The sequence below is a fragment of the Populus alba genome, chromosome 10 (assembly GCF_005239225.2).
Source record: "Populus alba chromosome 10, ASM523922v2, whole genome shotgun sequence".
Lineage (NCBI taxonomy): Eukaryota > Viridiplantae > Streptophyta > Magnoliopsida > Malpighiales > Salicaceae > Populus > Populus alba.
This window is the reverse complement of record NC_133293.1, coordinates 6,422,398-6,492,281: the sequence shown is the minus strand read 5'-3', so window position 1 is coordinate 6,492,281 and position 69,884 is coordinate 6,422,398. Positions and strand designations below refer to the sequence as shown.

Sequence of the window (69,884 nt, the reverse complement as noted above, 5' to 3'; positions counted from 1 at the left end):
GTCCCTATCATGAATTACATATGATTTGTAATTAAAATCCCTTTTAATCTCTCTTATCTCTGCAGTCTTCTGATCTTATTTATGGTCATTCTGAGGACGTCTTCAATCTTAGAGAACAAAACATGTTTTGGAAAAATCTGCGAAGGCTTATGTCATCTGGTGCAATGCTGAAAAGCTTGGTCGATCAAGCAATTTGGCTAGCTAGCACTAGCGATATTCAAAAGCCAGTTGACCAGGACATGACATTGTTAATGGCTTAGAGAAAGTCTGACCAAGACAAATTCATGTGCGTGATCGAGCGATAAACCCCACAAGGAAACAAAGGTGAGCTTTTTAGGACTGGATGACAATGGATATATACACACTCTAGAAACCTCGAAAAAGATGAGCAGATAAGAGATGTGAAAGAGAATGTAAGGTTCCATTCCACTTCGAGTGGGCTGATCTGCTGGTCTTCACATTCACATTCAATCATTATCAGAACCATAGTTCCTTCGGTTTATTTTTCCAAGTTTATATTTCGAAATCAGTATTTAGAAGAAGAAAAATTACTTGTTCGGTGTTCTTAAAATAACTTGAAAAGAAAACCTTGATTTTAATCGATGTATAAAGTTGATCAGAAATAAAAAGTATGAAATGGTATACCTGATCACTAAAGACTTGAGAAAGTAAATAATAATAAAAATAAACACGCATGATGTTAGAAATCAGGGCCTGTATTTGACGATTCATGCATATAGGTTTCATTATCCCTTACAAAAGAATAGCATCAAAGCATCTAGCTTTTGAACAGTAGCCAAAAGGTGGAAGAAAAAAAAGAGAATTCCACTCGGACCCATATGAAAAGAAGAGACGGAATAGAATATCATGATAAAGAATGGTTATGGTAATGATGAACTCAGAACCACTGGACAATATCCTTTTTTTTATACGTCAAAACTCCATACATCTCCCCCTCTGCGAGTACAGTGAGTTGTATACACACCAGAGCAGGAAGACATGATTCATTTGGGCGATCGTTTCTCTGAATGCGTGTAGCCTAGGAGTATTTAATAGTAAAGGTTTTTGAAAGGTGAAGAAAGAGAGGATGGCAAAGGTTTCCAGGCATGGAACAGTGAGGCTAAGCAATCATTTTGTCCAGGGAGCATGGGCAGCTTTCCGAGCTAAAAATCACACGAAGAACAGCGATTGACATGTAAATGCCTAAACTATGATTTAAGGGGGTGGGTGTAGCATGCATGTTCAAGTTAATTTGCTACCAACTCGTACTTTGTTAATATGTGAGCATAACATGCTGCTTAAGGTATCATTTTTATGGTCCATCTCTCCTTAAAATGGTCATGTGTATCATCATGATGTTGCTCGGACAAAGTACATCTCCATGGGAAGCCTTTGCAGAATTGCTTGCTATGGGGAAGACACTTGAGGATTTCCATGTTGGTGCGTTTTGATTCATTTATTACCTTGGGTGCATAAACTCTTCCCAACCCGGTTTGCAGGTCGAGCAAGCGGGTAATTAACCTAAATTAATTTTATTTTTTAAAATGTTAAAGTGATGTTGTTTTGTTTTTGTTTTTTTGTTTTAAATCAAACCTGGATTTTGACTAGATCGCAAATTGATTTGTTGGGTCGATCAGGTTAATTTTAGGTTGGAATTTTTCTGACATATGATTAATTAAGGTCGGGGATGGGTCGAGCGGTTTTTAATTGACATGTCGAGCAAAGCGGGTTAATAAAAAATTTTAACACCTGTGCTTGCATAATTTCTTCTTTATTACATGTTTAATGTTGCTAATAGTGCTAAAGATCAAGTCACATAACGTCTTCGAGTTCTTTCCAGGTTCAAATTATAAACAACTGAAATGGCATTGGAGTCCAATCGCTTATAATGGTCCAGCCCTATACATAATGATTCCACATAGAACTTGAACGAAGCAGCTCATGACCAGACACAGAGTCATAGACAAGACAGGAGGCCCTTTACAGACCATGGGCCCAAATTAAGCCCACCGTAGATAACGCTGTTGCCATCTGGACCCGGGCAAGAGTCCAGTCCGCTAAAAGCCCATCAATTTTAGAGCCATAATTCCCCACGTCGTGTTTAGGCTTCCATTTAAACCCTTTTTTATGCTTGTGCTAATTAAAATTTTAGTGTACCTAATACACATAATTAGCTTCCCATTTACTCCTCTCTTTTTTCACCTCCTTCAATCTCAAATTCTTATTCTCAAGCCATTTAATCAAATCAGCAGTGTATGTTCTAATTTTATTTTTTACTTTTCATTTGATGAGTATAAATAATCCAAATGGAGAGTTGCCAAATTGTAACCTATAATATAATTTAAAGTTTACAAGAGCTAACCCTATTGGGTATAATTTAATTGGCTATATTTTCAGTTTGTTTTTTTAGAGGTTACCGGTTTGAGTCTCATAAATTTCAGAGTTATTAAAAACTTATATAATCGTTAATTTTGAAACATGTAAAATTAATCAAAATATATACAAATTGGTCCACACGACGACATTAATAATTAAAAAAAACTACATTAATAATTAAAAAAAAAAAAAGGAAGTTGACAAGAGATTATTGAGAACACGCCTAGACGTTTTCTTTCAGAATACAGAATCGATTCTTTGGGATATAGTATTTAAATCGGAATGATTCGAAAATCGATAGTGATGCATTGTGGCTCTTTTATTGTTGATAGTGTTGGCGTTTTCCTTTGTGCAAAAAAAGGAAAAGAGGGGAGGCAGCTGCCAAGAACAACCACTAGTGCTTCGAAGTGCAAGTGCGTCTATGGCTCAAATATAAATATAAAATTAGTTTTTTTAAGTAACAACAATTTGAAAAACAAGTTTAGCAGGAAAGAATAAGTTATGAGTCAAAATATAACACCATTTTAATAAATTTAATGTAAATAGATAAATGAAAAGAGAGAGAAGAAGGTAGTGTTTAAAAATATAGTTGAGATTGTCTTTCAATGTGTTTTTTAATTTATAAATGCATCAAAATAATATTTTTTATTTTATTTTTTAAAATTTATTTTTGATATAGTATAATAAAATAATTTAAAAACACTAATTTTTTTTAATAAAAAATAAATTCAACTTCAAGTTCGGAGAGCACTAGAATTGTTAATCTACTCTTCACCTAATATCCTTGACTGAATCCTTGACCTAGACAACTCTCTTAGCACTAATTGAAAGAAAATGCATTCTTGTTATGCTTTCTGTGCTGTGTTGAAGTAAAATGATTTAAACAGTACTCAGGTAAGCACCTTTATATTATTAACAAAATACTAAAGGGTTTTATATTATTAATAAAATATTAAAGGATGTGGTTAAATTACTTGGCCACAACCATAAAAATACTATTTATTAGAATAGTATTTTGTGATTTTATTTTAATTTAACTCTTCAATAACCAATTTATTTTTAGTTTTTTTTTTTAATTTCATCATTAAATATAAAACTATTTTGAGAATTATACTTTTTCATTTTTTTTTAGTCATAAGTGAGAGGATGCAAGAAATTAATTTCTTGTTAATGCACCAGTAAAATATTAAAAAAAATATTTAAACACCAATTAAAGAAAAAATTAATCTCAATATATGAAAACTAATCTGAATTATCATTATCACTATAACTTAAAACAAGGGAGAAATGAAAATTTTATTTTGGTTACCATGTCTCATCTTAAACGTCTCCATGGATATGGACACCTGAGGTTGGAAGGCAAACTCATCAATGGGAAACAAAAGATGGTTGCTCTTCTTTTTTTTCATTTTTCTTTTTCTTTTTCTATTGATGGGATCATAGCCTACTTCCATAGGATCGTCGAAGATTTGAATCTTCGTGTTTGTCGGGCATGGTGCCGATGCACTAAACATAAGCATTATAGCAAGTAGCAACTACCACCATCTCTGTTTTCCTTTTTATATATATATATATATACTTTTCTGTTCTTTTTTCTAATACAAACAAATATAATTAATGTCATGTGAATATTCATCTAGACTACAAACATGTAAACCTGATTTGAGTTAATTCGATAATTTATTAATCTAAAACTTGATTTAGATTCAAATCGAATAAAATTTAATCTAATTAAAATTCTAGTGTGAAATACGATTTTATTTTTTAAAAAATAAAATATTATTATTTGAACTATTTAACCTATAACCTGATCTTATAACTCGAGTAATTAGTCGAGGGGGATTTTATAACTACGAGCAAGGGACATGGTTTGTCCATAAAAGCTAGTGCAAAGTTGATGAAATTTGTGAAGACGGAATGGAGAGTCCTTCCCCATACCACCATGCCTTAACAGCATTTCTCCTCGGTTTTATTGTCAACCTTGTTTTCTCCGGTCAAGCAGTTGAATCCCCGGAGTATACACTGATACACCAGCAATCAGATTTTGAGATTAGACTATACAAGGATATCTCTTGGATGTCTGCTCCTGTTGTCCAAGCAACATCTTTTCAGAGATCTACCAAAGCTGGCTTTCACAGGTTTCCTTTCCGATTACATTATAATAAATCAGGCTTTATGTGTGTGTGCTCTTTCTTAGTTTCTTTATGATTCTCAGGCTTTATCAGTACATCCATGGTGCAAACCTCAACTCTACTCAGCTTGCCATGACTGCTCCTGTTCTAACAACCATCACAGAGGCACCACATGGATCTTCGTTCTCCGTGAAGATGTCCCTGCCAGCTTATTACGAAGGGACCCCTCCACAACCGAATTCTGAACTTGATTTGCAGTTGGAGAAATGGAGAGCAAAATGCATTGCAATTAGAAAGTTTTCTGGGTTTGCCAGGGATGACAACATTAGTGAAGAAGTAGAGGCTCTCGGGACCAGTCTAAATGAGCACTGGAATGGAACTCTGGAAAGCAAGAGTTCCTACACGATTGCCCAGTATAACGCTTCCAGCCATCTCTCCGGGCGCCTCAATGAGGTATGGATGGCGGTTTCCGGCTTTGGCGCAGAGGGATGCTCCTCCCATGGCAGCCATGATCAAGGCCATGCGTAGAAACTAGCAGCATCTAGCAAACTGTTGATTTGGTAATGTGATTACATGATCTTGGAATGATCAGTAATTATTCTGTCAAGAACATCATCTGGACATGCCACTTATTATTGTTAATAAAATGCTAATGTGATTAGATATCGGGATTTCAGGCATCATCAAACAAATGCATCATAAATTAGCAGCAAACCGTGTTTTAATCGGGTTAATCAAATTACAAGTTAATCCTATTAGTATCAGCCATGTCAACTTCAATTTGATTTTTTTTGAAAAAAATCAAGCTAGATCAAGATGGTTTCTGCTGGAAAACAAAACACTAAGAAATAAATACAACTTTATTCATGATTGTAAACAGATGCGTGACTACAACCAATGCTGCAGTTTGGATTTATTGTTCTTTTCATTTCCCGATTATTTATGCATGTTTCCCCTCTCTTCATTTCCCCCCCTGTTATTTTTCTAATTTATACAGCCCTGACAAGCAAAATCCGATTCGGAAAAGAGAATAAGAAGATTACATCTGGGGTCTTGTTTGAACTACGTAGACATTACCATCACGTATCACACCTTCAATGTCTTGAGGAGATCCATACAGCTCTTCAATTGCACTTCCTGCACGAGCAATGCCAGAGAGGATTGTTCGTCGGAAATTTTCATCGGTGATCAACGGATCAGATGAATAATCGAGCACAACCTTCTCTTCTTCATCCATTGGCACACTGCACAACAGATAGCTGCTAAATGAGCAAATAATAATATGATAATAACACCAATTCTTTCAGCATGATTTAGTTTTCAACTAGGCATCTTCAATGCACACTGTGTATCCTCCCCATCAGTTTCTCGAATGATTTTTACCTGTCATAAAGGCCCGCGCCGGCATAACCTTCAAGATCTTCACCATTCGAGTCGGATCGGAAGATGATAGAACGTCTTATAAAGAGCCCAATGGGTTTGCTCGGGTAACCCAACACCTGCAGCATGTCAAAGTTCAAGGGAAAATTGTAACATTACAAAAAAATTGGGGTGCTCTCATGGGTTTGCTCACAGCTTCTTTTATTTTCAATTTTTTCCACTACTTCGAAACCAAGTAATTATACATCATATAGATTCAGTCTTTGGAAAAAAAAAAAAAAAAAAAAACAATAAGTTTACTTGAACTCGAGACTCCTCCATGTCCACTGTAAAGTTCAAACAACATATAAAAGTTCAACCACCATTGAAAATTCTATATCATTGGTACAAGGGGCTACGGGTTAGATCAATTATTTTTTTAATATAAAAAAAATATTTAAACATTGCTAAAACTTTTTTAATAAAAAATAATAATCATAAAACTCAAAATATAATTAATATTTAACATCTTTTAAAAATATTTGATGCAATACATATTGAATGTTATTTATTTTTAAATATTAAAATAATGATATATTAGATTGGCTCAGATTAACATATCAAATCTACAATCTAAGTCATGAAACCATAATAACCCTATAAAAAAACAAATCAAAATAAATTATGAAGATTAATTCTCAATCAATACAATGTTGAATAATAATTTTTTTAAAAAAAAAAATTAAAAAAAACAAAAAAAAAACCACTCGAGTTAACCTTTCAAACCCAAACTTAGGTCGTGAAATCGAGATAACCCTATAGAAAACAAATTCGAAAAAAATTACAAAGTCTAGACTAATTAAATTGATATAAAAAAAACTAATTAAATATTGAATATTGAATGGTGTAAAATCAATGAAATTAAAATAAAACTCTAAAAAAAATAAGCTCAATCAAATCATGGAAATTAAAAAAAAAAAAAAACTAAATAAAAAAATTTGTTGTTGGATGGTGAAATTGAAAAATAATTCAATTACAAACAAGCATAAAAATAAACCGACTCAACATGGTTTAACTTATCAAACATATAATCCAGGTCCTAAAATTAGAATAACCTAGAAAGCAAAAAAAAAAAATCACAAAGTCCAATTAAAAAAATAATCAATTGAAAAAATAACTCATGGTCAACCCAGATGCGCCTATCAAACTCGTGACTCGGAATAATGAGATATGAATAATTTTATAGAAAGCAATTTGAAAAATTTGAAACTCAATTTTTCAATCAACTCAATATTAAAAATAAAATTAAAAAAAAAATCATTTAGAAAAGGTAAGAAAAAAAATTATTCGAGTTCGGAATAAGTTAACCGGTTAAACTTGCAACCTAGATCATGGGATCGAGAAAAATTCATAAAAAATAAATGAAATTAAATTACAAAGCCTCACTTTCAACTAATCTAATGTTGAATGTTAGGGGGGACCCTAAATCTAGGAAGACCAGAAGGTTGAAATCAAGAAAAAAAATTATATCCATGAAACTGGTATATAACCTAACATAAAAAAATAAAAATTATGAAGCATTATTCTCAAAATAAAACCTTATATTGAAGAATAAAATTAAAAAAAAAAAAAAATACATTGGTTATTAAAGGGTGAAATTACAAAAAAAAAAAAAATCACAAAACACTATTCTAATAAATAGTATTTTAGTATTTTATGGGTGTGGCAAAGTGATTTAGGCACACCTTTTAGTATTTTGTTAATTATGTAAAGGTGCTTACCTGAGGACTGTTTAAATCATTTTTCTTGCAGATAAAACTCAATGCACGGCCAGGATAAGCTCCGACTAGAGTTTCTCCAAGTCCCTTCACCACCTATGTCAAGAGGGAGCTATCAATCAATGCCTTTCGCTTCTTCCAGCTATATTGTGACTGAATTTCCACTAGGAAAAAGCAAACAGTGTACCAAATATACAATACCTCAGCATATATCTCGGATGAATCCCCCGAAGATGGATTGGTTGTATGAATAACAAATGCATAATCAGCATTTATTACTTCCTGAACCAGGACGGCCATGCAGAGATAATCATGGTCTAACTTTACTTTTCTCGTGCTGAAGTATGCTCTCTCATTCCATTTTGAAGCCCAGACCTGACAGGAATTATGTAACAGATCAATGTCATGAACAGAGAAATAAATTAGTCAAACATAATAAAATATGCTTGGAAGGAAACACTGTAAGCACAGCTACAGCAAGCATTCGCAATGATCAAAATACAGCACGTGCATGCCATGTTTGAACATAGACAAGTTTAGGGGACTCCAGATAAGCATTGAACATTTAGGAAAAGTGTAGCTGTCAACATCTACAAAAAGCAAGCTAGAGAAACTATTCCAGTTATACAACCAAAGATTTAGTTCTCTCCAAGGTAGGCTCTCAAGAAAATCATAACATGCCATGCTTACCTATCACAAAGAGTTAATGGAATGGAATTGCATTAGTAAACCACAAACCATCATAAGGATGTGAGGGTTCTTCTAGGGTGAAGCGACGGAGACTACATTGACAATTATTTGAAGATCAAAATGGTCTTTTCCAGTAAAGGAAAGCAGTCTACCTTCTTTATAGCCATCCATGCTTGGTCCCATCGTTGTTCACCTTCATCACCAGGCCATGGCATCCCAGAACTTTGCATCTTGGTCTTCAGCTCTTGGACCTAAAATTTACTCTAGCTTAGGTATTACATTTCAATTGAAGTACTCTTTCCTGATACAACAGTATAGTTTACAAGATACAACATTTATACACTATGTTCAACAAAAAAGTCGCTTCCAATTATGTAACTTCCATGTATATGGACCTTTTTCTTCTAATAAAACAATTGATTACCAAAAACAAACGTAGTGTGTACCAAAATAATAAAAAGGTTCAGGCAAAAATCTGTTTTATTGAGAGGTTTAGCAAAAGGATATCCTCATTGCCAGAATTTTACAACCAAAGTTATAGAGTTTAAGACCCATACATAGATCTGAAATTGTCTGCATGTTGGGCTAATTTGTGGTTGATTGATAGTTCAGAGGAAGGGGGAATAGAGAAATACTACTGAGAATTCTTTGAATATAAGGGTTTTTTTTTTTTTTTTAAAAAAAGGCACTTTAAAATACATAATGACTTTAAGCAACTGAAATTGTTTCCTAGAGAATTGAAGACCAAGGAGGAAATATATTCTTTTATGATTGATATCCTCAGCAGGATATGTAAAGATATCCATGTATATTGACTGAAATATACCTCAGTCATCATTAGTAGAAAGCACATACCAGTTGCGGTGGTGCTGTCAGCTGTAGAACTGTTTGGCGAATCTCCCTGAGAGCACTCAACTCTTCTCCTAAGTTTTTCTTCAACAGTTGCAACTTATTGGCCACTTCCTGCCAGTAAAAAAGAGGGGGGACAGAGAGATAATCAGGCAGAAAATTCCTAAACAACTCAGGAGTGCATGCCAAAAAATCAGATATCTTCTGAAGCTAACAAAAACTAAATCTCAGCTGACCATTGTGCAACTTCAACTCATCCTCGTTTAGACAGTGAGAATATTTAATTGAAGTAAAAGTTCATTTTGCACATTCAGCAATATCTTACTATTTTCTCAAAGGTATCAACGAAGGATAGCAGAAAGAACACATCAAAGAGGGGTTCTCTTCCACATTTAAGACTTTCAAGAACAATACAGTAACATCCCCTGATCATCAGGAGGTTTCACAATAACTAATCTGGACACCTAGCACAAAATGTTAACTGGTAGACGGATCATAGATATGCATCATACAAACCTATCATTGCTTTCAGGTTAGGCCTATGTTTTACTCAAATTCTATTTTGTCAAAAAATAATTCATTTGCAAGTCAGTTAATAAATTTTATGCCTTCCAATTGAATTTCTACATGAGCTGAGCATGCATCCATTACACAACAGAAATGGTGTTCACCCCATCATGCAATCATTATCTGAATTGAGCAGCTAGTGTTGTCGATGTATACAACTAAAACTGCTAGCAAAAGACAAAATGAAATTCAGAGATTGCAATTACCTGATTCGAATCCTCAGATAGAACCTTCTCAAAAACTCCAAATGGTAAAGCAACTGATGTAGGAATCCCAATCCAAGACGGCACTTTTCCTTTCAAATATGAGATGTTGCGTGATTTGGCACCAACCTATAAGAGAATCCCAGAAGCATTTCTAAAAAATCCATAAATACAGTTCAAATGACAGTTGGGATGTTGTGTTGATTTCTAAAATGAGAAAATGGAAGAAGGTGGTTCATTAAACATGGATTGGATCCCATTTTAAAGCCTAACCATTTCACTGGTAAACTCCTCAGAAGATATGGCATATCTTCCACTGAACTCCTTTCTGACCAACTTTATAGGTGAAGGACTGCCTTCTGTTAAGTTAGTTGAACTTGAATCTGCTAGTTCACCCTCCTTTAGTTCACTGTGATTCATCATTAGTAATATGAATTTCAGTACAACAGTTGCAAAACATGTTCGATGCAGATTGTGAGAAACAATGGATAAGTATGGCATGGAACAATAGGATAACCTATAAACTATATCTGCTGATGTCGGTTTCAGACGCAACAATTTCCCTTCATATGCTTCAAGGTTGGCCAGAATATCAGGATCAAAGCATGTAGCAAAGCAAACCTGCCATTGACAACGTTATCCTCTTAACATCACCCAGAAAAGATTTGGGCATAAATTCAATGTAACAGTTGCTTACCTTGCTATTTCTTGCTCGCACAGAAACATGAGATAGTACATCAGGCATGTCAGGTGTCAGCAAAGCAACTGCACCATCTGGAATTTCTTCTTCTCCTTTTACTCGTTTTGCTACTAAGATTGTTGGGAGATTGTAAGTTTTATTCTGCACAGTATGCAACTCATCCACGGCAACAACATATCCAACAGCTTCAACTGGGCTAATAACCTGCCAGCTGTTCGAGGCCAACAACAATTGCATTTCAGAGTTACAGTTTGTAACTGGCAGGTATTCCTTATCCTATGTTTACTGTTCAGATGTGTGATCACTCTCATTAAGACTAACATCCCTAATTTCCCAGTAATCCAACAGTAGCTAGTTGCATAGACATGGCATGAATAACATGCTAACCTTCCAAGATGAGCAGTCTGCCGAAGAACCGGATCAAGTCGATTAAGAAGTGTAGATAATGCCGCAGCTGATCCAGCACGGATAATTTCTTCAGTGAATATGTTCAACTGAAAGAATTGACAGTGAGGGTTTGTAAGCAAACAATCTAGAGCATGAGGGAAAAAGTTTTGGACTTTCAGACAATTAAAAACATACAGCCCCCTGGTCCACTCCAAGCAGTGATCCAAGATACTCCGCTGATGGTTGCAAAACCTGCTGGTACCATTCTGCCTTGCTAGCAAGGGCAAGGCGAGTTCTGTCAAGGACTGATTTTGAATATAATGCCCAGTGATCACTTTTGCTATTTGACATGCTTAGAGCATGTTTCCATTCCTGCATATACAGTGAAGGTAATTTCAAATGATAATGGAAAGTTTCCATTATCTAAATAATTGTGTGCTACCACATGTTCACTTCATGCAAGTCGTCACATATATTTGGGGGTACTAAAGTGAAATTTTACCTTCATGCAGTAAATAAGATCTTCATTATCATCCGAAGAAAGTGCGAGATTTTCAAGAACCAAAGTGATGAAGTACATAATTTTCTGCTATCAAGGAAGTAATCAAGAATATAAAAATTAGAGAGTGAAACTAAAGCAGTACATATGTAGAGAAGAATTAATATAAGAATCCATTAAGACTAACACAAACTGAACACAGTCTATATCCAAAGATAATTGTTGATAAGATAGATTTACCTCCGGTCCAGCATTGCTTAATTCTTCGTACCCCCGTTCAATAGCTGTCCTAACAGTGGAATCAAGTGCAATATCCAAAAATAAAAGATCCTTCAGACGATTGTTGGACTTAAATAGCAAAGGTCTAAGCTCCTGACGAGCCTCTAGCAAACCCTGTATTAAAAATACGCAAATAGGCCAAGGTTAAAGTATAAGTGCAAATCATAATTACAACTTCTGACATTTAATTTTCAATTACCTCTATAAGTGCTTCTACATTCTTATCTTCAACGTGTTTTAGTACAAATTGAAGCAATTCCTGTTTCAAAAGATACAGAACATACACAGATGGTTTTATCATTCTGTATTGTATAGATGGCATCTAGATTCAACATTCAAAATGAAGTTCAAAACATTACTGGGAAACCAGATGGCAAGCCTGGAATGGGATTTATCTGCACTCCAACCATGAAGCCTTGACCCTGAGGAGAGAGGAGAAAAGTATTATCAAACTCTAAGAAAAGAAAACATTTCAGAGAAACTTCAGCAAGTGGCATTACCTCAGATCTGTAGCCCATACAATTCGTAATAGCAGACTCAAGATCCGCACCTGAATGAACTGCCTACATTCAAAATAGAAAAAATAGATTGAAATCAAGATAATGAAGCCAAAGGTGAAAATCAGAGGAAGTTCACATGGCATCAAAAGCAAATAGTACAATTAACGGACTTATAAACACAATGGAGAATTCTTATCACTAACACCTATGTGATCAGCTCCAGTCAACTTGGTTAGGGTTGGCTACATGGGTCCACATCCTCCATTTAGTTTTCTTATTAGCTAAACTTCTTATACACTGCTTTAACAACAGCAGAACAATACTTTGGAATGATCACCTTGTATCGCTTCAGCTTGTTTCATTTTGATCTCCCTCTCCCAATTCTCTCTTTCAAAACTATAATTCGGAAATGGTCAGTCATCATAGTCATAATTGCTAGCAACTCTTAGCAAGTATCTAATGCATGAATTTTAAATGTTTCACTAAGAAACATTATCAATGAATTAATGCAGTAATCTTCACAGCAAACACAATACCTCCTTTCCTTGTTACAGGCCATGCATAGATTACTACATTGTCTTCCTTGGCCATATTTCTCATCTCAATCAAGTGAACTGGCCACCAACTTTTCCCTCTACAATGCGGCTTCCAATCTCAACCAACAACCCAGTGTGCAAGTATGTGTGTATATATGTCAAGCACTAACTCTCAAACCAATGGAGATAGGAGAACCAAAAACTATACAAGGTACTATTTTTCCATAGCAGGTGTTTGGTGTTTCTAAGAGAATATGATCAATATTTAGTAAGTCAAAATAGAAATAATAAGACAAGGTGAACTCCATTTCCATTGTGTAATGGATGTTACAATCAGTAACATGCATCATTTAGAACCATGGAGCTCCCCTCAACTTGTCTTGAATTGGTGCCACCTTCCATCTTTCCAAAGGAAGTACACATTTCTTATACAGTCCTTTCTTATGTTATTATCGATATGTTTTAAAATCCTTGTCTCATGCTAATTTACCAAGATGTTGCTTCTTCAGCACCCAACAATAACTAACATGAAGTATGGCTGGCCCACCAACACCAACCAGGCGATCACAAACAACATAAAGTTCTAAAGACCTCATCTCATCCTAATCATATTAAGCTGTTGCTTCTTCATTAACCAACACTAACCATAGAGTATGGCTGGCCGACCAACACTTCCCAGGTGATCAAAGACAAATACATGGTTTCTATATATGCGTAGGTCCATGCAATTCAAACCATTTGTTCTCCCATATATGTTTAAAAAATTCTTAAATTGATCAGGACATAAATCATATCGTGTTTGGCACTTGATTGAAACCCATTATCTGTATGAAGGCCAAGTCAGAGATATACGAGGTAAGCAATGACTGCATAAGTATAATATTGATAGCAAATCAAGTGAAGTCACTATGTTAAAAGTGAACTAAACATAAAGCTTTGATACTAATGACTCGAACAACTAACCTTCAAAGTCCTCATATAGTTTCCAAGATCACGCAAAAGTCCATCCCTCTGATCTCTCCTGAAGTTTGGTTCAGAATGGATGCCACGATCATAACTTAAAAGTCGCTCTTTTGTGATTCCATTTTCATTCAAAGTTTTCCAGTACACACTGATGTCAAAGTCGCTTTTAATATGATCAATTAATGCCTGAAAGAAAAGGAATTTTTAAGGGAAAAAAAAATGAAAATCACTAAAAGTGTACGTTCAAATTCCCATTTCAACCACCTGGCAGATTACGACATCATCAGGACTAGTGTTATTATGCAACTTCTGATGCCATTCCTCCATCATTCCACCCTTGCATTCATTGTTTCTCTAGAATCAACAAACAATCACCTTATCAGTCTTAAAATGAACTCACATGCTAAGGAAATAAATAGAGAAAACAAAGGAAAATTAACAAGAAAGATCCACTATAGACCTGGATAACTAGGATTTCATCCCGAATACGTTGTCCCACATCCCCTTCACCTCCTCGACCAACAGTAGACATAATCATTCGCAAGAGCTCCTGATGCTGTGGATTGCTTGCATAAATATCCTGGAGCAAGTCTGTAAGCCTATCCTGGGCTTTACTGATTTCACTGCACAGGTATGCAACTAATAAGAACTATTTTTGTATTTGGGAATTATGGCACATGGTCAAAATCATATCTGAAGAATGACAAATCATTCATTCCACTAAGAGAGCAATGAAAAATATAGCGCTGGGTTGGATCATTCGCTTTCAGTCCAATTTTTAGAGAAATGAACAACGTAATTTTTCATATCACAAAGTTCTAAAGCTCATTAGATAAGATAGTCCATCATACACTTATTTAATTAAATCTTTTACCGTGGTTTGACGTTGTAGTTTTTATTCCATATGAGCTGCCTCGTGGCCATAAACCGCATCCACACCAAGATCCCTGCAAGACCCAATTCGCCAGCATCCTTGGCTTTATCCATCAAGTCTGCTGCAATATTGAATCTAGCAAAATGAAAGAGAAGTATGACCTATTATTACCAGAACAACAAACAAAATTATCTTAGAAAGGTAGATATGAGCTCACGTGTCAAATCAGTAAAGATCTCCTAGTAAATTAATCAAATACATCAAAATTTCAACAACATCATGAATAAAAAGCTAAAGAAGAGAAACTTTCTTATGGATACTTAAGGCCGCTGCCCAATGTTCAATTGTTGTGCAAACAAGGAGAAAATCAGGGAAAGTGGGAACAAACAGGGCTTCATGGCCATTTCTTCATTATCACCTAATTAGCATGGCACCATGAAAAAAAATTTGAAAGCAAAAAATAGAAAAAGAAGACACATTAAGTTTCATGGAACTCCAAATTATTGAACACTTTTCAACACAGCATTGTCACTTTCTTTTCCTCTGTGATCTTTAGTATTAATAAGATGCAAGCAAAGATCTAAGAAGAAAGAGTTTAGAGCCACTTCAAATTGCTTCTACAAGTAATCATTCTATTAGTAAATATTAAGCATTTAGTAAAGCTAGTTAATTATCTAAGTATGACAATGTAAAAAGGAACATTGTGATCCGTTGCTTAACTTTATGGAGTGGAATGTGATTCAACTAACAAGTCATATTGGATACCACTTGAAAAGGGTGACAAGCTATATGAGATGGAAGCCTTTTACTGTAAAAGACAAAATAACATCATAAATTTTTTTAATTCCCAAGATATCAAAGTGCATATAACCCAGCTTTATTCCTATCCGTTTAAGTGTTAATCCCACTCCATAATAGTATGGAGGGACAAAATAATTTTCAATAAGAGTTTTCTTTTATTACAATTGAAATACAATGGTAGAAATTTTAAACATTATAAGAAAATCTGTTGTTGTTGATAGTATTATTTTTTAGAAAAAAAAAAGTTCTTAAGATGTAAAAGAAACATGCTAGTAGTGCATGTGGCGTCTTGACATGATCAGCTGTGATAATAATTATAATAAACAATTCTGTTATTTCATATTTCATAACTTAAAATTCTAAGCATCCATGATCCTTTCTCTGCAATCTTTTCTGCATGTGTTGGGTGGAGCATCCAAAGCTGTTTTCAAAGCCTTATGCAAAGCTAAAAGCTATCAAATCACACGTTGGGGGCTATTTAGCATTATTTAAAATAAAAGCACTTTTAAGCATGTGTTACAGCACCTAAAGCCACCATTGAACCAAAAAAAGCCAAGGTAATTTCCTAATTCACCACCTGTACTTGAGCAGGATTTCCATCACAAAATGTTCTCTAAGATATTCAAGTGCTCAGCTGTATGTATTCAGTATTTCTGAACGAAAATATGTAACTTGCATCTCTTAAGATATTCATCACTCTTTTATTCACTTTGAACGGTTTTATGACAGGCAAATAGATTCTGATTATTTTCACTTCCACTTAAGCACTAGACATGTAATATTGCTCATTCAAGGGTCTTGGGTCTCTTATTGGAATCCTCCACGTACTCACAAAACTGGAAATTTTGAGCTCAGAGAAACCACGACTGTATTGAAGCTCTCTAGCATTTATTTATTTATTTATTTTATTTTTTTGTGGCAACAATAAATTTAGGTATGCCTTTTTCCCCGGTTTCCAAGATGCTACTCTTTGGCTCCTATCCAGTAAAAAGGTGCAATGTCAGACTTTAATGTTCCCAATTGTTTCAATCCTAACCCTGCCCCTGCCATCCAATTTGGTACCAAAGGTAAGCAGATTCCTTGAACATTTTTTTCCTTATGGTCAAAGAACCAATTTAATGGGCCCCAATTGTTATGTGAAATAGAAAAGAGCAGAAAAAAATTCAGAATAATCAGGGTCTTTTTAAAGTGAAGGAATGGAAATATGTTTGTTTCCTTTAGCGAATTGGACAGCTGGTTTGGGATTGAAACAATTTGGAAACAAAATGATGACTTTGTACTTTATACAGGCCGAATTGGAACATTTTGGAAATTATGGAGAGAGAAAATGGTTTGCACTAAAATTTTACAAAGGAGATAAAATAAAAGGGTTAGTTATTCGATCATCAAATACAAAAAAGTTTGGAAAATTAAATAGAAGCAAAAACACAGGAAACATCCACTAACCACAGATAAAACAAAACAAGCTTAGAAAGTTATATGTCCAGAAATCTATGGCTGTTTCTCTGACACCAAAAAGGTAATAACACAGAGTGGAAACACTCTCTATGGCACTTTATTGCTACAATTTCAATTGGCTTCCCAGTTGGAAAGAATCTAAGCAGCAGTTATCAGCATCCTCACCTGATTTTAAAGAAACAGAGATGCTAAGGACTGCTAATCTCTAGCTACTGAGAGCAACAAAGAAAATGAACCAATGACTCATGACAACATTTAAACAGAGAACATTAATCTAAACTAGAGTGTGCATACAACACATGCAAGCAATATAAAGAAAAAAAGGTGAGCATTTTGAAAGGTGTTGTGTGCTATGCTGAACATAACTAGCACATATCCTGCAACAAGAGGAGCAAAACTCTCATAAACACCCTGAACTACAAAAATAATTATGAACATTTTACTGACCGGTGCATGAAAGACTTCTGTGCCTCACTCTCCAGTTCTGCAATTTTATCCAACAATGCCCTGGCTGTTCCTATGCCATCACCAGCATCCTTTGTCGAGAAAATTTCAGTTAGTTAAAATGATGAAAGAAACACAGAAGAGTATAAAAAATACTTGTTGGAATATGAAACTGAGGACAACCTTTTGGACATGCTTAGATCCTCCGCTAAATTCAATATAAAAGTCCGAGCCATTATTCTTTATCCATCTTCCATTAGACAAAAGGACAAATGGCAAACCAACAAAAATATCTTCTTCAATCTCTATTTCAAAAGATTGCACCTGTTATAAGGTAGATTGTAGAATTGAAAGGCATGGTTAGATTTCAAAGCCCTATGGGACACTGGAAGATACAAAAAAACTTAGCATGCTCACCTGGTAAGAAAATTTAGCAGAAGACTCATTTTTAAGTTGTGTTTCAGCAGCCTCCTTGAGAGCAGCTGAACCAGGAGGCAACACGGTTGGAGGTGGCTCCTGCAAAATCATGCATGCATGCATTAAATCTGATCAGAGAAACTGGCTACAGGTTATAGAAGATGAAGACATTGATATTGATTCCAAAGGTTTATATCATCCTAAGTAATGTCTAAAGTTAAAAGTTATAAAAATCTTACCAACCACTCTCCAGCCTTTTTAGATAAAGCCCAGTGAAGAGTAACTGGCTCTTCAAAATCAGTGGCCAAACGAACCTTCAACCTACCACCAGGCTTTGTTACAAGTACCTTGAGAATGTGTGAGGAGTTTTAAATTTGAGAGAAGTTTCATCAAGTCAAAAACTGTAATTGATGGAGGAGGGGCACACAGTTGATTAGCACATCCCTTACCAGAAGTTCCTTATCAGCAAGCTTATATATTTTCTTGTTCAGAACAGCACCACCATCGTGTTCTTCCTTTTCCATAGCAAAAAGCTCAACAGCCTTCAAGACTTTTGGTTCTATTGAAGCTTTTTCCTCCACAGACTTGGAAGCTCTGTCCTCTACTGATTTAGCAGAATATCTGTTGACAAGCTGCGCTAAGTCTCTCCCTTTGCGCTGAATTCTTTCAGTGCTGAAATATCTTTTGTTTTGAAGTTGCTTTGACACATTAGTCTTGATTTCTCCTTTACTAATCTTCTTCCGAATCTCATCAACAGAGACACCTTTGCCCAGTTCAGCTTGCAACTCTTCTCTTGCTTTCTCAAATTCCCTCTATATGCATGGAACCATTATGCCAATAAATATCACACACAAGCAATCAGAGTAACTGGCTTGTGTCTGTTTACCCCAGCAGAAGCAACTAGAAGGAAAACATTATGGAAACTAACCGACAAAGAAAAGAAAGGAAATTTACCTGTTGCTGCTCCGGAGAAAAATTGGGTTTCCCTGCCTTTTCCCATCTCATATAAGCTTGTAATTGCACAAGATCATCAGGTAGGTTGCTTTCTATTTGAGAGACAGATGGCTCCTTAATTTCACGTATATCATTTTTGTTTGTCAGCGTTGCACGGAGATCCTCGATGGAAGTACCTCTGGCTACTTTCTCCATTAGCTCAAAGCGAGCCGCTTCATATTCCTCCTAAGACAAGAAAATTTATCCATCAAAGTAAGACAGTGCTTGAAACATCAAAACCATAGAATTAAACTATCTGCAAGAGTTTATCAAAGGAAGTTATGGAGAATTGCATGTACAAAGAAAAAAACCGTGACACAGGTGCTTCCTTGCTAACAAAAGAAAAACTAGACAGGAAAGCACAGATGCAAAATTAAAGTACTATAACTTAGCAGTACAAATAGTTTTTCTCTTTATACTAAACGATGTTTAACACTTGCCTTCTCTTGCTCTGGGGTATACGTTTGTTTCCCATTTCTTTCCCACCTTAGATATGATTGAATCTGCACAAGTTCTTCAGGAACCGAGACATTAGGAATTGTCAACTTCTCTCTCATGGGTAACTCAACATAAAAGTTCTGGCCATTGTTCTTAAACCTGCCAAATTAAGAGAAGTAAACGAAAAGAAATAATATCACACATTGTAATGAGCTCAAACAACATACAGGGAGCTAGCAAAAGCAAAACCTTTGAAGCTCACCATTTATTCTGAGCTTCATCAACTACAAGAAACTCTATAGCTTGTATCGCAGGATCATCAATCACTATGTTGATGTAAGAATTGGAACCAGACTAGGACAAAAACAAAGTATAAACCAGCCAAAATTAATTATTTGGGCCAGCCAAACATTTTTCAGTAAAATGAAAGGCAAAGAATCTTGTTTTTGCTTTTTCGCTCTTACCTCCATAAAAGGAGATCTGAGGGCTCTGTTCTTATAATTTTTGGTTCCATCTGGCTGAAGAGAAGGAAGCACCCATTTTCTGACTCAAAAGAAAACCAACATAAGAAAGAGAAATAAGCAAAACTATAACGACAACGGAGAATTAAGTCAATATAGCCGAAAGCAAGTATAGGCAGACTTACTCCTTTTTATCACGTATTACACCCCAGTGTAGGAGCAAAGAATCACTACTATAATTGATCTGAATATTTACTTGTCCGATGGATGAACCAGAGGAACTGCTGACAAAAACCTGCTCATTACCAAAAAAAAAAAAAAAACATCCGTATCACATCTACAATAACCAACAAACACACCAAAACTTTGCTCCAGTAATTAAAGCCATGCTCACTCATCCCTTGTTAACTATAAATACCTGCATTTCAATATTTCCATCCAGATTGAATTTCCCTGCAAGCTGCTGCAACGAAAGAGTTTGTTGTTCAATTTAGTTACCAAACGAAGAAAAAGCATTTCATTTTATTTCATTGAAAGCTATCTCCAAGTCTACAAACTCTAAAAAAAAAAAATTACCTCAGAAGTTGGATCCATGGCTAAGACAGCTCGCGGAGTGAATATAAAAGAGCGGCGTGCTCCGGCGATGCCTAATTCTGATTTCCTGACTTTTAAACTGTTTCCATAAAAGCTGGACAACGGCCTACGTGCAGATTGAAACAACGAATTTGCAGGAATGCCTGAAGAATTGAGCTTGCTGCTTCGATGCTCTGAAGCCGTTGGACGAAGCAAACTGTGGTTGTTGAATACTTTATAATGCCCGATTATGCTACTGTTATTGCTCATCCTCTAATTATTATTATTACTATTCCTTCAAATTGGATTCTCTTCTTTACCTTCAAGGATGATTCCAAGAATCCCCACCTCAACTCACCTGAAAATTAAAAATTAAAACAAAAACAGATTCAGATTCATATTGTTTAAGATAAATTAGTAGAATTCAATCAAAATTAGCTTGTAATCTAACTAATTGCCTAACAAGATTCAAACAATTCAGAACACTTCCAAAAAAATTTCAGGATTTCTAAAATAAAGACGGGGATTCTGTAACAGAAATTGATCAAATTTCTTTTTCTTCAAAAAGAAAAAGAAATACTTTACCTTGAATTAAGTCAGAACAAGAAGAGAGAATTGAGAGTGTTTTTTTGCAAGGAAATTTTTGGAGGCAAGAGAGAAGTAGGAGGAGCTTGGATTCTTCCACTGATTCAGTGAAGTGCATACCATGCAAGTTGACATGGCGTGGCAGTTTCTTATATGTCCACATTGCTTGAAACTCGGGATTGGGAGCTTGTCACGTGCCACAGTGATAGCGAGTGATATGGGGAGGGAAGCGTGGGGTCCGTGACCGCCGGTGGCTTTTTGATATTTCATTTTTTCTTTTTTAATCCTTGATTGTCCCTTGTTTACACTCCGATTTTCATGATTTACCGTTTCATGTTCTCAAATATCTCATATGAAAAATATTTTTATTTAATGAATTATAAATCCTTATGCTAAGTCTAGATGTTCATAGGTATTTAAATGATAATTAAATTTGGTTATATTTAAACAATTTATTTTTGAATTCCAAACATTTCATCTAATCACTTTATAATAAATACAGTGCTAATAAATTCATAAAAATATAATTTGAGATGTTTAATAATATGATAATGATTATTTTTTAAAATAATTTTTTGTTTATAAATATATTAAAATAATATTTTTTATTTTTAATATAAGCATATCAAAATTATCTAAATATATCTAAAAATAATTAAATAAAAAATAAATTTTGAACGGGGGGCTTAATATAGCATTATCCACTAATAACTATAAACAGCAGCCGCTAAACAGTGCCCTAAAGTGAGCCATATTAGCCTTTTCCTTTTCTAAAAGTTAAAGGAGATTTGCTAATTATGTTTGAGTTTATTTAAGGCAAGATCCGAAATATTATTTTTTTTTAAAAAAAGGGGTTAAATTCTTAGAACATAATTTTTGAAGGGTTAAAGATAATCAAGCAAATGCTTTTGGGGGCAGTATCCAATTTGGTAAATTTGCAACGTTATCAAACCAACGGCATAAATTTAATCCTCACTGTAGAAATTTAAGATGCACTCCATTTTGTCCTCTTTGATGGATCCAAGAAATATTAGATTCAACACCGAATTCCTTACAGATGCATTCATGATAATATCTAGTATTTTATTGGAGGGAATATATATATATATATATATATATATATATATATATATATATATATGTATGTATGATAAAAGGGTACGTCTTAAATATCTAAGCGATATTTTCCGTCTCCACCAGGTTTTTTTTTTTTTTTCAAGTGGAAAAGAAAGAAAATATCTAGGAAGTATAAGGACAGCGAGATGCGTCTTTGAAGATCTACGGCTTTTGAAAGAAAGGACCCAGAAAACTAGAAAACAAAAAGCAGGAAAGTTGATGTGAAAGATGGACAAATGAACAAACGGCTTATAAGCGGGCAAGAAACTTATCAGCACGCAAGAAACTTTTCACTTTTTGCTATATATTTTTTAATTCTGGATCGTGTTTTTATAAAAAAAATTAAAAATATATATATTTAAATAATATTTTTTATTTTTTAAAATTTATTTTTAATATCAACATTTTAAACCATATAAATTAATTTTAAAAAATTAATTTTAAATAACTAATTTTTAAGGATGTGATATGCAATTTTTTTTCTTCAGTGCTACCATACAAATAAAATTAGTTGAGTTATACATAAGTTAATTTAAATATCTATATTAATTAATAAATAAATAATATCCCATAGGAATTGTCAAGATTTTTTTTCTTTCTCTAGAATGATTATCATGTGTTTCAGCCATCAATGAGAACCGCAGAAACACGACCATAGCCTTGTAGCCGACACCATAGTTTCTGATCATCATAAATTATTTTTTATCATAAATTTAAGCTATCTCAAATATTTTTTTCCCCTTCTTTCTCCCTCTAGATCATGGTATTTAAAGGTTAAAACATATATATTAATCGTATATGATGAATAATAAGAATGGGTATAAGTAAACAAAGTGAATATTCATCGTATTTCATACCTGTTTTTATTTATTAAGCACCTGCTAAGGTTGCATTTAAGGACCTAATTGAAGAAAAAAGTAACAAAAGGACTGACAATATTTTGGTAAGAGATTACGAGGATAAAATTGTTTTAATGGAGGACTTATTTGTAAGGAATAAAATACAAGGACCAGACTATTTTTCTAAAAGAGTAATAGGGACTAAAACGAACATTAGTTATGGGTAATTTGTTTTTTCTTAAGCGGTTATGGGCTGGGTATAAGTGGGAATGGGGTCCGGCATATTTTGGACGTGAGTTTAAAGGATAATTTTTTAATGGTTTGAAGGATCGGGCACCGTCCATTGCCGTGATATTCTCTATTTTCATTCATTTTTTAATTTTTATGTCAACACTACAGCTTTGTTTGAGTGTGGTGTCGTTATATAATGCATTTTTTATATTTTGATGTGGTGTAATTTTTAAAAGTATTTTTTAATTAAAAATATATTAAAATAATTTTTATTTTTTTATTTTTACATCTAAAAAAAACCTAAAAAAATATTAATTTAATTTGAAAAACATTTAAAAAAAAATAAATAGTAAAACAAAAAAATAAAACTAAAAGTGGCATTTAATTACTGCTTTGAAATAAAAGGGAGGAAAACAATAGAGACAGAAATGTTTTTGGTTTAAGAGATAGCGACATAAAAATAAATTTGTTTTTGAAACAATTTTAAAATGAATTTATGTACTTTCAAAACATGAAGTCTAAAAAAACATTACTCTAGAGGTAATACTTATTGTTTTTTATTTCTAAAATATCATTGTAAAAAACTCTAAATCTTAAAATTGTTCAACTAAGACATATAAGGAAAAAATGATTATTATCATAATTTTAAATCTCAACTCGGGGGTTGTTCTAGAACAAAGCCTAGGTCACTAGTCAAGGCCCTAGTCACGAATCAAGTTTATCTGAGTCAACATAAGAATAAAAGTTGTTATTATTATAATTTTAAAACTCGTTTCGAGAATTAATTTGAGGCAAGACCCTTGCCACGAGTGAGGTTGACTATTGACTCGGTCACCTTAAGGACTAGCGTGATATTACCATAGTTAAAAAACTTGACTCAAGGTCGGCCCAAGGGCAAAGCTTGGGACACGTGTCGAAAGGGTAAACTTGGTTGACTCGATTCAACGTAAAATAAAAATTATTATTATAATATTTAAGGGTTAATCCGAGACAAGGCCTAGGTCACAGATTATAAAGGTCAACTTGGGTCAATATAAACATAAAAGTTGTTGTTATTATAATTTTAAAACTTGACTTATGGGTCGATTAAGGCAAAGCCCAGGTCATGGGTCAGGATGGATTGACATAAAAGTTAACGTATGGATAAAAATAATTATTATTATAGTTTTAAAACTTGACTTGAAAGTTGACCCATGAAAAAGCTCAAGTCACATGTTGAGAGGCTCAATTCGGCTGCTCCAACAAAATTTAAAAATAATCAAAGTAACCTTTTTCTTGGCAAAAAGTTTTTTCAAAACAGTTAACGGGTTTTTTGACTCATGTTTTATTCTGAATTAACTTGAATTTTTGACTGAGTTAGGTTAAGTCAATCATTCCTTAATTTTTTTCTTAAACTAGGTTAAATTCAAGCCAATCAAATCAATTCTGATTTTATAACTAAGATTATTATAATATAATTTTAATATTCAATATATAAACTAAAGTAACTGTGTGCATAAAAATTTAACAATAATATAGTGAAATAATTTTTTATATATTGTACATCATAATTAAACAACATATAAAAACAATTATTTTATTTTGTTCACGTAATTCTATTTTGTCTCTCTTTTTTCTTTTTGTCTCCATTGTTTTTATTTCTTTTATCTTTGATGTCTCTGTCTCTGTCTCTGTCTCTTTTGCTACGAAACTACAATCCAAGGCTTCCTGACACAACAAATCTTATGTATTTTCCTTACTTTTTATAAGCTGAGAGATAACACTCTTTGCTGGTCTGTTACTCAAACCTCTCTGTCTTGGGTTTCCTCTGTTATGCTTTGCTTTCCTAGGATGTTGATGCAGCTTTCCTCTGTATTTTTCACCATTTTTATTATGGAGCTTTATAACATATGCATGATCTGGTTTGCCAAAAAAATTAGAACACTCCAAGAGGAATGCGGGTGATTGCTAGCTAATTATTATTAAATATAAAAAACCCTTAAACTTAATTCCCAAAAAACAGCAGAAAATCATCACCTTCCCAAAATAAAAACTTGCAGAAGGGAAGTTTTGACTGAACAGAAAACAGAGGAGAAGAAGAAGAGGAAGAAGAAGCTAATACACGCTGTTATAAACACTCATGGCTAACAAATACGTTCATGACGAGACCTTGCAGTTCCCTTTTTTGCTGCTCTACGACACGCGAGTGAAGAATAATATCCCCATAAGAATCGTCAAGATTTTTTTCTCTCTCTCTAGATTGATTATGCATGTGTTCAGCCATTAATGAGAACCGTAGAAACACGACAACAGAGAGTGTGACCATAGCCTTGTAGCCGACACCATAGTTTCTGATGATCATAAATTATTTTTTATCATTAATTTAAGCTATCTCAACTATTTTTTTCCCCTTCTTGCTCCCTCTAGATCATGGTATTTAAAGGTAAAAACACATATATTAATCGTATATGATGAATAATAAAAATGGGTATAAGTAAACAAAGTGAATATTCATCGTATTTCATACCTATTTTTATTTATTAATCACCTGCTAAGGTTGCATTTAAGGACCTAATTGAAGAAAAAAGTAACAAAAGGACTGATAATATTTTGGTAAGAGATTACGAGGATAAAAATATTTTAATGGATGACTTTTTTGTAAGGAATCAAATACAAGGACCAGACTATTTTCCAAGAAAGTAACAGGGACTAAAACGAACATTAGTTATGGGTAATATTTTTTTTCTTAAGCGGTCATGGGCTGGGTATTAAATAAATGGGTATGGGGTCCGGCATATTTTGACGTGAGTTTGAAGGATAATTTTTTAAATGGTTTAAGGGATCGGGCACGGTCCATTGCCAAGATATTCTCTATTTTCTTTATTTTTATGTCAACATTACAGGTTTGTTTGTGTCTCGTGCTGCAATATACTGTATTTTTTATATTTAATGTAATATAATTTTTAAAAGTATTTTTTTTATTAAAAACACATTTAAATATTTTTACATCAAAATCATAAAAAAAATTTAAAAAAATTATTAATTTGATTTAAAAAATAGTTCAAAAAATAAATTGTAACGAAAAAAAAACTTAAAATAGTGTTTAGTTATTGTTTCTACAAGAAAAGAGATGAAGAGGAAGACAATAGAGATAAAAATGTTTTTGGTGGAAAAGATAAATATATAAAAATAAATTTGTTTTTAAAATAATTTTCAAGTAAATTTTTATATTTTCAAAATAAGATGTACAAGGAAAACATTTTTTTAGAAACAATACTTATTATTTTTTATTCCTAAAAATATCATTGTAAAAAATCTTAAATTCTAAAATTGTTCAACTAAGACATGTAAGGAAAAAAAATTATTATCATAATTTTGAAAATCCCAACTTAGGGGTCATTTTAGAACAAAAACTAGGTCACTGTCGAGGCTCAGGTCACGGGTCGAGTTGATCCGAGTTAACATAAAAATAAAAATTGTTATTATCATATTTTTAAAAACTCAATTCGATGGTTAATTCAGGGCAAAGTCTACACCATGAGTGAGGTTGACTATTGATTCGGGTTAGCATAAGGATAAAAGTAATTATTATCATAATTTTAAAATTCGACTCAAAGTCAACTCGAGAGTAAGACTTAAATCATGTGTCAGAAGGATAAACTTGGTTGATTTAATTTAATATAAAATAAAAATAATTATTATTATAGTTTTAAAATCTGATTGAAGAGTTAGAGAGGGGCAAAACCCAGTCATAAATCAGGAGGGAAGGCTGAAGCTTTGACTGAACAGAAAAGAGAGGAGAAAAAGAAGAAGAAGAAGAAGAAGCTAATACACGCTGTTATAAACACTCATGGCTAACAAATATGTTCATGACGAGACCTTGCAGTTCCCTTAACAGACCCGCTTTCGGTTCTCAAGCAATAGTCGATGCTTGAAGGGACTAGGGGTGCTTGTGATTTCCCATAAGAGTTCCAACACAGAGCCTGTCGAAAACCTCCATAACCACTTGAGCTGGGCTTCAACTGAATATCAATTAGATCAACACCGGTGCATGGCGCGTCATTGCTACATGCTAGATGAATCGGTTGCACTGTGTAACTCCCTTTTATGCTGTCATATTTAACACCAGATATTGCCACAGCTTCTGTCTGGTTCTTGCATGTCTTCTTGTCACAGTAGAACTGATCAATTATAACAGGATACTTCACATCTGATACTTCAATATTGGAAAATGTCACATTCTTTACCGATCCAATACCTCCCTGCAGATATATATACGCAAACATCTTTCAAAAAATACAGATTTGTATTTATTTGTTTTATCTTAATTATCTTTAAAAAAAAGTGTATTTGCTTTTGCCTGATGTCTCAAGAACAGATAAAATAGCAATGGAACGCTAGCTATAAAACTAAAAAAATTCTGAATAACTTTCCCTCTTCTTCTTTTTTTGCTAATATATAGTTGTGCTTTAAAATTAATTAGCTACGTACCTGCCATGTCTTTATTCTAACTCCAGAAAGAGTATTTTGTAACGAGATTTTCTCTACAACAATATCCGAGACACACGCAACACTTTTATCCTTTCCGAGCCCTCCTACACTGCAGTTATGAAAAAATCCAAAAATAATTCTAAGTAATCACAGCAGTAAATGTTCTAACCATGAACTCGTGCAAATTTATTTATCAGAACTTAAGTATTACTACTCCGTTTGGTTGGTATTCCATGGATTTCTCAGAAAATGTCATCGTTTTCTTCATTACAGTGATTGATGACTCTACCTTATACCATGTCCAGGGCCGCAGTTAATGTGATGGACATGAATATTAGAGCAGCCGGTTTGTATGGATACACAATCATCACCTGTTATAAAGTGAAAGCTCAGAGTAAGCACCCAATAACCAAAGCTATGCGTCGATTTCACTAATTAGTGCAGGCTAGTTTTTTAATCACCATAGCAGTACTGCTCACAAACCAGACTTAATATATGCTGGGTCATCCACTTATGCTACAGGCTACAGCTCATTAGCATCCACATAGTAGTTGAAAATTATAGATTGATAGATGTTGGACCTTTTTATAACGCATGCCTGTCACTAAAGCTGGTTAATTTAGGGAAGTTAATCCGTTTAAAAAGGTTTTTAGTATTTCCTTTTTGCTACACACAAAAGGTCAAAAGGTGTTACTTTTCTCTGCAATTCCATCGTGCAATGCACCAACTGATCGCCAACTAAAAACTACACCAGAAGATTATAATATGGAGCATGGCCTAGTGTTAGGTCGGCTATGATTAACAAAACTCACTATGATTAGCAAGCTTGCTAGCACACAAGTTTCATGGAAGAATATTAAATGATGGCGAGCTTAGAGGTCAATGCACTTGTAGGTTCTTACCGCATCCAATATTAGAATGCTGAATTTCTACATCTTTTGTGTTCTGCAGGTGAATGCCATCAGTATTTGGACTAATCTCTGGTGAATTAATCGTAATGTTATCGACTTTGATCCCACTAGAGCTGTCAAATTTGAGATGGCATTGAGGGCTGTTCACGATTTCGATGTCGCGAACTGTGATATTATGGCTGTCGTAGAATCTCAAAGCCTGTGTAAAAAGATGATCAGGAACTTGATTATGTTATAATAACTTGATGGAATTAATTCAAATTTATGATCATAAGGTGAAAGGAACACATTGGAAGAATAAATGATCTTACAGTTGGTTTCATATCTGGATTATGTTTGAATTTCTTCTGCATTAAATTCATCAAAGGAAAACAAATGTTAAGCTTTCATTTCTTTATGCCTTTTATCTGTTCTGAAGGAGTTAATTAAGAACCCTACATTGACAAACCTGAATGTAGTAGACTTCAGAGGGACTCCACCATTCAGATCCTTGACCATCAACTTTTCCAGTACCTTGAATGGTGAAGTCATGAACCCATTTGAAGTTTATCCACTGAAACAAGCTGGATTTAGGCCAAGCACCAACTCGCGGGGGAGATAAGAGAATGCCATCTATCTGTTGGAATTCCACTTGCATTACATCAGCTTTATGTGTAGAGCACTGAACTGTAAAGAATTGTACTAATACTAAAACAAGACAGACATTTTCCATTTAAAAATAGATTGCAGGGAATACACCTCATGACATCTAGATTTCTATATTCATATCTGCTACTTGAGAGAAGAGTCAATCAGATAAGCTAAAAAGAAGGGAGCAAACCTCCAGTACAATGTGAGGCATGCATGGACCTTGGAGAATTATGGGCTTGATGAGGAACTTGAATTCTGCTGGGATTTCCACTGTAGCCCCAGATACCTGGCAGGCTGCTTTCCATGCTGCTAAAAGTGCCTGTTTAGCTCACCGTTGATCAGTTTCCAGTAATTACAAAAATGAAAATTTAGCTAGCAATTACTTGCTCCATTTGTTGCTAAATCCAAAGAAAATGTGGAAAAAATCAAAATCAAGGAATGAGAAATATGAAGATAAGTGCTTCTGCTCATAAAATTTGTAAAAAAAAAATCCGCCTGATAAGTGCTTCTGCTAATAATGACAGGAAACGGAGAAATTTGTGCCAATACGAGCATGTTCTTTCAACAGTTCCTTTGGCTATCACGTACCTTGGAATCATCTGAAACTCCATCACCCTTGGCTCCGAATGACAAAACGTCAAAAATGGTGGAATTAGCAGGGTAAGAACCGTAATGAGGAAGAGGGGCTGGAGCAGGGCCAGGAATATTTGTAGCTGGGTCTGGAGCTTTATGGCCATTGCTACCCTTGTCTTTGAGGTGCTTATGAGGTTTATGTCTGTTGTTGTGATGCTTTCTCGCCTCTACAGAAATAATGGCAAACGTAATGAAGATAACCACTCCAACAAAAAAAAAAAATCGAACAGATGAGTGCCTGGTGCTCTTCATCTTCTAACTTCTTTTTTCTTACTTTTCTTGGAAATCTCCAGGAGGACGAAGAGCTCTAGCTACAGCTACAAATGAGTTTCAGGTACTGCTCTGCTTGGAACAGGGGAATGAGGCCATTATAGGCGGTTTACTAGATGGGTGGCCGCGGGCCAGGTTATATTTTCTAATGTAAAAATAATTTTAATGTTAGTTTAATATAATATGTAGCTAGGTGATGTTATTATATTAATATAAATAAATATTTATTATTAATAAAAGTTTAATATATCTTTAATATTTATATAATATTAAATTAATGAATCAGAGTACAGATAAGTCTATAGGACAAAAATATTTTGCAAATAAAATTATAAAGTTGTTATAATTGTGGGATTTCTAATGCACCAAAATATTGTTTCTAAAATATTTTTTAGTAGATACTCTCTTAAAAACTAGACATTCATAAGTCATAAAGACCGATACATGCTATATATTTTTTTTCTTTATAAAAGGAAGCAGTTGTTCCTATAAGCTAAGGTATAAGAGATACCTAAAACTAATATGTAGATGTTTGTCATAAGACATGTACATTAGACTAACCCATATAAGAATTCCATATTAAGAGATTACTTATGTCTATGAAAAGGTTCATGTGTGACAGTTGTGTAAGTGATTCTTGAATTTGAGATTACTAGGTTATCTTATATAGAAAATGTTATGTTTTGATTTTATTACATATTATCTTAATTGAGGTACAAAAGAACACGTATTTGGTGTAGCATGAGCAATATTAAGGTACTTGAGTGATTAAGAGATGATTCATCACTCTAGATGAATTATGAAAAATATTTCATTTATTCTCAAATAGTATCGACTGAGAAATCCTTGACCGAGATGGAATGAAATTTGAAAAAGGTTTCAAATCTTATTCAAGCGATCAATGACTATTATATAGAAAGCAAACATGATTTAACATGGCAAACATACTTCATGCTTTAATGTTAAATTAGAATATTATTGATGAAATATTAATTACAGTGAGAAACCGGTCACTGAAAGGTTAAGTTAAACCACTAATAACTTTTCTAATATTTGGGGAATCATGACACGTTCCTAGATGATACACCTGATCTTCAAATATAAATTAATTAATTATTGAATTAATAATAAATTAAATTCTTTAATTCTATTTTAATTAGAATTATAATTTATATTTAGGCTAACATGTTAAAAACCCAATGGGTCACACACATTCAGAACCATTAGTCAGAAATTAAACTGTGATAATTTAATTAAGTATGACTTGATTAAAATATATTTTAAAAATTAAGAATTAGATTATAATTAATACGTGGATTATATTTCTAGACCTGGAAAAATCAAATAAAGACTTGATTGAGTTAATTTATTAAATTATCCTGAATTAATATATGGATATTATTTATAGGGCAAATTGATATTTTGCTAATTTATAAGGTTTTTTCAGATTTCTCTATAAATAGTAAGTTATGCCTCTTATTTATTAGAGTGAGAAGTGGTTGTTTGTAAGACAGAAAAACTACGTATACACAATATTAGAGTACTTTAAGTATACCAATCTCTCTCTCTATCTCTCTCTCTTAAATAAGGATTTAAGAGATTTTGTATAGGTGGTTTGTGTGGATTACCGTTGGAGGCTGGAAAATTGGATGACTTGTGATTTGCGACAACCCGGACTTTAAGGAATTATTTAAAGCTAAAAAAGATCAGATATTCAAGTAATTAATCTCTAAACAACTCTATATATATCTAACGAGATCGTAGGGACTCCCGAATAATTTTGTTTCATAATTTCCACTACATGTATGATATATGGGAACCCAACAATTCAGACAATGAATGATAACCCGATACAACTCTGGTTAACTTGATCAATCCATCCCCCATGATATGAGATCGAGATAAAAAAATAACTTTTAAAAAAGATCGAAGTTGAATCAATAAAAAAACATTGAAAAAAAAAGAAGCAAGCCCACCAGGTTAACTTGATTAACTTGCAATCTAGAATAGGCTAACGTTAAAAAAAAAAAAAAGTAAAAAAAAATCATGAAGTTCAAAGTCCAATAACCTAACATTAAAGAATAAAACTGAAAAAAAAAAAATTCAAAAATAAAAAACGTAAAACAAAACATAAAAAAAATGAGTTAACTTGACTACTCATGACTACGATATAAGATCAGGATAAAAAAAACTAATTTTTCTTAAAAAGACCTAGAAAAAAAGACAAAAATCTAAATCAATTAAAAAAAAAAAAACCGTGTTAACTTGACTAACTCATAACCTATGATAACCTCACAAAAAAGAAGAAGAAGAAAGAATCGCAAAGTTCAATGGCCAACAACCAAATCCTAAAAGATGAAAATGAAAAAAAAAAATTCAACTTCAAGGAAAGAAATGTCTAGGAAAAAATCTTTAGTCAGTTTGGGTTACCTCGATTAATCCACGACATGCGATATAAGATTGAGACAACAAACTGATTTAAAAAAAAATAAGAAAAAAAGACCTAAGTTAAATTATTAAAAAAACATTAAAAAAATCGAGTTAAGTCTTATTAACTTAACCAACTCATGACCCTGGTTTAACCTTAATTAAAGGAAAGCATAAGAAAATACAAAGCCAAAGACCAATAACCTAATGCCAAATTAGAAAATTAGAAAAAAAATCTTTTTTAAAAAAATAAATCAAAAGAAAAAACCTGATTCAACCTGAGTTAACTTGACTCACCCACTATACGAGATATAAGGATCAAATCTGGTATAAAAAACTAAATGAAATGAATAATTAGGAATTAATTTGAAAATAATATATATATATATATATATATATATATATATATATATATAATAGCAATCAAATGAATAAGGATCAAAACTTAATACAAAGATTTTAAATAATAACTAAGAGAAAAAATTGTAAAACATAAAAAAATTTCAAGAAAATGGTAAAAAATAGCAATAAAAAGAATAGGGAAAACATTAAATACAAAAATTAAATCAAATAAAATTTTAAAGGACAGAATTGAAAAGCATAAATAAATCAAGAAAGGGATAAAAAAAAATTGCAATCAAAAGAACAATAACCAAAATTGAATAATAAAATAAAATATTGAGGGACAAATTAAAAAATTATAAATAAATCAAGAAAGGGATAAAAAAAATAATCAAAAGAATGAGGGCCAAATTAGATACAACAACTAAATGAAATAAAATGCCTAGAGATTAAATTGAATAAAAAATAAACTTTTAATAAGCATTAACAACAAAACAAATAACAATAAAAAAAAATAAGTATCAAATTAAATAAAAAAAATCAAATGAAAGGAATCTCTTGTATTTTCCCAAAAAAAAGAGAGAGAAAAGGAGAAGGAAAAGAAAAAAGCTCATCGGAGCCACATCGACAATTCATCGCTGCCACATGATAGTTGATTGGAAAGACCATGGTGAGCCACTTCTAACTCCGCCGTGAAAGGTGGTTTTTAACCATCAGAGAAGCCCTCATACAATGTCAAAATAGTGCAGGTTCCTTCCACTCATTGACAAGTGCAACTTTTCATATTTTGTTTTGTGCATTTATTAAAAAACCAAACTAAACTTCATCAAACTTGATAATAATAATAATAATAATAACAACAACAACAAATAATAAAACAGGAGTAAAAGACAATAAAGCCTATGGATAACAACTATAGGATTTTTGTGTTGAAGGGTATTTTAGATATTTTATTGTTTTTTTTTGAAATTAAAAACTCAAAAATACCCCTACATAAAAGTTGATTAAACTCTGCTCCTAAGGATATTTAAGTCATTATACTATGTAAAAAAAGAAAAAAAATGCTAATCTACCCCTATTTAATTTTGGAATAACAAACATGTCTCATTGAAAATATCATGTTACTCCTAAGACAAAGTTATTTAGCTTTGTTTAACAAGGGAAATTTGTCATTAACCATGAAAGTCCACATTGAATTCTGAGGTAATGACTGAGTAGGTTTACTTTTTAAAAATTTTAATATTTACATTATTTTTTTGAAAAAAAATATTATTTTTTATTTTTTACACTTTGAATATTTATTACTCTACACTTGACTTATCTATATTATTTTTGGCTTATTTATACCATTTTTATTGTTATTCTCTTTATTCTTTTGTAGTTTATTTTTCTTTACACTTACTTTTAAAAAACTTATTATACAAAGACTAAGAAAAATAGTTTTTCACTATAACAATTACAACATTGTTCCATTCTTCTACTATGTTAAATATTAATGAGATCTTACATGTTGTTATTAACATATATGATCTTTACTATAATTTATTATATGTAAGCATTAACTTCTTGATTCATAGTTATGTTTTTTACACGAAGTCAAAAAAACATAAAATCACAATTCACCATTTGATCCATGGTTTTACATAATATAATCAAAACCATTATCCAAGCATGGAAGACAAATTAATAAAATGACCTAACGCAATTATCAGGGAACCATTTAGATAATCTCTCCATTAGCCATCACCACTTCGAGCCTGTTTGGGATTGTGGTATCAGTGATGGTTCAAAGTGATTTTGTTAAGAAATACATCAAAATAAAGTTTTTTTTTTTATTTTTTAAAAATTATTTTTGATATCAGCACATAAAAACGATTAGAAAATATATATAAAAAATGTATTTTAAACAAAAAAAAAATTAAAATTTTTGGGAATGTGATTTGCACCGTATTCCTAAACATAATCTTCAACAACAAGATAAAGCGAATCTTCTAGCTGCAGAAAAATTATTGATTTTTCCATGTTGACAATTTGCTTTGAATTTTCTCAACAATATCTTTTTGAGGTCAGATATCAATATAAAACCATCTTCATTCTAATTGCATTAGATACCTGTTTATAAGTGTTTTTGGAGAAGAAATGTTTGGTTTTGAAAACACCAATTTTTTTGACCAATTGAGGCACAAAACTTCTTTAAGCACCCTAAAATAGAATCTATATGATTTCATAGAGGACTCCACAAAGTATTTAATCATAAAAAAAGAAAAGAAAAGGTGAAATGCAAACCTATCTTTTCAAACCCTACATGATTTCATTTTCTAATATGCATTTGTTTTGTGATTAAATGAGTAAATTTCTCCATGTATAATACATAAAATATACCAAGAAAAAGGGTCACCTTGTCTAATGCCATATGAGGGACTGAATTTTTCCAAAGCTGCTCCTTTATAACAAAACTGCATAGAAAAGGACCATAAACATGACATATCAAAATAAAAACAATATAGATCTCTATCAACAGAACAACATAACCAAAGAAAGAATTAATAGCATCTATAAGCCAAGCACGAAATCCATTAGAACATGAAATGCACAAACACAAGACCTCTTATCAAAGCCTATTTCATCCACCACTGACCCATGCATCATTTATAGTTTGGACTTCTAAATAGACTTGTAAAAATCGGGTTGAAATCTTAATTACAGGAGAATTCTCTGTTTTCACACTTAACATTCAAATGAACATATCTTAAGCCTCAACTATTGAAATAAGGTGATTCAAAAGCCTAAATACATCTACACATTCAGGGCTACAACTTTTATGAAAGCTCCGAGTCAGACATAATCGTTTTCAAGATGAAAATACTGATGCAAGATAAAAGATGAGTTTTATCTCTTAATTTAATGAGAAACTAACAGTTTGGGAGTCTCATTTTAAGAAGAAATCTGATAGGATTAGATGGATTTTATTTATAACATTTAACCTCCTAATTTTTAGCCTTAATAACTTATTATGAAGAGGTTGTCTATTGGGATACAAAGAGGAGGAAAGAAAAACAACTAGGACATTCTTTGTGTATAAGAATTTTAGGAGAAATCATATTTGTTGTTGAAATTTTCAGAGACCATGAGCAACTAATTCTCAGCAACTAATTCTTAATTCCAATTCAAGAGGAATAAACACTATCTCTATTATCAAGTTGTGAGGAATAACGTTGACATTGTAATTCTTTCATGTTTAAGTACTTATTTTTTTTCTTATTTTAGAATTATACTATTGATTTCTATTTAAGATAATTAAATTGTTTTGAGAGATGATTTATATGTTTTCTAGTTTCTTTTAATCTGTAATTGTTGTTAGGGACTAGAGTTAGAAGCAAAAAAATTAACTTGATTGCTACATCTCTCATTTTAATATGTTAGAGAAAGATAAGCTACGTTAAATTACTTAGAATAAATTATCAAGTTTTTGAACCATTACTAAGAATAAAATTTAACGGACTTTGCTCCTAAGACTACTCTTAAGTAAATGAGAATTGCTTTTCAATATTAAATTCATTTGATGGTAAGAAATTGATTAGAAAGCTTTGTCTAATTAATTTACTAATAATCTTATTGATTTCCTTTAACTTTAAGGGATATAAAATTTATTTGATTGACTTGAAAGAATATTTATTTTTACTTTGATAATCAATAAATTTATAAGAATAAATATATGGACCTTTAATCTAAATTAATGACATATCAATATATTTATTTTTCACTTTTTAAACTTTCATTTCTTTAATTATTCAAATCTCTGTTTTTTATTTCAAAATCTTCTAAAAAGATTAAATAAAATTTCTCTTGGATTTAACCTATTCTTTATAATTATATTACAAAATTATTTTGTTTATAATAATAATATCAGAATTATATTTTAAAGGTTTTCACCACTAAACATAGCTACCCACTGCATAGAGAAAGTTGTCGGTATAATTCTAATTTAACAAGAAAAAAAATAAAATAAAAGGCCAGCAATATCAGCAATAATTTAATGCAATAACACATAAATAACCCCCAAACCGAAGAATTAAAATCCCACAAATGAAGAAATTAGATTAAATCTAAAACCCAGCATGTTGTAAAAATGCATATATATACCATAAATCAAAACCCATTAACCAAAAACAACAAATAAAAAAGAATGCATAATTTCCCAACCAGTAATAAAAAAAAGATCATAAAAGATTAGGATTTCGAAGGACACAACTTTCTCTGTTTTTTTCACAAACTCCTCCTATCTACATTAAAAGCGCCATCGTCAACGCCGCCGAGCTCATCATCGTTGGTGCAAGAGCAAGACCCTCTCACTGGATCCTTTTCTTCTCCATAGCAGCCTCTCTCTTGTATCTTTCCTCTATCTGTTTGGTTTCCAAAAAGAAGAAGGTAAGGAAAAAGATTAGCTGCCAAGAAGTTAAAAAGCAAAAGAAAATTGTGGCCTCCAAACATCAACGTCTCTCAGTAAATGGAAGGACAGGGAAAGCAGGAGAAGAGATTGAACAAAATTATAGCGAGAAACATTGCTTGTATCAACAATATAACAACACCTCACAATTTATCTGATTTTTTAGTAATTTTTTTATATCTAGTTATTTAACTCGGTTGAATATTTTTTTCATAAAAAAATATATATTCAAACTTTCAAAAAGTATTTTTTATATATAAAAAAGTCCTAAGCAAAATTTATAAAATTTATGCATTTTTTTAATTAAATAAATTGAGAATTATTTATGTAAAGTCATATCCTTACCTCACTAAAATTAACTAGTTAAATTTATAATCCGGGTCATGGATTTAATTGAACTCAATAATTTTTTATAATTTTTTTTTTAAAATAGACACTTATAAAATTAAAAACTAACCAAATATCAAGGCAATTGGAAAAAAAAATCAAATTGAAATAAATTACATTGTCTAATTAATAATCAATCAAATATTAAGCATGATCCCTACATAACTAAAATTAACCAGTCAAACCGGTGATCCGGGTCATGGATTTAATTGATTTCAATAATTTTTTTATTTAAAATAGACGCTTATAAAATTAAGAACCAACCAAATATCGAGGCAATTAAAAAAAAATCAAATTAAAATAAATTACATTGCCCAATTAATAATCAACCAAATATTAAATAATAAAATTAAAAAAATAAAAAAATGTTTAAAAGAAATTCAACCATAATGGATATAAAAAAGATCTAATTTCTCAAATAAGGAAGGCCCAAAGCTCATGGGGTACCTGTAAAAAGCCCAAGTGCGCGGGCCTCGAGCAACTCACGCACTTAGGCCTTTTTTTTTTTTTCTTAAGTTGTCAACCTTTTAAATCTTTAGAAAAAAAATAGGTGACATGTTGTTTGTTTTACTCAAATTTTGGTGACCTCTGGACACAGGAAAATCAAGCTAGTGTTTTAAACAAAAAAAGACATGCACTACCATCATATTTCAACTTGAAAAAACTAAAACAAAAAAACACCATAAACATATTGTAAAACATGCCTATAGCTTTTAAAAACCCAAAAATTATCTTCAAAAGTCACAATTAATTTGAAATCAAAATTCTCTTTAGGTTTAGATCTAATATTTCTAGTAAGTTTAAGGGAAAAAAACACTTTAAATAAACTCTTTCATTTAAAAAGAATTTATTAACACGAAATCATCGGTTTTCATGATCAGAATAGTTATAATCTAAAACTTTTTCTCTCTATCACTTAAATCTAGTAATTTTCTCTCTTCTCTATAAAATTAGGAATCCAAAAAAAAAAAAAAATTTGGGATCAAAATTAAATTCTATAAATTGTTAAAATTGAATATTTATAATTTTAAAAGTTGGAGGATTAAATGTTTACATTTAGCCCTAAATTTTTATCATGTTTTTTTTTTATATATATATTAAATATGCTTTAATTGACCATTAATTTGTACCTATAATAATTAGATAAAAAAACACGGCAATGAATAGCATGTGAAACAATATTTTCCTCTTATTTTTTAGAGTAATTTTTTAACTATAATATAATATTAATGCAAGCCAGTGGGTATCGGTCTGATGGTCAATTTTTAAAAGAAAAAAAAAATCCAACGGTCTGTTTAGATCCACCGACCTCGCTCCCAGGTTCTTAAGAGATAATAATAATAATAATAAAAAGACTTGGTTTACAAAGCAACTTAATACTTAAGGTTTGGTGTCAATAAAAAATAAATCACCTTACGGAAAAAAAATATGAAAAAGAAAAGAAATAATTCTGTTTTTCTCGTATGTGCTTGTTAAACTTACGTGTAATTCACTTGGAATTAAAAAAAAAAGAAGAGAATATTTAACCATTTTTTTTATGCAGTATTATTCTTGCTTACAAAAAAATTTGAACTTGAAATATCTTAATGAAAAAAAAAATGTTAATATCAATTGAATTACATCTATAAAATATTATACGATTATGCAATGGATTAAAATTCTAAAAAGGAAAAAATCAGTGTACTATTAAGTAAAGAAAAATAATTATTTTATTTAGTGGAATGATATTAAAATTTCATTAATATATATATATATATATATATATTTCTTTTATTACCTTGACTCAATTGGAAATTGTCTTATTTCTATTTTAGATGTTTGGAAGTGTAGTATCTTTTATTTTTTGGATGTTTTTTAAAAGTAAATTTGTCTTAAAAAAAATATTAAATTTTTATTTTTTAATAATTTTAATTTATTCATGTAAAAAATAAAAAATTTTAAAAAATATATTTTTAAAAATATCCGCTAATACCAAACACGGACTAGTGACGAAAAAATTGAAAATTTTGCATATCGAGGTACAAATCGAAATATCTACTCTTTCTAACCATTGACTTCCTAGTCAGAACTCAGAAACCGAAATCCTTGCGGCTTGTCTCTATCTCTGTGTGTTTTGTCAGAGACAGGAGTTGACCCAGGTATGGCATCTAGTTCTAGTGTTTCCCTTTCAGCCGTATCACGCGTTTACGTCTCCACCGTTGAAAATCAACCTTCTGAATGGGATGATACCTCATCAAAGTGTCGTCTCTTACCCGTCTTCGTTTTATTTCCTCTCTGATTTTAATTTCGCTTAATTCCTCCTTTATTGCTTTAAATGTATCGTTCTTTCTTAATTCTGCTTTCTTTTCTATGTTTCTTTGTAAATCTCTCTCTGTCTGATCCAAGAGCTACCGAGGCAGCTCTAATATGCACAAACAGAACGGCCACGGTGCCAGAGAGGCAAACCTTCATTGCAAACTTCTTGGCAGCGTTGGACGCAGTGACACCGCTGATTTTGAGACAAAAATATGCAGCTGTTATTAATGGGACGGGAAGCACTAGAGTTTATGCTTTTGGTGAGTGCATGAAAGATCTTGATGGAACAGATTGCAACCTCTGTTTTGCTCAGTGCAAGACTCAGGTTTTGAGGTGCCTCCCTTTCCAGCGAGCCATTCGTGGAGGTAGACTTTTCTATGATGGGTGCTATTTAAGGTACGATGATTATGATTTCTTTAATGAGACATTGAGCACACAAGATAGGACTATTTGTGCAAGTGGGGATTTCAGTGGTGGTAATAAGACTGTTTTCAGCGCTAATGTTTTGGAGTTAGTGAGGAATTTGAGTGTATCAGCTCCGAGGAATGACGGGTTCTATGTTGGGTCTGTGGATAGAGGGAATGTTTCAGTTTTTGGGTTGGCTCAGTGCTGGGAGTTCGTGAATGGAAGTGCTTGTGAGACTTGTTTAACAAATGCTGTCTCTAAGATTGGTTCATGTTCTCCAAAGGAAGAAGGCAGAGCTTTGAATGCTGGTTGTTACCTGAGATACTCAACTCAGAAATTTTATGATAATTCAACCTCTCCAATTGGAAGAAATAAAAGTGAGATGGCTCTTCTTCAAATCTGCCCGTCTTTTTCTATTTGCTGCTAATTTCTGTTGTTTTTCTTCGTTATGTACCATCAATTACGGTATGGTTATTGCTGATAATTAGCATTTGCAGGTTTGATAATTAAATTCAAAAGATTATGTTCATTTTGGGCTTCTCATAAACTGTAAATTGGATAGTTCAATCAATCAATTGAGGTTTGTAATTTGCTGTAGTCATTGATGGAAGATACAAGATCATTTTAGAAAAGTTAATTTGCCAGAACCTAGCTGAGCATCACAAGACAAATCTATAGCTATAACTTGACTCCTGCGTTGACATTCGTATCATCGTGGTGCTTATTAGGTCGGGGCCGCTTGACGGTTATTCTGGCTGTGACATCTTCCAGTGCGGCTGTTGCTTTGATGATTGCAACAGCTGTTTTCTTTGTGAGGAGGAGAGTCGTGGAAAAGAGGAGAGGCAAGTATATATGACTATCTAGATTTTCATTTTCTTTCGATTCTGATTATCAACTTGAAGTTTAACAAGCTTCTCTGATCTTGTATTTGTACAGCAAGGAAGGAACTTGGTGCTTTACTGGTCACAGTGAACAAGTCCAAGCTCAATTTCTCATATGAAGCTCTTGAAAAAGCTACAAATTACTTCCACCTTTCAAACAAACTGGGACAAGGAGGATCTGGATCAGTTTACAAAGTAAAGTCTTATATTAGCTTTTATTCATTTTGCAGGTAGCCAAATGATCCTTAGTTGTGGAATTAAGTAAGCACATTCACTCACTTTTTCTTTCTTTCTTTTTAATCAAGTAGGGAACGTTGTCGGATGGGACTACTGTTGCTATAAAGAGGCTTCTATTCAACACAAGGCAATGGGTGGATCACTTCTTTAACGAAGTGAATTTGATCAGTGGCATTCAACATAAGAATCTTGCAAGGTTGCTGGGATGTAGCATTACAGGACCAGAGAGCCTTCTTGTTTATGAATATGTGCCAAATCAAAGCCTTCACGATTACTTCTCTGGTTTTTATCTCATCTCTAAATGCTAACATTGGTCTCATATTCGTAAGCATTCTTACTGAGGAGTTTTTCATTTAATCTGCTTCAGCTAAAACGAATCTCCGACCATTATCATGGGCAATGAGGTTTAACATCATATTGGGTACAGCTGAGGGCTTAGCCTATCTTCATGAGGAATCAGAGTTGAGAATCATACATAGAGACATTAAACTGAGCAATGTTCTTCTCGATGAGGATTTTAACCCAAAAATAGCTGATTTTGGACTTGCTAGACTATTTCCAGAAGACAAGTCTCACATCAGCACGGCAATTGCTGGCACATTGTAAGATAAATGCTTCCTTCAATTATGTTTTTTAGTCCTCCTCGACAGGGAGTTTCTTTTTGTAATCATCCTCACTTCATCTGAGAAATTACACAAGTATAAGTCGTGGCTAAAAGGATGTCAATGCTCTACTAATTTTTGCTATATATACATTACAGTATTTTGTTTTCCATCTCCTATAAGCTTAACATATTGTTTCACAGTGCTAAAACGTTGTGCAATGGTAAGAAAAGGGATCTATTATTACTTATGGCCAACAGCTTCTATATTCAAGTTTTATTATCAGCTAACAGTTGCTATCCATCCCCAAATTAATAAGGTTTATGTTTACTGATGCATCTGGCTCCCATACCTGATATATAACAGAGAGAGATATGCTATTCATATTTACATTTCGAATCACTAAGACAATTAATTAAATTGTTGCAGAGGTTACATGGCCCCAGAGTATGTTGTTCGTGGAAAACTGACCGAGAAGGTTGACGTTTACAGTTTTGGAGTTCTTGTGATTGAAGTTGTCAGCGGAAAAGGGAAAAGTTCCTTCCCTCAAGATTCACGATCTATCCTACGAAAGGTGATTCTTTTTCTCATATGGGATGAGTAATGTATTCTGCACTGATAAATCCTCACTTTTTGCCCTCTTCTTCTTGCTCTGTGGAAAAGGTATGGAGCCTGCATGGAAATGGTAGACTATGTGAAGCTGTTGATCCAGTCCTAGAAGGAAATTTTCAAGAAGACGAAGCATCGCGATTACTTCAAATAGGCCTGCTTTGTGTACAAGCTTCGCCGGAGCTGCGTCCATCTATGTCGATCATTGTTAAAATGATTAATGACAACCATGAAATTCCTCAGCCAACACAACCACCATTTCTCAGTCCTGCCACCATGGAGAGCAGCCCATTCAGGCAACCTGGTTCTACTTACAAATCTCAGCCTGAGTCTTCTACCCACTCTTCAGGGAATAACATGACACAAAGCTGGATCGAGCCCAGATGACATCCTTGGGTAGTTCTGACAGCTTGAAACTGGTTTGCTCCTAGTTGATCTCATATAACTTGCTAGAATTCTTCCCCTGCTCGTTCTTTCTTGAGTTGTGAAGGCCGATGAATTCAGGAAACAGGCAAATATTCTACGCTGAGGGAACTCGATTGACCTGTTAATACTGGAACAATTAAATAGAAATGGTTTTACATGTTGATATTATATAAAGCAGCCATTCTATAAAATTATAGGTTTATGATTTTCTTTTTGTTGTATAGAAATCAGATTGATCTGCTTAGCACTTTACACTGAATAAGATTGTCTTCTCCTCTTCCCCCCATTTTGATGGCCACATTCCAAAGAATCCATTGCTCTCCATTGTGCAATTTAGTGAACAATGCAGAAATGAAATTTGGTTATTTTTTTATTGCAAGACAATCAATACTTCATTGGAGTACATTGAAGTTTGTTGAAGTATTTTTCATTTAAAAATATATTAAAAATAAAAAACAGGTTACACATGAATCCGGATCTTCAAAATTTTAAGGCAACGAATGTAATAACTTTTGAAGCACCCACATTTAACTCTGTTTTAGCTGTACTCGATTGATCATCTTAAAAAAATATCAGAGTAAATTAAGAAAGAACGAAAAAAGAAAGGAAAGAATAAAACAAACGCGTCAGTGTGAAGTCAAATATGGTTAGCTTGAGATTTTTCGGTGTACAGCGCCCCAAGGCTGAGGTTGTTTTCAACGTTGAAAAAAATTTAAGGTTGCATTAATAATTTATAAATTGTTGAGTGTGCAGAGTTGGGACTAGAAATTTATTGACGGTGATGATGATGCGTGATGAATCAAGACAGCCTCACGATAATCATAACGGTGGTGATTATAGCCACAATTTGTCCTTATAATAATCAATATTTTCAAAGTAGTGGTATAGGAAGTAAAATCATGAGGAAATTTCTTCTTCTAATAAATGGATTAATTGAGTGCGCATGAAAACCCGAATCTAGCAAAAAGATAAGCACCGGTTCGTCTAATTATCCTTCCCATAGATTATAGAGAAATTTCCGTTGGTTTTCCGTCGAGATTCCTTTCGAAACGACTAAAACACCACCGCAGGTTATATGCCACCAAAAACATGATTATGATTTATGCGGCTTATATGGCGTTGCGGTGACGGCTCTTAAGTGGAAGACTCAGAAGTCAACAGTTAACTTTCTTTCTAGGCTCTCATGGATGACAAGACAAGTAGTGCCTTCCTCTGTATCCATTCATCCAGCAAGGCACTTCGATCTATACATATTATTGTCTTCCAAAACCATTCTCTGGTAAGAATATACATACTCCTGAAAACACTGCTCTCATTGCCATTAGACTATAATTGAGAGGGAAATGATTTGCCCTGGTTTTTAACTTTTTTATGGTGGTATCAATTGCTTTGAAATCGAGTAACATTTGAATCCATCTGGGCTCAATTGATCAGATTATGAATGTAGAGCTCAAGTTGCCAAATTGAGATAAAAAAGGGCTGAAATTTATATTGGATTGATTACTCACCGTCAAACGACAGAGCTGAAGAGTGTAGAACCGCGTTTCTGCCATATTTTTTTATTGGTTTTTGAAACGACTTTCGGTCTCCTTCTCCCTTCTCACTGTTCTTCCCTTCCCTTTTGAATTTTTAGAGAGATAGAGAGAGAGGTAGGTGCCGTTTGTATCTTCACTTTGACTTTAGCGCGCTACCTTAGCAATCTTGTATTCAACTACTCAGATAATAATAATTTTCTTCTTCTTCATCTTCTTCAGTTGTAAAGTTAGAAACAGAAAAAGCTAAGACTTTCTCCATTATTGCTCAAGATCTCTCAGTTCAGCTACTCTACACAACACTAATTAAGGTATGTATGTATGCATGCAAATCTATATATACAATTTCTTTTCTTTTCATCTTTATTTTCTTTGATAGACTAATAATTCTATAAAAAAAAGAACTTGACGTTGCAGAGGTAGCTAGGAAAGAAGCTTAATTTAATTAGAAACTCATCTCGCCCTGCTAGTCTAGCATGATCAAGAAAAACAATACTAACAAGAATCATTTTTTTTTTTTTTGTAAGAAAGGTAGTCGTTCCTTCTTTCAGTTCTTTGTTCTTTGATTTGGCTGCCCGACATAGCTGTCGAAGCTAGAATATTAGATCAGAATCGTGTAATCAGGGACATTTTTATGTTTTTTCTCTGTTCCTCTCACAAAAAAATAGACAGACAAACTACTCAACCACGTGTTCGAGGTTTTATCAGTAGTTTTGTATAGGCCTGGGCTTAGGCGTAGCCTAGCTGTCACCGTCTTAATGTCTTGCTAAAATCTTTAAGAGGATGGATGCGATCCAAGAGAGGGTGGGGTAGGAATGGTCCATTGCCTTTTTAGATAATTAATGCTAATTAATGCCCCACGCTGCTTCTGTTTCATTTTGGAATTTGACGGCAAATTCTTCTTCAATCAAGATGAGCATCGGGTTTCTAGTACCATTGGATCTTTCCCAACACGCATACTTACGGCTGAGGTGGTTTCTTTCTTTTCATCTTGTTTCCTCCCTTGTGAGATATATCGTGTGAAAATGGTGAAGAAAAACAGAGTGTGAAAACAGGAAACTGCATCAGGGGTGTTCGGCACCAAAAGAGTACCTACTTTTTTTGACTTGAAAAATGAAGGAACCCATGATCTGCATTCTGTTGAGAGTGCCACAAATAAAAAGCCGGCAACTACTCCAAGCCTTATCTATGCCCAGCCCATTTCCCTTTCTCGAGTGGTTACTCAATCCATAGTTTTGACAGTTCTGGTCTTTGTTGTGTTTTCATTACTCTCGACGTGCTAACCCTTTTTGATCTTAGTCATGACCTGAGATTTTCTAACGACCTGATCCACCTTGCACAGCCAATCCTATAATCGAAGCCAAAGATGACAAAAGCAAACCAATCGATCCCTTACCAAAGGATGTTCTTCTGCTTTTTTGGGTATGTTTTGTTGCGTGAACGGGTGGTGGTCGGAGATCCTAGATCCCAGACGGTCCAAGTTATGTGTGGACGCCAGCTGGAGCACAACGCAACCATCTTCGTGCCAAATTTTGTTGCCACAATGGAAAACATCAGTGAACAGATGCGTGTGTCCGGCTTTGGAGTGGCAGTTTCAGGCTCCGGACCTGACATTAACTATGGCCTTGCTCAATGCTATGGGGACCTGTCGTTACTTGACTGTGTACTATGCTACGCGGAGGCACGTACGATTCTTCCACAATGCTATCCTTATAATGGGGGTCGCATTTACCTTGATGGTTGCTTCATGCGAGCTGAGAATTATAGTTTCTATGAAGAATATCTAGGACCTGGAGATAAGGCTGTTTGTGGAAATACAACTCGTAAGAATTCAACCTTTGCGGAATCGACAAAGCAGGCTGTCTCACAAGCAGTCACTAGAGCATCAAATAATCAAGGTTATGCACGGGTACAGCTCCCAGTTCCGGGCACAAATGAGTCAGCTTATGTGTTAGCTAATTGCTGGGAGACATTAAATGCAAGCTCTTGCAGGGCATGCTTGGAGAATGCCACTGCATCTATATTGGGATGTTTGCCTTGGTCGGAGGGCAGAGCACTATATACTGGGTGTTTCATGAGGTACTCGGATATAGATTTTCTCAACGACGAACGTGGGAATGGAGGTTCTAGAGGTAAAGGAATTGCATTCTCTTGTGTTGCAAAGTTGCTATGACTGAATGCGGTTCATATATATTTGAAGTTCTTACACTAATAAACTTGGCCTCGTGATTCGTGCATCTGGATGAATGAACTGCAGGGAGCATTGTGATAATAGTTGTTTCAGTTATCAGCTCTCTGGTGGTTTTAGGACTTGGAGTATCTATAGGAGTTTATATATGGAAACGCAGATATATAATGAAGAAAAGAAGAGGTAACAAACTTCCTTTGTGTGTGTTATCTGATTCGGAAGATACATAACGCTCACAATCTGACAACTTATAACAGTATTGGTTATCGTTGACATTTTCCTTGACTTCTGGGATGCTTGTGTCTTCATCATACAGGTTCTAATGAGGCTCAAAAGTTGGCCAGAACCCTCAATGACAGTAGCTTGAACTTCAAGTACTCGACACTAGAGAAGGCTACTGGATCTTTTGACGACACCAACAAGCTTGGACAAGGAGGATTTGGATCTGTTTACAAGGTTGTTCTCTACTAGTTTCATTATGATATGTTAGTACTAATCAAATTCTTCTAATAACTAAATTAGACCAGGGTTTGTCTAAGTTTTATTTGTTCATTGCAGGGAGCTTTACCTGATGGAAGGGAGATTGCAGTGAAGAGGCTCTTCTTTAACAACAGACATAGAGCTGCGGATTTCTACAATGAAGTAAACATGATAAGTAGTGTGGAACACAAAAATCTGGTCAGGTTGTTGGGGTGCAGTTGTTCTGGACCTGAAAGCCTTCTCGTCTATGAGTTCCTGCCTAACAGGAGTCTCGATCGTTTCATCTTCGGTAAATACTATAAATCTACATTTAAACCTTAGTTCTGATATTGCAAAAATGCTATCAATAGAGCACTACCGAAGAATACTCGCCTTACTGCATTGCTGATTGTCGCTGTTTTTAGTCTGAGTTGGAGTCGGAATGCTGACTGAAATGGAACTTGATGGTGTTTTCCATATCTAAATGTGGCAGATCAGAACAAAGGCAAGGAGCTGACCTGGGAGAAGAGATATGAGATAATTACTGGCACTGCAGAAGGTTTAGCCTACCTTCATATGAACTCCAGTATCAGAATCATTCACAGAGATATAAAGGCCAGCAATATCTTGTTAGATTCAAGGCTTCGCGCAAAAATTGCTGATTTTGGGTTGGCCAGGTCTTTCCAAGAAGATGAGAGTCACATCAGCACAGCCATTGCAGGAACATTGTAAGTATCTTTTGTTCAGATATTTCCAAAGTGCTCAAAAGACAATTAGCTAGCTCAGAAATCTTGCAGTACTTTAAATGCAAATTAAAGTCCTTGAATATTCGAACAAGCAATGAATTCAAATAATTTGCAGGGGTTACATGGCTCCGGAATACCTAGCCCATGGTCAGTTAACAGAAAAGGTAGATGTCTACGGCTTCGGGGTGCTTTTGTTGGAGATTGTTACAGGAAGGCAGAATAACAGGAGCAAAGCCTCAGAATACACGGAGAGTCTAGTCATACTAGTAAGTTTCAGATGCTTTCCATAAAACCTCTTTATTGTCTTTAATTTATGAAGTATTTAAGAAAGGCCGGTCATTTAACTTATCCATAAATCCTCTCTTTTGTGGGAGAAAACAGACGTGGAAAAAATTCCAGGCAGGAACTGTGGAGGAGCTTTATGACCCAAATCTGATGCTGCACAACCACCATGACAACAATGTTAAGAATGATGTTAAGAGAGCAGTGCATGTGGGCCTTCTGTGCACCCAAGAAATCCCATCACTTCGACCATCAATGTCAAAGGCTCTACAAATGCTAACAACTGAGGAACATCTCCCTCGGCCCTCTAATCCCCCTTTCATAGACGAAATGACCATGGAACTCAAGGACACATGCGAGGACCCATGTTACCCCCTTAATTATGGTACTTCGGCATCAATCGCCACCATTGAAAATAGTTCCTTCCGGCCAAGATAGCTTCAAGACGGATGAAAGGTTGATTTTACAAAGGAACATTGCACCATACTGCCAGTTCCACTAATTCAAGCACCGTGTCTTGCAAGAAGAATATGATGGTGGGCATGTGAGAAGTTGTCAATAAATTATACAGTTGTAAAGATGAGATTGAGTGCAACAATGCCAATTCCTATATCCATCATGGAGTTGGACAAGAGTGCATGACAGTGTAAAGTTTTACTGATTGATTTAGAAAATTTTGTAGGTTTTCAATAAACAAATCTAGCTGAGGAAAACTAGAATTACAAGTTTTGAGATCTTTTTGAAAATAAAAATCATGTAAGAATACAGACTTCTTGATTGAGGGGTTGACATGCATTTCCTCTTCCATCAAGGATGCTCTTGGGCAGGAAGTTCCAGTCGAAAAATAATACAACGGAAATGTATCATCCATGTAGCCAGATTGTTTGTGGCTTTTAGCTTATCATTTGTAATACCTGAGTTGCAGTAAACATTCTAAACATAAAAATCATCAACCCCTATATATAATATGTCCTTACCCAACAAAAACTTTAAAAACATGCTGTTAAAAACTGAGAACCAACCTCATCTAGCGCGTGGCTACTACATTCCCCATTAGGCCTCAACTAATCTCATAGTGTGTGGAAGTACAAAATCCTGCTTCCAGAGCATGTTCTCCCACCTCCTTCCCTGTATAAGAAAAACAAATCATGTCACCCAACTACAAAAAAATAAAAATAAAAAACTCTGGAGGAGAAGCATGATCCTTCCAAGCATGATAATCAGCTTGTCATCTCCTTCCATGCTACAGTTGTTAGAAAGTATTGTAAAATTATTCTTCGAACCTCATCTAAAAACTTAAGCTTTTGGGTTAATTTAATTCTTTAACATGATATCAGAGCCTTAATGACCAGACGTTTACAAGTTCGCACTTGTGAGGGTATATTAGAAAGTAAAATAATTGAGTTGAGACGATTCTTTAACATAATGTGCTTCAAACTGATGGGCTTTGTCAATTATGAAAGGTGGGCTAAGGAAATTCCCAGACATAGAGAGTAATAGGAATTATCGGGAAAAAAAGACCTTATCATTGACACAGACAAACAATTTGATATGCAGTGTTTGGAGGATTGAGCTTTCATCAGATTTCAAGATTTGTCTACTATGAAATCACTGTTCATCTAATCCAGCAAAAGGCATCATAGACTACAAGTTACAGAGGAACAACGACCCTGTTAAATATTCTCCGATTGAGCCCTTCAAATATTCATACTCTTGGCAAGACCATATGCAGTTGCCACAGGGACGACAGCATTGTCAATCATCCATTCCTTGTGACAAGAAACATACAAAAGAATTTATTTTATCAGATCTTGATTAGGAGCGAAATCTACACATATCTGATAATAAGTTCTAACAAACATTCTTAGAGAGAAGGTTAAAACCAATAGGAAAACTGTTGTTTCAGAGCCTACAGCTATCAATCATCATAGATAAAAGGACAATTATTCATGCAAAAGCATTCGTTGCTAAGGATCGGATTTCATTCCTCTGAGTCCAACAGGCACATTATATCAACAAACATGGAGAGAGAAAAAGAGGCAGAAAAGCACTCTTCATTTTGCAATTAAAATCAAGGACTGATGCTTTAGAACTTGTATATGAACACAAGGGTGAGAAATGTCACGATTTGTTAATTCAAACAAGAGGGAAGAAGATAGGACCTGGTCTCAGTACTCTAAACATCTCCTGCAAGGCCTTCCGCTTATCCATCACATTTTCGAATCCCATAACCTATGGGAATAGCATCAAAGTAACAATCTTGGAAGGGCAAATCAGTCGCCTCGTCCTCAACGCACCAGTGATCAATCAATGCAATGTAAATCAGGTTATCCAAAATGTTAAAATCACTAGGTGCGAAAAAAATCTCTTACCAATGCTCACTCGATGCTCTTGCAGTAAACCTTTGAAAGCAAATGTTGCCGGGACGAAGCCATAAACAGCTGCTCCTTTGAGAAATCAAGATTACCCACCTGCAAATTTTGACAAGAAATTATTTCCCATTGCTACAGATAATTCAAGCACAACTAAGGATTCAGTCTTTCAGAAACGAACCTTGCCGCCATTGGAGCCAACTTTTTCAGACAGGAGAAATGCTAAATCCCCACTTCCACAACACAGGTCCAGCACGCAGTCTCCCATTTTCGGTGTCCCAATATCATTCTCTTTTTTTTCTTACAAGAAAAAAAACAAGAAAAAAACGAAAGAAAGAAAACACGTTAATTACCCAGTCGAAGACACGGCCATAAGTTTCCAGATACGATGCTGACCCAAACTCAACAAATCATTCAACTGTGCAAAACAAAAGGGGGGGGGGGGCAATGCGGTTGAAGAGCAGCTGGCGTTCGTTAGCTCAACGATTGGATGGGTATGGGAAGGTGTCGTCGACAGGATGAAGATTTGTAACCAAAACTTAGCTGCAGCTGAAGTGATGCCATGACACCCGAGCTCTGTTTTTATCTTCTCAAACTTTGTAGTTGATAAAGAGACCAAAGACTGAAAAATAATTGACGTATTTCAAGAAGCTCAAAACCGACATGGCAATTGTCTAACCATTCATGAAATCTTGCGGTTCAGAATTGATGAGGTAATTTACTATCCATGTATTACATTAACACCAAATGTTTATGCATGAATAAATACTATCCATTCAAGATTTATCAAGCTAGTATCACGACCGTTGATCAAAATTGACATGATTCCTTTTGTGATTCACCTCACTTGCATCATGTCTCCCAAATTGTAATGGACAAACTCAGCTAAACTGTTGCTTTCTGTTGCACCCGATATCACGATGACCCTAAAAATTAATTCTTTTAAATTATGGAAAAAGGACAGATATCTAGCATCTGGTTCTTTAGGGGAAAAGGTCTCGTTTCAGGAGTCGCCACCTAGTATTATGGTCACCAGGAATCCTAACTGGTCAACAGAGATTCTATGGTTCGGGACTGGTTACGTAAAAGGAAAGATATTATCACACCTTAAACGTTCTGCCTAAGGCAAACTGCATTTTTGTTTTTGTCTTAAATTGCTCAATTTTTATTGGTCTATGTTCTGACGATTTATTCACAACATTCCTGACTCTGGCGTCAGTGAATATTTAACTACAAATAATTTCAACTTTGGCGTTGGTAATTATTACGTAGTTAATAAAATAAATTTAGATTTAATATTTTTTTTATTTTTCCCGACTCTAACGTTAGTGAATAAACAAATAAACTAAATTTACGCATTCACATATATTTTTATTTTTTATGTAGTTAACATAAAATAATAAAAAAAATAATTTAATCAGTGTTTTTATTCCTGACTCTGGCGTCAGTGAATAAATAAATAAATTTATTTTTTTTTTTTATACATGCACATGTATTTTTTTTCTTGCTAAATAAAAAAAATATAACGAATAAAAATAATATAACCTTAAACCAGTATTTTATTCCCGACTCTGGCGTTGGTGAATAAACCAGTAAATTTATATTATGTTTATTCATGCATACACATATTTTTCTATTTTTTTTATTTCTCCTATTTTATTTTTATTTTTTTTATTTTTGGGGCTGGGTTGGGCTGGACCCAGCCGGCCCAGCCTGGTCACTGGCCCAAGCCAGTGACCCGGCTGGGCAAAGGCACGCACCACGCGTGCGCGCCAAAGTGAATTAAATCTAAACTGCACAGTAAAAGGAACGAAAACAAGCTTACATGATCTGCAGACATTACAGGAGGCGATGAAGACGATGGGGATGTGGATGCTGGTCTCTGCGTCTCCTGCTTGTGTTTTCCCTTTGCTTCCCCGATCTTTCTGTTTGGACTTCTTCCTCTGCTTTTAACTCTACTCGTCGCCCCGGTTATTGGCGATGGAAGGGACGAAGACGATGATGAAATGTTGGCTCTTTCCTGCTGGGAATTTATTTTGATTCTGGGTTTTCGTTGTTTGCAGGGACGAAGGCAGTGGCAGAGCCAATCCTCGTCTTTGTATATTTGTTTTGTGTTTTTCAGGTTTCTTTTCCTTTGCTCCTCCTCTGTGTTTTCTTCTCTCTGTATTCCTTCCCTCTTCCCCCTCGCGAGGTCTCCTTTGCTCAGCTTTTATAGAACCAGCGGCAGCCTCGGTGGTAGTAACGGCTGGCCTCCTAAATGCTTCGTAACCAACGCTTTAATGAAGAAACGTCCGCGCCAACGGACGAAATGCCTTCGCCTTTAATTGCAGAGCCGTTGCAGAGACGGTGAACAGTTGCAGAGTAAAGAGAAAACGATGCCGTTTTGCTGGTTGCGAATTTGGTCCTTGATGTTTTGAAAGTTTGTAGTCCAGTCCGTGGGTAAATTGCAATTGAACCCCTGCATCTCAGCGCTATTTACACATTGGTCCTTGGATTTTAATTTGTTGCAATCGTGCCCCAATTAAACTCCAAACTTTGCTATTTCTTCAATTAAGTCCCTGATTTCATTAATTTAATTAAATCCAAAGTCCAATTAAGTCTAAAATTTATCAATTCTCCAATTAAATCGTTGATTGGATTAAATAAATCAATTCCAAGCTTAATTAAGTCTCAAAACTTATCAATTCTCCAATTAAATTCTTGATTGGATGAATTAAATCAATTCCAAGGTTAATTAGATTAATTCCAAAGTTTAATTAAACTCCAAAACTTCCAATCATGTTGCCCTTAACCCAAAATTTAATTCATTTTACTTTGGTTTGTTTTCATCATCATTATTATTTGTTTTCATCAATTTTTTTTATCCTTTTCAATAAATAAGATAAAAATAAAAATAAAAATAAAATGGTAAAAAAATGGGTTATGACACTTTCCTTGAAAGTGGCCTTGGGGAGGATATAATTAAACACATTAATTTAACACTTTAATGTGTTTAAACTTTAATCTTCCTATATAGAGAGGGACCCGGCCAATCCGAGCATGAAGCCGGGCCAGGTCTAAGTAAAAACAGCCAAGGATTTGGCCGGGTAAAACCTGGTCAGTCTGGTAAGTCAACCCGAAACCCGTTCAACCCAGATAAACTTGGCTGAGACCCGACCTTATTTTTTTTTACAACTGTCTTGATCTTCATCTTCTCGTGGCTGCTGCAATAAACTTCTTGTTACCGGAGAAGCAGCTGGGGTGAATGTGTGAATACCAAGTGGTGTAACTCGCTTGACGATCACTGACTCGTCGATCCAGTTCGGCCAACCTCCATGTTCGACCACTTTAACTCGGTTAGTCCCATTACGAGTCAAGAATATATAGATGTCTGTGCCGAGTTCCTCTACTTCACCGCTCCATCCTCACTCTCCATAAGAAGCGATAGTTGTGTAATGCAAGAAGGAGAGACTGCAGGGCTAAAATCAGCAATTCCATGCGAGGTGAGTCTCCGAGTCACCCTGGTTATTAACTCGGGTGCATACACTGCAGCCCAACTCGTCCTTGGCTCGCCTGGGTTTTCATGTGTTGACATGTATAATTGTATACTAATCTCCACTCACAATTAAAAACATGAAAACCCATGCGAGTTAAGGACTTTTTTGGCTCACCTCTCTTTCTTTACCAAATAATCTCCACTTACAGTGGGCTTATCCTTCATCGAAATTCCACCTTTTCCATTCAATAAAGGAACTTGTATAGGTTTAGAAATTTCAAAGGCTGAGCTTGATTGGGCGGATCATCTCTTCCTTCTGGCTCCATCTATGGCTTATAGATCTTGGGAATGGTTTTCAATGGGCAACCCTGGAAGTGAAGAGACTGAGTAGAAGACTTACTTTATTGGGATGTTTTTTTTTTTGATTAAGCTAGGTCAATCCATCTGACCCGTGACCCGATCATTAAATCAGGTCAATCACCGGATCGGATCTAAAAACTATGCTTAAAACACTTGAAAAAATATATTTTTTATATATCAACCCATCAAAATAATAATAAAAATTCATTCAAAAAATATTAATTTGAATTCCAGGAGCTCACTCCGGACGGAATTTGTCAAGTGATTTTGTGGGGCAGAACAGTGTCTCCAAATGAGAGGTTGCAGGTTTTTTCTCCGAGCACAAGAGAGTGGCAAGATGTTAATTCTGTCAGACTTTGATTTATATGAGCAAATCTGAATCTCAGTAGTCTAAACAACCAGGATAGACCTCGAAGATTACACATCTTCTACAGAATGAGCATAACGCCAAGAATAAGGAGTAGATTATTCATTCAAACTATGTAAGCATTAATTGCGAATATACATGATGCAAAATACAGTTAATCTTCCTTTCTTTGTTGTTTCCAAAGATAAACTTTTCAATGCCAGCAATGTTGCGTTGCATAATGTACATGATGAAGCCAGCAGGAATATCAGTCGTCTTCTGTAAAGAACTGCCCAGAAAGATTATCCATAACAGCAAATTGCAGGTTCTCAGATGGTTTCCAGTGGCGCTTACGTTGATTTATAAACCAATTATTAATTTGCTTCTGATCTAGTCCCGTCGATTCGGCCAATGCTATCTTGTCAGCTTCCTGGAAAGATGATTAAGCAAGCAAATTATCGTCTTACCATCGTTGAACTTTGGAAAACAATTAAAATCCTGCCTGCACAAATCCATAGCATTTACATATATATATGGCTACCAGCATCAAATGAAACATCTACACCCGGCGCCCCATCTGTAACTCGTTTATAAGAATCAAAAGACATAATGCTACCCTTCTCCGTTTCACACCTGAAGATAATTTTGTGCGTTCTATGATATCCTATGCATCGGAAATCAGGAATAGCATATTTTTAAAATAACTAAAATAGATGCAGCCTCAAGAAGAGAGAGAGATACACACAGTTGGATATGGCCATTTATAGTGAGCATCCCACCATCCAAGTAGGGTTTGCCTAGCTTCCTTCGGTAGCTTTCCTTTCTTTTTTTTCTTTGAGAACTCCAGCTTCAGCGTACCAATATGACTTCCAAACCTGCGGAGAAGTTTATCTTTAAGCTCTCGGTCTTCACCACTTGGTTGAGCTTCATGCATATCCAACTCCCCTCCACTTAACTCCTCATCTGAAGATGCCGCACCTTCATCTACACAAGTGAATTGAAAAATCCTCAAATGGTTTATGCATGCACAAAATACATAGAATCAACAATATACATTCGTTCATTTATCCTACAACTAAAGACTTAATTGAATCGAGCTGGTGAAGTTTCAATTTAACGTTACTAACCCTGACCCAGCCCTTTAGAGCCTGTGAAAAACTACCGAAAACATTCTTCCATTCCTATAGCCAAGATGAGCCTCCTAGTCCTAGTGAAGGATAACCGAAGTGATTGGTTATCATTTTTATTGATCATCCCATTACACCATCCGAGCACAATAATAATTTAGGTTTCAGTAGTACTTCTTTAACAAACGTCGTTGCTGATCAAGAGAAACGTAGGAAAGATAACACTCCCACTCTCTAATGGGTGGAAATTAAGGATATGTTTGTTATTGATTAATAGCAAAAATAATGTTAACAAAGTGAGATTCTGAAGGATTACCATCAGATAAGACAGATAAGAACGGTTACCATCAGATTCATGCCATTAATCTTGATTCAAAAATTACTTCATCTCTGACCTTGAGTTATATATGCCATTGTTTAATCATTGAAACATTAGGTCATTATTGCATGCAGAAAGAGTTCATTCTCGTCATTAATCATGAGGTCTTAAAACACATCAATGACCAACATACGTTGAGCAACCGCATGTCCTGTTTCTAAGAGTTTACTTTCTCCTCGAGGCACCAATCAGACAGGCTCAACAAGGTGATCGATACACTAGTTGGTGGGCTACTCTTCTCGACACCATACGCCTCACTTTGCAAGGTTTGACACTTGTTTATTCCAAAGCAGCTATTAGCAATGAGTGAAGTGATTAAGCTATTTTTCACAGTTACTTGTTTAGTGGTTTGCAAATGTGTATTCTAGACTGTTTTTTCAAGAATATAATATTTGTGAGCTGCAAAGCAAGGGTTTCTTCGAACGTGATAAGTCTCTGTTTTGCTCACCTCTAATTACTATTGGCCTAAGTTATCAAGTCCATTGGCACGGTTTCTTGTGGTGTCTCGTCTGTCAGCGGTCTATGCACACCTCTTCCAGCTCTTTGGATGGATGTTAAGATTGATTTCCCCCGTCTCAAGAGTTGTGGACTCTATATTTTTGTGGTAGTGGATAGGTCCTCCAACACGGGCCATTTCAATGCTTACAAGAAAACTACTACATTGTCCAACTCTACTTCAAGAAGGTAAGGTGGCTCACTTGCATGGGATTCTTAGGTCCATCAAATCTGACTAGGATACCAAGTTTATGAGCCATTGTTTATAGGGGAAGTGGGGCATATCTGAATTTGAATAAAGCCTCCTGCTACTTCCAAACAATTGGTAATCGATGTTTAGGGATTCTTTTAAAGAGATTGGGGGGGAGAAAATTAAAGAAATGGAATCTTGCCTTATCACAAACTGAGTTTGTATAGAATAGTCAAGAAATCACAGCACTCAACTTTGTCTTTTTGAGGTTTTAACGTATGGCTAGAATACAAACATCAAGCGTCCTTGACTTGGCGCCTCTTCCCTGTATTGGGTACTTGAGCGTCAAGGGAGAACACATGATTAGGTATCTTTGGGTGGAGGGTTCATGATTAGGTTGAACAGACCATCACTGATAGTAATCCAAAATATAAGTCACTGCAGTGAGGTCGCTTTTGAGGTTGAAAATACAATACGAGCTATGCTTACCCATGACTGGTTTCCAATGAGAGAGTGCAGCAAGCTTTGAAAAACAAAGATGGCAACAAGCTTTGAAAGACAGATGGGGCCGGCCTTGTGAGGTGCTGTAAGAACGACAATTCCTAGAGACTTTGTCTTCCTAGTTATTTAAAGAACTGTAACGTCTTCAATGTGCAGTACTCAACTTAGAAGTTCTTTCTAGCCTAGGGAGAAGCAGGAGATTTTGAAGGAGCTACCTTGACAGAGCACACCAGCTCAAGGATGGCGAGAAACATCAGTTCAGGTAGATTTGGGGATTTTTATTTACCCTTTATTATTTTGACCATAACTTTTTCTGTGAGTGTCAGAACGAATGCAAATCACCTCTATTCAGAGAGCTTGTTTCGTGAGCACATGAAGACAATCAATCATGCTCGTTTGGGTTTTGTGTTTTTTACTATTTTTGTTAACTTTTCGGGATTATTTTATGGTGCTTCTTATTCCGGTTTCTGCTTAAGTTCTATCTACTTGTTTTAGATAGTATTTTTATTTTATTGAATAATTAAGATTAATTACCTTTTTTTTAATAAACGTTTTAACCCTAGCTATTTAAGCGTGACTTGTGAGCTATTTTTCAGCATTCAGGATTTCATTTCATGTTGTGATACCTTTTAAAATGTTAAATAAACAATAATTATGCAAGAAATAAATCAACTACGAACAATTAAGAAACGTAATTTTAATCACGATAAGAAGAGGTTTCTAAGAGAACAATTTCATATGAAAGTATCCTTATTTGTGAATGACCTTTAATTATTTCGTAGGTGACCCACAAAAATCACTCTGACAACTCAAGCATGAGAGGAGATCTGACCGTTGGAAGAAGGAAAAGGAAGCAGAAGATGGAGGACTTCAAGTCTACTGTTTAGATCAGTTATTTTTAAAATATTTTTTATTTAAAATAATATTTCAATACAGTATATAAGGAAGTAAAAATAAAATCAAGATATTTTTTTTAATAAACAATTAGGATCCTGATTTTATAGATGGTATACATTCATAATTCAATACAATACCATTTCATATGAAGAGAATGTCGTATTTAGACATGTATTTTCTTGATGACAAATTTATGTATAATACATGCGATTAAAAAAGAAAAGAAAAAAGCATGGTGGTTTCACCGGAGGAGCCCTTAAAAGTTTTCACTTTTCCCAAGTTAAAAAAGTTGAAGGTCAGGCAGCGTTTCGTTTGGTTATATCATTTGTCAGTGAGAGGCAGACTCAAGGAGTTACTGCGGACAAGATGGTAGCCTATCAAATCAAGCTTGCAGAAAAGACTGGAGAGAAGGTGAGGTTAGATCTTCAACCAACGATCTCAAATTATTGAGAACAGAAAATTGATGGCACCAAACCAAGACAACCCTAGTAATAGCCATAATCAGAGCTCTTTATAACCCTAGCAATAGCTATAATCAAAGCCAAATAGCCTTCTGATATAATTAATCCAAACCTCAATCATCTCTAAACTTCTATTTATGGAAGTTGCTAGCGTGACATGAATATTGATTCTTCCCAAAGGAGTAAGATCTCTGCTGTTCATAAATCTAATAACAAGAATAAGATAAGCTACGGTTTTGCTGGCAAAGAGTGCGTATGTTCTGAGATAGTTTTTGTAGCTGTGGTTTATATAGTTTTGTTTTTAACCAGAGTTTTAAGAGAATGTTTAATGGGATACTAAGCTAACCATTTCTAACAGGGCCGTACTTGTGAGTGAATTAGAGTTTGATGGAGCGAACAAATCCTCCCAATGGGGAAACAATCCCGTTGTCTTCGATTCAATTATTGTTATTTTCCATCAGACCTTAAAATAATGCTAAACGTTACGGGAAATTGTGGACAGCGACGGGAAGCGGGATGGGAGAAGTGAGAACACGCTGGAAAGAAGCCAAACTTGGGGACCCGCAACAACCCAAGTTCGAAGCTGAAGGATAAGACACGTGTGAAGCACATCAAGAAGCACAAAGACCCACAAAGCCACAAAGAAACAACTGTCCATGGAAATGACAACCACTAAACTATACATTCCATATAGCAGACAGAAACAATAGCTAGCTAGAGCAGGAACAGGTCCTGCTCAGTGCTAGTGTAGAGGCAAGACAAGCAGAGATGGCATTCAATGATGAACTCTCTCTCTCGCTCTCTCTCCCTCCCTTTGGTCTTTCTTTATACAGAAGGAAAAAAGGTAGTTGGATCACAGCGAAATCTGCGGGAGTCCCATGTGAACTCCGGCCACCCGCCCTAACCGGGCATAAAGACCCGTAAAGTAGCCTTCATTAATTTAGCCTAACCCCACCTGTACCCACCGCCTACCCCACATGCATTGCATACCAGATAACACCAAACAATCACTCTCCTCTCCTCTCCGAGCAAGTCAAGAACTACATGCATGCTATGCTATATGCTATAACAGCATGTGTTTTTGAGGGAGCACCACCTTGTGTCTTCACCTGTCCAACTTTAAGACAAGTCTACATATATTTTGAGGGAGCACCATACCTGTCCAACTATCAGACAAGTCTACATATATTTTATTTAGCACGGACAATAGATGGAGCACCAACTAGCTAGAGCATTGATGATTCATTAATAGACAGACGCACAGACTTTAAAAAAACTAATCATCATGTGCTCTAGCATGCATGTTTTGCCGAAGCGGGGAACCTGACGAAACAAATAATGGACATCCAGGGATCCCGTAGTAGCAGCACCAACACTTTTGTCACAAATAATCCTCTCCACTAATGCATGTTGCAATTCTATTTAGTAGCAGAAAAAATGATTATATCTTGAATCTTTATCGATTGCAAAATTCAACTCAATATTGACTGCGTCATATAAGCCAAATCAATTTCGAGGAAAAGTAGCCATGGCAAGTTCAAATGTCTTGAGTTCCAAACATAATGGTAGACCAGTTTTTATCAGCAAAGCAATCTACCAAGTTGTTTTTAAATAAATAGCATTACAAAATGCATGGGGGACATATCCATCTAAGATCGACTTGGAAATGAAATGAAGGCAATACATAATTACAGCTAGCTAGATAGCGGCATCATCAATAATAATAATAATAGATAATAAATAAATAGCAGACCTGAAAGGATAACACAAAGTTAATAGCAGCCTTGCAGATATGCACCTTAGCACAATCAGAGCACGTGAATGTATGCTAATATGTAGTGTCCAATTGACATCCGGTGTCATGTCTACAAGTCTTAGCAGACGTTAGTCTTCTGAAATATTAAAAGATTTGAAAATCCACTAAAGCAGAAGAGAAAACAAGAGACGCGGGGAAGGGAAGATGAGAAGATGAGAAATGATACGAACATCTAGCAAAAGGGCAGCCGGTACTTTCGAATGAAAACAATAATATAAGTTGCCAACTAATACCAACCAGATAAGTGTGATTTCACAAGCTTTATCACGTTTAAGTTGATAATCACCCTGAGAATCTGAGGCTGCGATGCCCCTTTCACATGCAAGACCTCCACTCATGCTTAAAAAAAGTGTTATTCCATCCTGTCTTAAGGGTTCTGACAAGCAAGGGAAGACCTAATGCAGTCAGCAAGTGCAATTTGTTCTAGGTTTACTTCTACTTTTCTGCCATTTAAAAAATAGGATTCAAATTAAGTTACACGGCCTCAAAAGAGTTTTGAGGGTTAAAATATCAAAAAGCAACTTTATGTCATATAGGAGGTTATCATCCAGCCTCGAGCTGGTTTCTTGTAGAAAGTCATCATTTATACTCGTGAGATTAGTTAGATTCCATATGTTACGCGACAATCTATTGTTGATGAGGATTATAATAACAAAATACTCTCTGTTTATACAATTATCCATGCTTGAAATCTAAACAGCTACCAAAAAGATAATAGCTGCGGCAAGAGCACTTTAGAAACAGAAGCCTGTCAGTTCTTAAACAATTTCTAAAGTTCAATTTTTCACACTCCACCATCCTTATCCATGCTCTATTGGAACTTGAATTTCTTTAAAGTGACCATACTGGGTATCATCACAGGTCAATGACATTCCCATTGGAACTAGGCAAGCCCAATTTATTTTACAACCATGTGAAGGTCCAAAGCATGCAGCATATACAGGTAGTCTGAAACATAGATTTTTGCGTTTACTTGGAACCATGCGCGCCAAAGAAAGGAAAGGCTAAATGCAAGGGAACTCAACCACTCAAATGACGAATTCCCATTAACCGAAAAGAAAACTAATTCATAAGATGAAAGTAATGAAAATTAGCCTTTAATTAATCAGAACTTCTATAACTCATTTGTTGCTCTCGGGAATAAAATTAGAGCAGTGCCTTGCAATAGGCTTTGAACGAGAGATAATTTGACTAGTAAAACACTATCAAACAAACACAAGGCAACAATATTGTACCATCTAAAGGTTTAAAAATTATTTTAAGATTGTGAGGAGATGTATTCTCATCAATTTAGAGGAGCATTATCTATGGTATATGCACAAGCCAGCACACAAGCTACAGTGAATGATTTCTTATCTTTCTACAAGACTGCATCATTCATGATCATATTCATAGGCAAGTTCAGCTAAATTATTACTTGAGAATGTTCTGTCTGCACGGGAATATCCATGTCAAAGAAAACTCAAGCAGCTTCAAGCTAGTTAGGACTCTAGGGCGTGACACTAGAAAATGCTCTAATCTTTTAACTATCACCATTTTATTTTATATATATATAAGCATGCTTGGGAAAAGCAGTGATCGACAAGTGCAACAAAGAAACAAGGCCACATCAAAACAATTTCTAACAGCAAAAATCCCTCGACTCTTTTCTTGGTCTAATTAGCTATGCACAAATTTTTCCATGTTCGAGTTTCTCAGCTTAGCAACGACACCATACTAGTTAAACTAAACTATATTAAACTAATCACATCAAGGTATCAAATAATGTTTAAAAAAAAATCAACGGCACGCCACATACATTAAGAGTGCAAGAGATGTAGAATGGCACCTTTCATTTACTTTGATAAAATCTCAAACGGTGAATTGGCTGGTCAAGTTAGGACTTGTGCTTCTACCAAGAAGCATTAACTAATTGGTTCTCCATAATCAATGGTCTTTTAGTTGGAAAGGCACACGCCACTGTACAAATACTATCGGACTACTATTTAATCCCTGAGCTCTGAAATGTCAAATCCAGAATCTCTAAAACAAAAGGTTCTACTTTGAAGCCTCATTTTTCGTGAAACCGACAAAGGAGGGAAAGAAGAAGAAAGCGAGAAAAAGAAATTAAAAGGAAGGACTCGCTACAGAAAGGGTGAGTGGGAAAATGCAAGTAAATTCAAGCTCATGCAACGATGAACTGAAAAGGGAAAAGGTTCGAAGACTGTTGCAAAGTCCATCACTGCAGAACCATTAACCTTCTTACTCCATCATTTACAAAACAAGGACGAGAAATATGACATGAGATCATAACAAACCCAAATTACCACAAAGAGATTTAAGTATTTCAGGTTATAAATTCAAGAAGGAAGTGTGTACTATATTTACTTAAATGAGCAACAGTTGTTGCTAATGTAAGATCCAAGTCACAAGTGTCTAGCTAGCTAGGGTTTTTGTTGTTTGTTTTGCTTGTCTGTGATGTTACCGCTGTACCCGTATTCTTCGATTGTTCTCTTATCGATAAAGGAGTTTTTGCAGATAATAAAGAAAGAGGAAAAAGAAAAATGTCAGTAACTAGGTAGGACTAGGAAAGCATGGCCAAACTCATTTGGGTTTTATGTATGATTAACACCATGAGTAAAAACACATGAATCTGCTCTTGAGACGCATTGATAATGATGAGAAGATTGTAATTTGCACTGATAATGCAATAACAGAGAAGACTACACAAGTATAGCACAAAAATCAAAGGATCTTCCATGGAAGGAGAAAGAGACTGACCAGAGAGGCTTCTGATGGAGGCACCGGTGCAGAGATTTCGAAGCTGCATTTCAATCTTGTTCAAGAAGGTTGTTGCTTCATCTAAAGGCCTTTCAAGATCAGATTTATACTTCACCAACAAATCACAGTAGGTTTCCTACAAAGAAACACAAGGCAGATGAGAAAAACCCAAACCCCATAAAAATATATATGTAAGTACATATATATATATATATATATATATATATAGAGAGAGAGAGAGAGAGAGAGAGAAGGGTGGGGGAGGGGACCATGAACTCGTCTAGCTCGGGATCAGCTCCCCAGTACGTGGAGACAGCGCCTTGCTTGAAAAGGTCGTTTTCTCGCCGGATTTCATCCAAGAAACACGCTATCCCCGGAGGCGCCCCTACCTGCCAAAACAAAACAAATTCTCTAAAGCTCTATATGCGCTTCATGAGCTAATATATAATTCTCAAAGTCCCAAATAAGTCGTCGAGAAATACTTCTAGCCCTTTAATAGCAATTTATAAATAGATTAGCACTCAACAACTTTTTCTTTGCCTAGCTACTAGCTAGGTCTTGTAGCTTCCATGTATATAATAGGAGTAAAACTGTTATCAATTCAACTGCTGCTAATGCTATGCTTTCAGTGCTAGTTGGATGATCACCTTCTGGCAATCGATATAAGCCTCGAGTAAACGAGGATAGCAAGGATGCGAGGCAATTTTGGCTTTGATCAAAGCGGACATATCTTCTTCTGTTCTGATCGAAGCCGCCTCTGAAAGCAACTCTTCGGATCCAAGAATCGGAATCCGCAGCCGAAGAGTTTCCGAAGACAGCAAGCTCTGGTACTCCGATTGTAAAATCAAATCCTCCGGCGACATCAACGCCTTGTCTGAGTAGTCCGCCACCGTTGAGTGCAGACCGTACGTTCCGTCCATATTAGCAGAAGGAAGAAGGCACAGGCAGCTTGGCCTTCTAACTTTGTTTTCTTAGCGTTTTGTTCTTAATTTGTAGTTTTTCTATGTTTTTGGAGTTGGAGTTCCATTATTAAGGACTCTTAAGTTTGAATTTGCTGGGACTAGAGAAGCTGAAAGGGGCCTTGGAGGTGTGATCTTATGGCTGACATATAAACAATGGACAGATGTTCAAGCAAGTGGGAAGGGAGGATGTCATTTGTGAGGAAAAAATGAGAAGATTTTTTCACCCTCCTGTTATTTTTACCTCTGTGTTGCGTGATTTTTGCAAAATTTTTATTGGATTGCTGTTTTTTTCCCTCTTCTTTTGTTTTTGTTTTTTTTTCGTGCAACATGCCATTTTATTGTAAGAGTTTGAGCTTTTTGAAAAAAACTTAATATCTTTTTTATTTTCAGATATTAATATTAAAAATATATTTTAAAAAATAAAAATATATTATTTTAATATAATTTTAAATAAAAAACAACAACTATAATAATATTAAACAAACAAAATTTTAAGACTACCGATTAAAATTCAAAACCATGTATTAAAAATATCTACGAGGATTTGGGATTATCATGTGTTAAAAATATTTTGATTTTTTTTTAATTTAATTCGTATGTAGGGATTTATAGGAGATAAAGCTTAAAATAGAAAAACATTAGAGCTAGCTTTTTAGAGTATAAAGTACTTTTAGCATCAGCATAAATCATGTACAGGCCAAGTAATGTTTTTAAATTTATAAAAAAATAAATTTTAAAATAAAAAAGTGTGGATAAATTTTAAAATTAAAGAGCAACAGAGTTACTTAGCTTCTTAGAATATGGATCAGTTTTAGCATCATCTCAAATGATCATGTCCAAGTCATATGATGTCTTGATAATTTAGATTATGAAAATAAACAAGATGACATGTTTAAAATTAAAAAATATTTTTTTTTAATCAGTGATTAAGTTAACATGATTAAGAATATATTAAGCAATTACCTTAAAATACTTCAATGCATTTTTATCTTTTAATTATTTACTAATTTGTTCTGCTTCTCGTGTAGAAAATAACTCATGTACATCCGAAAAGACTTTAAGGTCTCATTTGTTTGTAGGAAAGTAGTTTTTTTTTGGAAAGTAATTTTTTAGAAAAATAAATTTCAAAAAAGTAAATTATTTGTCGATATTTGATAGTGTCATGGAAAGTAAATTGAAAAATATTTTTCAGTATTTTGTTATGCTATATAAAATGAGCTAAAAAATAACTTATTAATGTTTTTTTTCAAGTTTAGTAAAATAATAAAGAACAAATCTTATAAATTTAAAAGTTGAATGATAATAGAATTAAAACAAATCTAATTTTATAAATTATTTCAAATAAAATAAATAATAATCAAAATAATAGAGATCAAATCTAACAAATAAAAAAATTGAAAGATTATGAAATTAAAATAATAATAATAATAATTACAATTTCATAAATTATTTTAAATAAAATAAGTAACAATCAAAAGAATAAGAACTAAATTTGATAGAAAAAAAATTTCAATTTAAAAAATAATAAGAGAAAAGTAAATAACAATCATAAAAATAAAGATTAAAGTTTAATATAAAAATCAAATTAAATCAAATTTTAAGGGATGAATTTGAAAAAAAAAAGATTCAAACAAAATATATAGCAATCAAAAGTTTAAGGATCAAATTTAAAATAATCAACAAATAATATGATATTTTAAAATTTTTCACAACTTCTGGAAAGTGTTTTTCGTCTAAAATAAAAGAAAAATATTTTCCTGAAAAATCAAATTAAATTTTTTTTACAGGAAAATATTTTCTATTGATCAAATTTTCTAATAGAAAACAAGCACATGAAAATTTAAAAAGTGGTTTTTCAAAAACTATTTGCTAGAAAAAAAAAAAAAAAAAAACCTTAACACACATTCCATTATAAAATATCTTTATTGATTATTTCTTTGAAAAATAAACAGTAAAAAGGGGTAGAAGAAAACATTTTTTTTTCTCTTTTTTTTAAATCCAATTTCAATTCCTTTTGGAAGGCGTATGTATATATTAAGATGGACATCCTTTTATTCTTTGAAAAAAGTTCTTCAACAAATTAAAGAATCTATATATGTTGCCTTTCATGCTCATAGCCATGCTATTTTTTCTTAATTATACTGTCCAGGAAATCAGCTTCGTCGTATACACATATTATACTCACCTGGCGGCTCTGAACATCGGAATATCACCGTGCTAATATGTCATTAGAACAGTAATATGAGCTGTTTCTTTACCACGATTATTTAAGTAACTATCAAAAACTAAAAGAGATGAATAACCTCATAAACAGCTTTTTATTCCTTTTCTGGCTTATTAAAAATAATTATATATTTAAACATTAGAATAATTAAAAATTAAGTTTTATAATTTATTTAGTTTATTTTTTTATTAGGTTATTTTAATATCATGACTCGGATTATGAATTTTATGAATTAACCTAGATTGACTCGAATCATTTTATTATGTTATTTTTTTATTGAATTTTTTTTTAATTTTATTTTTCAACAATTGATTGGATGAAAATTGTGCTTAATAATTTGTTTTAATTTGATTTACATGAAGTTATCTCATTCTCATTACCTGGATTGAGAGTTTGGCAAAGTAATATAGGATAACCAAGGTTGTTTTTTTCATTTTGCTTTCTATAATGCAATCTCGATATCATAACCTAGATCATGAGGTTGATGGGTTAACTCATGTTTTTTTTTTTTTTTAATTTCACCCCTTAATATTAGACTATTTGGGAATTAAGTTTCATAATTTATTTTAATTTACTTTTTACAAGGTTATTCTAGTATAATAACTCGAGTCAAGAATTTGGCAGGTTTAGGTTGACTCATGTTATTTTTTTATTTTTTTATAATTAATATTTTTTTAATTTCATCATTCAATATTATATTGATCGAGAACTAAGTTTTATAATTTGTTTTGATTTGCTTTATACAAGATTATCATTATCTCATGACTCAAGTAATGATTGACAATTAACTCAAGTTGGCTTAAATAGATCAATTATATTGTCATTTTAATATTATTTTTAAAAAATTATTTTGAGTTTTTTTTAGTTAAATTGTAGTTTTACTAATTATTTTAAATTATCTTTAAACTTATCAAATCAATTAGATCACATCAAACTAACAATTATATAATTTAATTTTTTTTTATGAAAAACCCATCAACAATATTTAAATATTTTTATATATTAAAATAAAAATAATTTGACTCAGTGTGGCACTTGCAAAGTATATAATTATAACCCTAGAATTCATCAAGTGAATGTTTTGACGTCTTTTCATCTTTGAGGTAGTACGGGAATAAATTTTACAGGGCAAACTTCTTTTTCTTGTCCTATAAATTCATCAATTTTCACTCCTACCCGTATAGGGTAAACTTCTTTTTTTTCCCATTATCTTTGTTTTTTCATTTATTTCGAGTTATTAAATAAACGCTACCTTAAATATATTAAAAATAAAATTAAAAAACTCCAACGAATTTAACTTTTCGTGAAACTAATCGGATTTTCAACATATCCACTCAACATAAATTCCACTCAACCGATTTGAAATCGAGTGTAATTTGAAATCGAACGTTGTTCAGAGTCGTTCAAGCTGAAATCCAATGCACGCAAAATCTAATAATGCTGTTGAGGAGATAAATTAATTGGACGATTTTATTCCCCACTTTATCTTGATTGTGATTGACAGTGCTGTTAAGGAGAAGCCAAACTTGCAACTTGCAAGAATTTTTTCTTTTTATATAAAGCAAGGAATATATGGGATTATTAATGATAATTGAACTTTAATTAAGTTTAATTTATGGTTGGTGTGATTTTTATAAATTGATTCAAGGTATGTTTTGGTTTTTTTTTTATTAATATTAATGTCCGGGTTAGCTTATGCTTACTTTAACTAATTTTATGTATTCTAAAATTGACGACTATGTAAATTTTTAATGACCATTATATTAACAATATGATGTGATTTAAGGTATGTTTTGGTTCAAGAATTAAAAATAACTTTTAACTTTGTTGTAAAATTGGATAGAGAAACAAGATTTTATAATAAAGTTGATTTGAATAATTTTTATTGAATATATTTCTAAATCGGAGTTATTTTAACTTGTTTATGTTATGAATTGCTTATAAAAATATATAAATTCTAGATAATCAAAATATATTCATACCACTAAAGATTTTTAACGACTCGTGATTAATTTGCCAAGGAATAACGAGGAAGAAGCAGAACCACCTCTTGCCCAGCAAAAGCATACCCAGAAAGAGTAAGGATAGGAAAGTTGCTCCCATTTTTGCTCTTATTAGCCGGACAAACACAGCTACCGGAAAATAATATTCCAGCATATATAACAATATATTAGCACATCTTGATTGGCTTCGTAGATGCCCAAAGAAGATAGAAGAATATCATATCGACCAAAAAAAAAAAAAACTTTACTTAGACTATAGTATAAATTAAACTTTTTGAAACGATGGTTGCTGGCTTTCCCTAGGATGGGATGGCATCTTGTCGAATTGAAAATATAATTAAATATTACCATTCTAGTAATATTGAGAATAAATATGTTATTCTAGTTTGGTATGCGGGACTTTATTTTGGCATAAAAAATATATAAAAAAATAAATATTTTTTTAATAAAACAATATAATATTAAGGTAATTGACTCGAGTGAGTTTAATAAACTATGTTAATTTAATAATATTATTATAAAATAAAATAACGACAAGAAAAAAAACAACGATTCAATGCAAAAAAGAAACATATGCCAATATTATAGAAATATATCTTCACCATATTTCAAAACATCTCAACAATTTTATTTTTTAACAAAGTAAAAATTAAATGAGAATAGGATAATTTTCATCAAAATAAAAAAAAAATATGAATATAAAAATAATAAGATAAAAAAAGTCAATTATTATTAACTTTTTAAACCATGACCTGGGTTATAAGACCGAAAGCCTTATATATAAAAAAAATCGTAAGGGTTAAAATCACAAAAAAAACAGCAGCACAAAAAAACCCAAAATAAAAATAATAAATTTTAAAATTGCAATAAAAAATAAATTAAAAGGCAACAATAAATTTTAAAATTGAGAGTTAAATTGAAAAGAATAAAAACATTAATAAAAAGACAAAAATCAAAAGAACTAAAACAAAAACATTTAAAACACTATAAACTTGGATTGAATTGTGAAACTAAAAACAATGAAATTTTTCATAAAAAATTCAAGGAAAAAAAATATAAAATCATAAAAATAACCATCAAATCCTAAACATCAAAACATAATAATAAAAAAATGAATATAGAGAATTCTTCAATCTGTTTTGTTACATTAAAAAAAATCCTAGATATAAATAAAAAAATTTATGCATGCATTTAATTAAACAATCCAATAACCACTATGTACAACAATGAAAAACAAATCATCAATAATAAATAAAAATAAAATTGAGAAACCAAATGAAAAATAAAGA

The 69,884-nt window shown here is 33.7% G+C and overlaps 6 protein-coding genes and 1 long non-coding RNA gene across 15 annotated transcripts; 3 read left to right on the top strand and 4 right to left on the bottom strand.

Annotated features, from left to right (window-relative positions):
- The first annotated feature begins 4,184 nt into the window (after positions 1-4,184).
- LOC118045454 (uncharacterized) lies at positions 4,185-5,296 on the top strand. Its single transcript, XM_035054101.2, has 2 exons — positions 4,185-4,514; positions 4,592-5,296. The coding sequence occupies exons 1-2, from the start codon at positions 4,294-4,296 to the stop codon at positions 5,034-5,036; spliced, it is 666 nt and encodes a 221-aa protein (XP_034909992.1). The 5' UTR covers positions 4,185-4,293; the 3' UTR covers positions 5,037-5,296.
- A 54-nt stretch (positions 5,297-5,350) lies between these two features.
- Positions 5,351-21,019, bottom strand: LOC118045453 (alpha-glucan water dikinase, chloroplastic). Of its 4 annotated transcripts, none has more exons than XM_035054098.2 (34): positions 20,863-21,019; positions 20,281-20,635; positions 20,123-20,167; positions 19,890-19,999; positions 19,708-19,786; positions 19,506-19,597; positions 19,246-19,402; positions 18,767-18,991; positions 18,262-18,624; positions 18,052-18,159; positions 17,813-17,911; positions 17,579-17,719; positions 17,399-17,487; positions 14,693-14,827; positions 14,279-14,441; positions 14,083-14,172; positions 13,819-14,004; positions 12,320-12,382; positions 12,179-12,241; positions 12,019-12,078; positions 11,781-11,933; positions 11,544-11,627; positions 11,237-11,413; positions 11,042-11,148; positions 10,652-10,865; positions 10,472-10,575; positions 10,228-10,363; positions 9,958-10,083; positions 9,191-9,298; positions 8,488-8,586; positions 7,847-8,020; positions 7,649-7,741; positions 5,892-6,007; positions 5,351-5,752 (listed from the first exon to the last, which is right to left on the bottom strand). In XM_035054098.2, the coding sequence occupies exons 2-34, from the start codon at positions 20,545-20,547 to the stop codon at positions 5,548-5,550; spliced, it is 4,431 nt and encodes a 1,476-aa protein (XP_034909989.1). In that variant the 5' UTR covers positions 20,548-20,635; positions 20,863-21,019; the 3' UTR covers positions 5,351-5,547. The 4 variants fall into 4 exon arrangements, with proteins under 4 accessions (XP_034909989.1, XP_073268233.1, XP_034909990.1 ...); XM_073412132.1 differs by having other exon boundaries at positions 17,399-17,494; positions 17,580-17,719; XM_035054099.2 differs by having other exon boundaries at positions 20,123-20,164.
- Positions 21,020-26,829: 5,810 nt separating this feature from the next.
- Positions 26,830-30,008, bottom strand: LOC118045423 (polygalacturonase At1g48100). The gene is made up of 8 exons (XM_035054047.2): positions 29,648-30,008; positions 29,250-29,378; positions 28,878-29,045; positions 28,741-28,776; positions 28,421-28,628; positions 27,808-27,889; positions 27,519-27,627; positions 26,830-27,289 (listed from the first exon to the last, which is right to left on the bottom strand). The coding sequence occupies exons 1-8, from the start codon at positions 29,942-29,944 to the stop codon at positions 26,882-26,884; spliced, it is 1,437 nt and encodes a 478-aa protein (XP_034909938.1). The 5' UTR covers positions 29,945-30,008; the 3' UTR covers positions 26,830-26,881.
- A 9,596-nt stretch (positions 30,009-39,604) lies between these two features.
- On the top strand, positions 39,605-43,306 carry LOC118045362 (cysteine-rich receptor-like protein kinase 3). 2 transcript variants are annotated; one of them, XM_035053966.2, is made up of 8 exons: positions 39,605-39,703; positions 39,951-40,642; positions 40,994-41,107; positions 41,202-41,341; positions 41,455-41,665; positions 41,751-41,985; positions 42,415-42,559; positions 42,649-43,306. In XM_035053966.2, the coding sequence occupies exons 2-8, from the start codon at positions 40,129-40,131 to the stop codon at positions 42,979-42,981; spliced, it is 1,692 nt and encodes a 563-aa protein (XP_034909857.1). In that variant the 5' UTR covers positions 39,605-39,703; positions 39,951-40,128; the 3' UTR covers positions 42,982-43,306. The 2 variants fall into 2 exon arrangements, with proteins under 2 accessions (XP_034909857.1, XP_034909856.1); XM_035053965.2 differs by lacking the exon at positions 39,605-39,703 and having other exon boundaries at positions 39,730-40,642.
- A 606-nt stretch (positions 43,307-43,912) lies between these two features.
- LOC118045361 (cysteine-rich receptor-like protein kinase 2) lies at positions 43,913-48,955 on the top strand. Of its 3 annotated transcripts, none has more exons than XM_035053964.2 (9): positions 43,913-44,299; positions 44,775-44,863; positions 45,895-46,684; positions 46,810-46,923; positions 47,057-47,196; positions 47,299-47,509; positions 47,693-47,927; positions 48,061-48,211; positions 48,327-48,955. In XM_035053964.2, the coding sequence occupies exons 3-9, from the start codon at positions 45,919-45,921 to the stop codon at positions 48,663-48,665; spliced, it is 1,956 nt and encodes a 651-aa protein (XP_034909855.1). In that variant the 5' UTR covers positions 43,913-44,299; positions 44,775-44,863; positions 45,895-45,918; the 3' UTR covers positions 48,666-48,955. The 3 variants fall into 3 exon arrangements, with proteins under 3 accessions (XP_034909855.1, XP_034909852.1, XP_073267750.1); XM_035053961.2 differs by having other exon boundaries at positions 44,455-44,863; XM_073411649.1 differs by lacking the exon at positions 43,913-44,299 and adding an exon at positions 44,320-44,669.
- On the bottom strand, positions 48,808-51,223 carry LOC118045363 (uncharacterized). Of its 3 annotated transcripts, XR_012170868.1 has the most exons (5): positions 50,781-51,222; positions 50,600-50,698; positions 50,390-50,514; positions 49,250-49,355; positions 48,808-49,141 (listed from the first exon to the last, which is right to left on the bottom strand). It is a non-coding gene; the product is annotated as an uncharacterized lncRNA (long non-coding RNA). The 3 variants fall into 3 exon arrangements; XR_012170867.1 differs by having other exon boundaries at positions 48,808-49,160; positions 50,390-50,698; positions 50,781-51,223; XR_012170866.1 differs by having other exon boundaries at positions 50,390-50,698.
- A 3,545-nt stretch (positions 51,224-54,768) lies between these two features.
- LOC118045420 (homeobox protein knotted-1-like 6) lies at positions 54,769-64,552 on the bottom strand. Its single transcript, XM_035054043.2, has 5 exons — positions 64,054-64,552; positions 63,676-63,795; positions 63,407-63,542; positions 55,526-55,764; positions 54,769-55,210 (listed from the first exon to the last, which is right to left on the bottom strand). Exons 1-5 carry the CDS (start codon positions 64,324-64,326, stop codon positions 55,049-55,051), a joined length of 930 nt encoding a protein of 309 aa, XP_034909934.1. The 5' UTR covers positions 64,327-64,552; the 3' UTR covers positions 54,769-55,048.
- Between the last annotated feature and the right edge of the window lie 5,332 nt (positions 64,553-69,884).

What these genes read in the sequence shown, in the direction of transcription:
- LOC118045454 (XM_035054101.2), top strand. Translation starts at nt 4,294, where the DNA reads ATGGAGAGTCCTTCCCCATACCACCATGCCTTAACAGCATTTCTCCTC. An exon ending in ACCAAAGCTGGCTTTCACAG is followed by an intron (nt 4,515 to 4,591) that starts GTTTCCTTTCCG and finishes TATGATTCTCAG; the next exon opens with GCTTTATCAGTACATCCATG.
- LOC118045453 (XM_073412132.1), bottom strand. Translation starts at nt 20,547, where the DNA reads ATGAGCAATAACAGTAGCATAATCGGGCATTATAAAGTATTCAACAAC. An exon ending in TAAGCAATGCTGGACCGGAG is followed by an intron (nt 11,628 to 11,780) that starts GTAAATCTATCT and finishes CCTTGATAGCAG; the next exon opens with AAAATTATGTACTTCATCAC. An exon ending in CATCCGAGATATATGCTGAG is followed by an intron (nt 7,742 to 7,846) that starts GTATTGTATATT and finishes CTCTTGACATAG; the next exon opens with GTGGTGAAGGGACTTGGAGA.
- LOC118045423 (XM_035054047.2), bottom strand. Translation starts at nt 29,944, where the DNA reads ATGAAGAGCACCAGGCACTCATCTGTTCGATTTTTTTTTTTTGTTGGA. An exon ending in TGCCTCACATTGTACTGGAG is followed by an intron (nt 29,046 to 29,249) that starts GTTTGCTCCCTT and finishes GAATTCCAACAG; the next exon opens with ATAGATGGCATTCTCTTATC. An exon ending in CTGAAGTCTACTACATTCAG is followed by an intron (nt 28,777 to 28,877) that starts GTTTGTCAATGT and finishes AATTTAATGCAG; the next exon opens with AAGAAATTCAAACATAATCC.
- LOC118045362 (XM_035053965.2), top strand. Translation starts at nt 39,880, where the DNA reads ATGTATCGTTCTTTCTTAATTCTGCTTTCTTTTCTATGTTTCTTTGTA. An exon ending in GATCTGGATCAGTTTACAAA is followed by an intron (nt 41,342 to 41,454) that starts GTAAAGTCTTAT and finishes TTAATCAAGTAG; the next exon opens with GGAACGTTGTCGGATGGGAC. An exon ending in CCTTCACGATTACTTCTCTG is followed by an intron (nt 41,666 to 41,750) that starts GTTTTTATCTCA and finishes AATCTGCTTCAG; the next exon opens with CTAAAACGAATCTCCGACCA.
- LOC118045361 (XM_035053964.2), top strand. Translation starts at nt 45,919, where the DNA reads ATGACAAAAGCAAACCAATCGATCCCTTACCAAAGGATGTTCTTCTGC. An exon ending in TGGGAATGGAGGTTCTAGAG is followed by an intron (nt 46,685 to 46,809) that starts GTAAAGGAATTG and finishes AATGAACTGCAG; the next exon opens with GGAGCATTGTGATAATAGTT. An exon ending in TATAATGAAGAAAAGAAGAG is followed by an intron (nt 46,924 to 47,056) that starts GTAACAAACTTC and finishes TTCATCATACAG; the next exon opens with GTTCTAATGAGGCTCAAAAG.
- LOC118045420 (XM_035054043.2), bottom strand. Translation starts at nt 64,326, where the DNA reads ATGGACGGAACGTACGGTCTGCACTCAACGGTGGCGGACTACTCAGAC. An exon ending in CTTATATCGATTGCCAGAAG is followed by an intron (nt 63,796 to 64,053) that starts GTGATCATCCAA and finishes TTGTTTTGGCAG; the next exon opens with GTAGGGGCGCCTCCGGGGAT. An exon ending in CCGAGCTAGACGAGTTCATG is followed by an intron (nt 63,543 to 63,675) that starts GTCCCCTCCCCC and finishes GTTTCTTTGTAG; the next exon opens with GAAACCTACTGTGATTTGTT.